Genomic DNA, 72,089 nt, shown 5'->3' on the forward strand with positions numbered 1-72,089 from the left:
AAATGTGTTGTAATTAGTAATGTGACAATAAATTCCTACTTCCAGCAATAAATTTTATTTTCCTCATTTTATTTGTTTTTTTGCAGTCATCCCCTTTCTCCATCTCCCTTTCTGAAATTCACCATCAATGTGAGAGTCCTCTACTTCGTAACTAATGGGGGTAGTTTTACAAACTATTCTTGATGTTAATCAAATCTTATTGTTGTTGTTCGATAATACGAATCAGGATATGGAGTTTAAAGGTCATAGGGCAACTCGCATAAAGAAGGGCGGTGAAATTGTTAATCATAACACAAATTCCTTGATTGCATATATAATTTATTTCAGGTGTGGAACCTTCCCTCTTGTGCTAGAATTTTATCGTGTGTGCAATGAACCAACAATATATTGGTCATTATATTGTTTTAGAAAAATTATAATGATATCTTGAATCGACCCCCATGACCTAGTAATAAGTATTAAAAAACATTTATTGCTACACTAGTGATATATGGTGTAATTATTTTTAAAATTAAATTATTAATAGATGAAAAATATAAGTACCCGAAGCATAATCCGGCCGTACAACTAGTTGATATCAAAACTTATGTAGCTCGGCTGGTCCTTTCCATGTTGTTTGCTGCATTTGGAGGGCTCAAAACCCTTACAATGCGTTCTCCAACTTTTCCTCCCGACCTTTTTCCTTGAGTTTTTTTCCTCATTGGTTTCTTTTTCTGAGTTTTAGGATTAGATAACTTCTAAATCATAGCACTCTCTACGAATTACAACCTTTATATTATTGTATGTATGTATGAATTTTCAAAAAATGTATGTATTATTATAACACATAAATTAAGGAGATTAAAACAGTATTACGTAATTCTTATTATCTTCTGATTTTGGTTAATTGTGTTGTTCTATAGATGTATGTCACAGTAACCTGTAAGGCTGTAATTTCTATATTTTTAATTATTTGTAACATTTTGAGTCTTACACATAATAATACACAACTTTGACCATTAATATATTTGATTATTAATTAGTAAAAAAAAAAAATTATACAAAATTCGTATGTTGTGAATAGATATTGAGATTACATCAAAAAATCATATTTACTTAAGTTTGTTTTATATAATTTCCTGACATCGGGTCGAAATTAGTATATAAATAGTTTTGTTCCGTTATGAACTATTCAATTGGGGTGAACCGGTATCAAGCCAATTGGATCCCGCAAGAGAAACTTGGTCAACCACAAAACAAGATCAAAGGAAAATAATAAATATAGTGTAAAAGTTGATCTGTATCATTTATTTTAAAATGCATAAAGTACTATCGTATGTATCATATGAGTTATCTATATGTAATGCCAAGGTTACAAAATCCGACCACTATAATAGTCAAGCTCCTATTTTGTGAGACCTATGGATATAAAAATGGCGTGGTACAAGGTGTTTTGAATTGGATTTGGTTCGAGATTACTATTTTGAAACCTAATTTTGACCTACCAACTCTTTTTTTTTTTTTTTTTTAGTCCCCTTGACTATTAACTAACAAATAAAATTGACATCTATATTTCTTTTGTTTTCTCCAAAAATTGTTTTGCAAACCTTGATTCAATAGTTGAGAGAAATGCTTAACAAAAATATAAATTTAATTTTCCTAAAAAAAGATTTCCTCCTCTATCGTCCCAAGATTAAATATTCAAATGTTGTTAAACTTGGTCAACGCTCGACTCGAGTGAGCTCGAATCGAACTCGATCTCGACCCGAGATGTTGGTGAGTCGAGTTGAGCAACTCGATACTCAACTCAAAAACGCGTAAAAAGCTCGAATACCCAATTATCAATAGCAAAATACTTAAATTCAACATTATTGTTCTACCTTATTATTACTTTTAACATGAGATACTTGCAAGCTACTCAAAATCTAGTCGGTCAAAGCTCGACTCGATCAATGCTTGACTCGGTCGAAGCTCGGCTCGAGTGAGCTCGACTCAACTCAAAATACAAACGAGTCGAGTCAACCTAGCTCATAAGGCTTATTGTAACGCAAAATAGCATTACAAAATGGACAAAACATGTTACAGTAAGTCTATTGTAACGCCAAATCATATGTTACATCTGCTGGCGTAACAATAGATGTATTGTAACGCCTTGGTATCAGTTGTAACAGTGACTATGATCTTTTGTAACGCTAGTCATTAAACCGAAAAAGGTGTTACATAAGTAGTTACTTTTGTTACAATAGAGTGCAATTGTATCGCCAAATCAATTGTAACACTTCTTAGATAATGCAACAACTATTTATTACATATGTAACGCGGTTCTTGTTTCCTGAATATGTGACACTCCCTTTTTTGCTGCTAATTATATATATTATATATATAATTATATATAATATATATTATATATATATATAATATATATATATATATATATAATTATGCGTAAATTAAACAAGACTTTAATATATGTTGGGGACAAAGTTCTTCATTAGCAAAAGTAATAGCAATATGTTGTGTTAGCAAAAAGGAATACAAGAATATCCAAAAAAATGATTGTAAATGTAATATATATGCTCGAATACATCATCTTGATAACACATTTTTGGAACTTCATAGAACTTCTAAACTATTGAAATAGATTTCATTCACCAATCACCATTTGGGCCGTTAACTTCATTGGCATGGTCATTATTACTCTCCTGCAAAAGAGACACATATAACAAATATAAATTAGACTACCGACAAAATTAGAAGATGCATGAGGTAGTGGAGTTGTTAAGCAAATCTGGCTAGTATATAATGTATATATAATGTTTCACCAAATATATATATATATATATATATATATATATATATATATATATAATATATATATATAATGTTATACAAGTGTCTTGATTAAAAACGAAAAACACAACTTTTTTTTTTCCTTTTTCTTATACAAGATGCATCCTATCATTTCGGATGTGTTGAGATCCTCTAGAGTTTCAAAATAACTCTACACGGTAGAGTTCGTTAAATATCTGTCGTTGATTAAAAAATCAAAAGCTTGTATTTTCTTTCCCAAAATCCTCCCTATTTTCCCCCGAATATCCTGCCCATATCTTTTCCTTTCCCATTAATCATGACCTCTTGATTTTATAATGTATGGTTAGGATTCAACTCTACTTTGTAGAGTTTACATAAATCTCTAGAGGATTCGGACCCGGACAGTTTGACTTTCATGCTTGCCAATGCATATTTTCAACCATCAATAAGTTTAATTACCGATAAATAAAAATTATAGAAAGTATATATTCGAAAAATATACATTCAGACGAATCTAACAAGATCCTACATGAATATGTTTTTCCTTAACTATAAATCACCAAACATAAACTAAGTATAGTTGGTGAATAGTGTAAGGGCCTGTTCTCCCCAGCTTATTTTCAGTTCAGTTCAGCTCCAATCAGTTTAGTTCAGTTCAGTTCAGCTTCGCTCTTTTATAACCATTTTGTTAAATATTATTATATTGGTATAATTTATTTTACTAATTACTCTTACTACTATTATTATTATTATTATTATTTATCATTACTATTAAGTATTATTATTATTATTATTATTATTATTTTATTATCATTGTTTCTATATATTATTTAGTTTATTATAGCTTTACTCATTATTATTAGTATCATTATTAGTATTTTATTAGGAGGAACATGGTTTAGGTCAAAGCGCAAATAACCCACGTTCTTTAGCCCATAAACCTAGCGAATCGCGTCAAAACAGTTTATGATCCAATTTTCACTGTCCAATCCTATTATTATTTTTAATTTCTAAATATTATTATATTATTAAATCTAATTATTAAAATAGTAATATTAATTTACTTCTCATATATTATTGTTATTATATTCTCATCATCAAGTATTAATATATTAATACAAATAATATAAAATTATTATTATTATTATTATTATTATTATTATTATTAATTGATGATTAATAATATTATTTATTTATAACGATCATTTAAAAATATCCAAAATACTATTATTATTATTATTATTATTTATTATTATTACTTATCATTTTAATTATTATTTAATATTCATATTATTGTTTAAATATTATTTATATATTTATTATATTCAATTCAATTCAATTCAATTCAATTCAATTCATTCAATTCAATTCAATTCAATTCAATTCAATTCAGTTCAGTTCAGCTCCAATCAGTTCAGTTCAGTTCAATTCAATTTAGCTCCAATCAGTTCAGTTCAGCTGTTTTATGCCAAAGAGAACAGACCCTAAAAGTTAAACTGTTGCAAGTAAAAAGAAACGGAGGAAGTAATAGCTAGCATCTTTTTAAATTTTTTTTATTATATGAGAACTGAAATCATGCCAGCCAAACCAATTCAACAGTTACAAGGAAATAATATTCCCCAACAGTTACAATCAATTGATCATGAGGACCAACAAACACAACACGATGTTATTCAATAGGAACAAGGAAATAATATCCTCAAACAGTATAACTCATCTTTGTATTTTTTCGAGTTCATAATTGTTGTAGTCAAGATGTTATTCAAGAGAAAAAGTTAAACTTGATGAGAAAAAATAAGCACAAGTCAACTTCTCTTATCTTCATTTTCAATCCTATATTTTATACACATAGATTATAAGTACGAAGTACATGTTTATTTTTCGCATTAATATTAATGTTTTTTACGATTTTGAATATCAAGTATTAACACTAATATGTTGGCACACGCACCGCGTGCATACGAGGCTAGTCTATTGTAACGAATGTAAATCAATTGTAACACCTGGTATATTATTGTTACAATATCTTACGTTTTAGTTAAAAAACAATAGAGCTGTTACAATATAACCCTTACTATGTAATGACTAAATAGAGTGTTACCATTTAACTGTTACAATAAGCCTTAAAATGTAGTAGTTACTCAAACTCAAATCGCATCGTTGCTTGCTACCCCTAATTGTTGCGTGATTTTCAAAACGTTATTTTTTTTTTGGTGCGAATGAGCCACAAGGGCGGGGATGAGAATCGATCTCATGAGCACCTGGAACCGGGAGGAAAGCTCTAACCAACTGAGTTATCCCTCACTCTCTTATTTTCAAAACGTTATTTAACCCTTAATATCTGTTATTTCTTTTATGTAAAAAAAATTAAAAAATTGATATTATGAGTCTACACATGGAGACGAATCTAATAAGACCACAGAACTATATTTTTACTTATAGAAAAATCAAAATAATGAGTCAAAGATGGTAGCTTCATCTCCAAAGGAACAATATAGCAAATATAAAAAAAGGTGAAGTAAATTATAAACACTCACTTGTACCAAAGTTTCTACAAATTTTTTTTGTACCTAACATTAGCGGTGAAAGTTCGGGGTACATTTTACTATTTTAGACGTAGGATCCGTTCTCGCCAACTTATTTTCAATTCAGTTTAGTTCAATTCCTAAATAATAATTATTACTATTAATTAGTTATAATTTATTTCAGTTCAGTTCCATTTAGTTCAATTGTTTTATGCCGAAAAGAACAAATCCTTGCGACTCCTCCATTGTTATAAACCTATAATTTTGACTTAATAACCTCTTATCGGTAAAAGAAAAAAAAAAGCATAGAAAGGAAGAAGTTTGTAATTGTGTAACCCTAACACTCCAAATTCGAATCAGTAGAAATTGCGCGATTACAAGAAAATTCCATCTCTCTCTACAGATTAAAGTCTGCATTCACATTTATCCACTCCAGTTTTCTATCTCGAAAGTTCAATTTCATATTTCCATTATCAATTCAAGTTACATTTTGATTTTTTGGACGATTCAAAAATTTGAAGGTTTGTTTAGGACTAATTTTACTATTGTTAGTTTTATGATTTTGATTTTGTAGTTTACCATTAGATATTGGAGTAAGAATTTAAATAAGAAATCATTAACTAGTATGCTAAAAAATCCAGATTTTGTATGTTGTTATTATTTTCTTTTTGGGTTTTCAAGGCTATTTTGTAATAATAATAAAGGTAATATCTTTGAGTTTCGATTGTATGATTATTAGCTCATTGATAGTTAAGCTGTTCAATTGCAATGTGTTTTTCATGGATGCTGAATATTTGTATAATGGGTGATGATTATAGGTCTAATGAATATAATGTAGTTATGTAAGTGTCTGTTATCTTGCTTCTTTTTAGTGAAAGAAAAGGGATTTCATTAATATTTCGCCAAACGGCACTTACAAGTCATTTCTGAAAAACATAAAATTCTAATAGAAATACATATCACCCTAGAAATGTAAACATCAAATTTGACTTAATTTTGCCTTAATAAAAATCTTCATCTGAAGCAATGCAATCTGTGAGTTCGCTCTGGTTCGGCATACGATCTGCAGATGCAGAAATTTTGGGATGAACGTACTCCAATAGTCTTCCATAATTTTACAGAAGTTGTGAAACCCTAATTCTTCATATTGAGTCTCGAACTTCAACCAATGAGAATAATTTCTCATACCTAAAAACAAAAGAACCATACTCACAACTCCCATAGGGGAGAAGGAGATTTCCAAAACAGAAACTAAAAACCCCATAAAAGGGTTTGAGAAAATCTCATAAAGAGATACTAATTTATTGAACAAAACAAAAAATGAACTAAAAACTGAAAATAAAAGGAAAAAAGGGGCTTACCATGGATGAAAACATTCATGGCAGCCCCCTAATTGATGAAGAAGAGGTAAGGGAGACTAGGGTTTTAGAGAGAGAAAATGAGAGGAGAGGCTATCTTGCTTCTTTTTATGCACAATGTTCTGATGGTTGAAATTATGAAATAGGTAGGAGTAGCTCGAGTTTTATAATTTTTTTAATATCAATTTTTTATAATTTTACTTATTGTTAATTAAAGATATTAATAGTTAAAATAATGCATTGGCAAACGTGAAAATAAGAAGTGTTGTACTTATTTAAAAACGGATGAAGTATATATTATATTCATTTAACTAGTTGGTAACAAGAAGAATTTTAGTGGATCACCACCTTTCGTAGATTAACTAGCTCAGTTACACAAGTTAATACATGAGAGTAAGTTTATATGCGTTTTGCATTATTGCTCTTTTCTTTTCGACACCACGTATTATCGTTGAGATGATAGCGATCTTAACAAAAAGCTATTTAAAAAAAGAAAGTTTATTTATCATTAATTGCCGTCTTAGCTCAGTGGTAGAGCGCGTGGCTTTTAACCACGTGGTCGTGGGTTCGATCCCCACAGACGGCGGTTTCTGCATGTTTTACCTCTTTGTTAGATGTAAACTTTTTTATAGAAGAGTATTAAAATTACATTTTTTTAGTGAGATGTCTCTATTTATATCACACAAAACACATTGTTGGGATAATAATATGGCTTTTTTCAAGTCTATCCTTAATATAAAAACCGTTATTAAAGATTTCTTAAAAGAAAGAGGTGACTTTTGGAGGAACATTAATGTGCCAAATCCAATTAAAATCCACTTTGTCTATAAGGTCACCACCTTACAACAAGTGGGCTCCCAATTTAACGTAAAAAGTCTCATCCTTCGTAAGACCCTAAATCCTTTTATTTGGAGTCGGATAATTTGGAATATAAACTGCTTTGATACTGTTCACAATAGAATTAGAAATAAAAGAACTCAACAACTGAATGTTTTACCTCTTTGTTAGAGGTAAACTTTTTTCGCGTGCAGTTAGATTAATAGATTGAGCAATCGAGAGAACTGGGTTTTCTTTTGGTTGGTGTGACAGGCTAAAGTCGTATCACCTTATCAAAAGTAATCCTAAGTCCTCTAACAAATAGTAGTCAGGGAAGTAGGGTCGAATCCACAGAGAAACAGTGTTCTTTTCCTAATTGTCAGTCAAATCTAGAGTATAGGAACGAGTGTTTTTGAGTAATTATACTAAACTAAACTATAACTAATTCAAGAACTATCAATGATAAAAAGTCTAGGGCATAGGTTCACCAACGATCAATATTTCGGGATGAAATACTAAAATCAACAATCAATAATGCAGTTAAACAGATTGATTCGCTCTCTCAAGTCTAAATCAAGCATAGAACGATATTAACAGGCTCTCGCAATTTATTAACACCAATTCTACCTATTGAAACTAGCCTCTCGGCGCATAACCTAATATTGCAACACTATAACAATCAAATCTGGCCAAATTGGATTGAATAGACATAAAAACATTCAATAGGAATCAACATGCATCAATAAAAATCAATACTTTAATTAAACATCCCTTCCTAATTGATCATGGATCCCCTTAAACCCTAGAAATAGACCACTCAATCATAATTGGGGAAAACATATTCATAATTAAATAAGCAAACATGAATTAATAATAAAGGATTGAATAGGAATAAGAAGAGAAGAGAAATAATACCAATTGTAGAACCAATCTTGCAAAATCAAAGCTTATATTGAAAATTCAATGTAATTGGGGAAAAAGCAAAACTAGGGTTCTTCACTAATTGAGAGAAAAAGAGTTCTAATCTTTAATGAATTAATGATGGAAAACAAAAAAATAGAAAATAAAGTAGGAAATAATAATATTCCCTTGAGTCTTTATACCTTTCTATTTCCTAAAACAACTAGAAAAATAGAGTCTAATTCGTCAAAAGATAAAGCCTTATCCGACTAGGAAACCCGGAATAATCCGCGGCCGCGGGTTCTCGGGCTGCAAAACAGCGTCAACTTGCAAAGACCATATCTCGCAAACTAGAAGTCGTATCGGGGCGTGTAATATACCGTTGGAAAGCTCTTCAAGTCTAGTTTCCAACTCCACTAGAATCACTGAATTCCGATCTCTGGATAATAAGTTATGATCAAAAGAGTGCACATGACTCAATTTCCATACTTCTTTTAATACGTTTCCGCTATGTTTGAGTTGCAATCCGACTTGAAGATGCCCTTTGGACTTCTCATTTGACTTAGCTCCTTCCTAGATGCTTCTCATGCTTAAGCTTGTCCAATAATACTCCAATTGTGTTCTCAATACCTGAAAACTATCAAAAATACCGAAAACACACACAAGAGTAATATCTTCTAAACTTAAGTAACTATATGCAATTATGGACTAATAATGCAACTAAATGATCCTAAAATGCAACCTAAATGCATCATGAAATACCTATATTAATATGACTCATCAAACTCCCCAAGCTAAACTGTTGCTTGTCCTCAAGCAATTAAACAATAGACACGGGAAGAAAATGATAACCTACAATATGGGACTAAAACAGGGTCAAGCACACAATCCAAAACACAGGAGATATCAATCCTACATGAACCAAGCATCGAGTATCAATGAAACAAAGCCGCATAGCACGTCATGTGACCAATCAACTCAACAATCTTACCACAAACCCTTTCCCCCAAGCTGGACTTAACAACACTTGACAGACCTCACTATAGGTATGTGAACTAATACTCTCTTGTGTTTAGGGCGAAAATCAATGAAACTCAACGATCTCAACCTATATATATCAACTCAGAAGAAGCAATACTCTTTAACTTTGACCTTTTGACTCACTTTCAACACGAAAGATGTAATACACAAAGATCAAGAGGACTTTCAAGGGTTGTAATGAGGCTAGGGTTAAGAGTATGGATCATATTTTGGGAAATGTGGTGGAAAAGCCAAGAAGGGGAGCAAATATCAATGTAAAACGGCCTAACAAGGCATTCATTACAACTTCATATAACACCATCATTACCACAATATTTCCACAATATCTTTCATGCATAGTAACCCATATATAACCTTTTCACTTTTCTTTCAAAATATGTTCACTTTCTTTGTTCTTTCATTTCTTTTTCTTCACTCTTTTTCATATTGCCACACTAGTGGAAAAAACTACTTTTGCTACTTTTCAAATGCTCCGGTTGACTAATCAACCCGAGCATTTGTGAAAATTTTAATATAAAAATTCACAAATGCTCGGGTTGATTAATCAACCCGAGCATTTGATGTCAAATGCTCCGGTTGACAACCCGAGCATTTGAACCCTCTCTCAATTCATGAAACTTGCACCGTACGTACTAAAATAATATTCGACCCTCCTCAATCCTCATCAGTCCTTTCCTCTATTGTTTTCTCTCAAATGAAACCTCGCAGGCTCGCACTGTACTCCTCCGCCGCAGTTCAACCTCGCTGCTGCGCTCCTCAGCGTCGACCTTATTGTTTCTGCAATCAACAACTCCTTCAGGTTTATTGCTGTATTTTAGGTTCCTTTGTTTGGTTTTCTAGATTTGGGGATCTTTTAGGGTTTTCTTTGATTTTATTTTTTAGGATTTTCTTTGATTAAAAAACTTTCCTCTCACCTCGATTCGCCATTTCAGTAATAGATTCCTTGAAAACCCTAATTTCGTCCTTTTATTTCGAGAAATTAGATTAAGAACTGACCTTGGAACGATGTGCGAGTCAGCAGCGGCGACAGGAGGCGACGGCGATGGTGGTGCAGCAATTGCGACAGGAGATCTCGACCGTTGCTCCTCCGGTTTTTCGATCGCTCCGCCGCCACTGTGTCACCACCGCCAACATCTATGTCATATGTCAATCAAATCTCTCCTCAATTTATTTGATTCCGTATTTTGAAGTTCATGATTTTGATTTTCGATTTCTGTTGTTGATGTAATTGCAGTTGTTGATGATGGAAGTTAGACTAAGGAGAACAGTTTTATTTATGTGAGTTTTGAATTGATTCGCTTTGATTTTTGTAATTATTCCTAATTTTAGCTAGTTGTTGATCAATTTGGAGTTGAATTGGTGAAATGTGGACTGTATTTTGGAAATGTGGATGAATTGCTGCTTTTTTTTTGTTTTGTTTTGAGTAAGTTGTGGAAGCATTTGGCGTGGTATCATTTGTTCCGTTGACTCTCAAGCAGCTGTACTAAGATGCACATGCCATTACTGCATGCTCCCTGACTGTTCTTGGCTTAGGCATCTTTTAACCATGCTTTCTCTTTTGTATCTTTCTAATGGTGGTTCATGTTTACAATTGATTTGTTGATGGCAGTATTGCATTGATAGTCTTGGCTTATACCTTCTAATATTGTGACTGTCATCTGATTATAAACTCTTGCTTGGGTTTCCCTTCTTTCTCATTATGGACAGGCGAGATGATACTTGGTTTACAGCTCTCGGAAGGTCATGCATCCACTTAACCCGGAGCGACCGGGGTGCTATATCTCTTGATGTATGTTACACGTTTGATTCATTGTTCCTTTAACGCCCCTCCCCCACCCGCTGGACCTTAGAACTTAGATACAAAATTTTTGCCAACTTGTACCACCTTATATTACAAAACATGCTCACAGAAATCATATTTTATTTTATTATCCCTTCTTTTAAGATGTTTTCTATAGGGTGAATGGATTTCAAATACACCCGAGGAAGAGAAATCATAGTGCCATGTTTTTCCTTTTATGTCACCCTTTTGTCTTATGACATCCTCATCGTCCAATTGTTATTCTCTATCATCTACCAAATCGTTTATGTATACTTGTAGGTTTATGCTCTTTGATGCAGTTCTGGAAACATCTCAATGAGCATATAATAGATGGTTATCGATAATACTAATCAGTTTGAATCTTTGCTGCTTATTCAGGGTCTAGACCTGAAGGTTGTGGACAATGTCGAAGAAGCTGAATTCATTTTGGCCCATGGAACTGAACACTTGGACTTTTTCTGGATCTGTTGTTCCTAAGCAACTGAAGGAACTCGAAAAGATATTGGAGAAATGTGCTCTAAAAAACATCCCTATGGTGGTGGCCAATCCAGACTATGTAACTGTTGAGGCTAGAGCTTTAAGAGTTATGCCGGGTAAGGTTTTCTTGGATGTATTAAGCTTTTCTCTTTTCAAATATGGTAGCACTCACATGACTTGTTAGTTTCGTAACCCATTCCTATGACTAAAACTCTTCTTCTCATCTTGTAAATGATTCCTCTCATAGGAACACTTGCAGCGAAATATGAACAACTTGGCGGTGAAGTCAAGTGGATGGGAAAGCCTGGAAAGGTAAAATCTTATCTTAATACTGTCTATATATATCATGGTAGATTGAATAATGTCTCTCCATGATTATGGGTGCATTTATTCACCTGAATTCTCTTGAACTTATCCGAACTTATTGAAACTTATTGAAACTTATTGAGTTCATTTTATAAGATGTTAAAACTTATCTAAATGTAATTGAACTTACCAGAGCTTATCAAACCTGAAACTTACCTTTTTAAGGTGAAGAGAACGCACCCATAGAAAGAGATGAATAAAGACTCTCATTCCAATTCCCTAGTTTAGCCATTCAAATTCTCTGACAGTACACTGTACACATGTATCTTTCCCTTCAATAATACACTAATACTTTATTCTAATATAAATGCAATACTTTCCTCTCCAAGAAGCTTGCTGAAACTCGTCGTTTCAAGGTATCCTCTCCATTCTTTCATCATTTAGTTTCTTCATTGTGCAATCAAATTATTTTGTTTATTTCTACTTTATTGTCTAAGTACTAATCTCATCTCACACCTTTTATTTGGCTGACTATTTCCCCATAATTAAATTCATGATATTAGTTTACTTGAAGTATATATTTATGGGTAGTTTACATCTTTCTCTGTACTAATCAGACATGAAGAGCAGTTTAATTGTGAGTATTATGACAAAATTGCGGAAATTTGAGTATTATGTGTTCTGTGATTGCTAGAACTTCGAAGTGGGATGAGTTTGTAGAGTAATGAGCTGGTTAATTAAGATTGAGTCGGAAATATGATGGTAACTGACAGATATAAAGAAATTGGTTTTGATATCTAGTGTTTGTTGGTTTGCTGGCAGGCTTGGTTTCTACATCAGTTTGGAGTTCTTCATGATGGGAAAAAGCCGTACCCAGGTGCTATTTCAACATGTATGTTATGATTGGTTACTTTTTAAGCATTTGGTAAGCAAGTGTATTAAATTTATATTAGGAAAGGAAAGATTGATCTTTGAAACTTATGCTAAAAGAGGGCCATACAAAGATATTATAGCTGTCACTGTATACACATAAAATAATCAAGGATCCTTGTTTATTTACATCCTCTATTCTTTTTACATCTCATTTTAGGCTAATATACTGTAAAGACAACATATGGGGATAGTACAAGAACTTTTGAAGCAGAGTGTGAATTCTAGGATTTTTTTTTGTGAGCTTATCTGATTTATGATGTTTCTATGCGTGAGCTTTCCACTTCTATCCTTCCCTCTTTATGTCCCTAGACATATGTCTCGCACTCCTGTGCTTGTGGGTTTATCTACATGAATATGACTTGTTGTGCATAGTGGTTAGCCATCCTTTTCAAATGTCCTATATACTAATGACGCAGAAGCGATTTCAAGCGAATGATAATGAATCGGCTCAGGATGAACATATTATAGTAATAAATTTGTGGTTAATTTTAAACCTACAGGGAATAGGTTTTAAGCTTGCTATTCAGATTCTTATTACATTCACAGCAAGCAAGAAGCCAAGAACCCCACAATTCAGAAGTTATTCTTTGATTATTATTGAGAAAATAATAAATATTGCTAAAGTCTGAAAAAATTGATATATAAGCTAGTTAAGAAGTTATTTCACAAAGAAGTTATTCTTTGGTTAATTTTCCAGTCTTGAACAGAGTTTTTTAAAATGAATGGTTGATTTGAATTTTCATATTCAGATTATATAGCTTTTTCATATTTTTCAAAATGAATCGTATAATTGCTGCATTTTATTGTACTAAAGGGTTGAATTCTTTATAAGCATTTGTCTGATAGTTTTGTTGTATTCTTGGATGGTGCTAGCTTGTTTTATGGAAAAGCTTGTCACTATAACCTTTTTGTTAGTTTTGTAGTTGTACTATGAGGTTGATGAATCATACAACTTAACGGTTCCTGCTGCAGGGAAGCCTGCTTATGCGCACATTGAGGTGAGAGAATTCTGCCAACATTTTACCAATTCCATCATTAAAACCTTCTAGCTTTATGTTCAATTATTTAGATGTTTTCTGCATTAAGGAGCTGCAGTTTTCTCTTAGAACAAGTGGGTCGGTTTTCTCTTAGAACAAGTCGGTTTGTTGTGATGTGCTGTAACTAAGCATTTGAATACTTTTGGAACAATATTACTAACAAAACTTCTGTTAACCTTTTTGCACTGAAATAACTGGAAGCTCTCTTGTTGATTGCAGGCAAACTCAGTATATGGTGCATTACATGGACTACAGGTTATATGCTTCTTTGACTTGCACTGAAGTTGACAACTTGTCTAAGCGACTAAGTGTACGAACTAACAACTTTCAATTGTACATTTGACATGTCACATTGCAGACATTAAGCCAGCTCTGTGGGTATAACTTCAAAACTAGGCTAATCGAAATTAATATGGTTCCATGGACAGTATTTGATCAACCTAGATTCCCTTACCATGGACTGCTTATAGGTGAGCTGACATTATTCTGTAATGGTGGTGTTTCGCTTATTTCTGGCTCGTATTCATTCAGTTATTTTACCCCTTCTTCATTCTTGCACTTCCATAATTAGGACATGCACAATCATTAAGGAACTTCTAAGATGACCTATATCCTGCTGTATTAAGTTTTGGGGATCATTTGTCTATCATTCACTTGCTTACTCAATCAGGATTTGGGTCCTTATTTATATTTTTCTAAATGCATGGTTTTGCTCTAATGTTTGGGATGTGCTGCAGATACATCGCGCCACTATATACCTTTGTCCGTGATAAAGAAAGCTATCGATTCAATGACATATGCAAAGTTGGTAAGAACTGCACTGCTGAATAGTGGGATTGGTGTTCATACTTCATAGTGCTTCTAGCTTCGAAGCTCTTTGGCTCTTTACGCACTAATGTTTCCAGTGGCAATATTATGTATTGCTGTTAGAGATATCTTAGGAATCTTTACTTATTCTTGTAGATATTCCTTCCTAATTGTTTAGGGAAGTTATTTTATTCTCCTTGATTTACTCCTTTGTATGGGGATCCTATTGTATTATATACTCAGTTCATGAATGAGAAGAGATCAACTTTTCCCGTGCTATTATCACTTTGTCAATTGTGTAGTTGGTGGGAATATTTCAAAACCATGGAACAATATATATTTGTTGCTTTGTCTTGATATCCCTTACGAAAATGTAATTCCTCTTACCATTAAAGATCATTTAATGTGTTCCCACTCTTTGCTATTTCTGTTGGTTTGCACATAAATGTCCTAGCTACATTTCCTGAGATGTTCCACTTCTTCATTTAGGGTAAACATTATGTGGAAGTTTCTTATGGCTTTTAATTTATCCAGGACACAATGCTTGTTGTTGCTGTACAGCATCAGTAAGCTCTACTTTTTTTAAAAAAATAATATAATTGGCAAATGCTCCGGTTGTTTAAGGAAAACCGGAGCATTTGTACTACAAATGCTGCGGTTTTCCCTTAAAAACCGGAGCATTTGATAGTCAAATGCTCCGGTTTTCAATAACAACCGGAGCATTTGAGACACCAAATGCTCCGGAGTCAACCGGAGCATTTGTAAAATGCTCAAATGCTCGTATGACGTCTGCTACGCGTGAAATACGGAGCATTTGTGGGCTTTTTAACCGGAGCATTTGAGCTTTTTTCCACTAGTGCCAAAATCTCTTTGCACCCCATTCAAATTCGATGATAAAGCTCATTAATAACACTTTCCTTCAGCATAATCATGCATTAACTACATCCATGTAATACAGTATGACCAAAACTAACACTTGCTCCCCCAAGCTAGGCTTGGGACAATAATCAAATGAGGTTAAGGGTTGTAATAGGGTGAAAGTAGCAAGCAAGGGTCAAGAAAGCTCAGCGGGGCTAGAGACGGGAAATATGTGAACAAAAAGAACTCTGGAGCTAAAATCATGAAATGAACGCCTCAATCATATCAAATAGTGTACACAATCAAGTATCAAGGACGTACCAGGTCAAAATCAAGATCAATACATCAACTGAGGAACTAATCACTCATGAAAGAACATAACTGACACAGATTCGTCAGTTTATTAGGCACAGAAGCTCACATGGGTCAATTTTGTCTGCACAGTAAAGTTAAAGCCAGCCAGAGAGATCAAACAGTCTTACCACAGCCAATCAATCGTATCACAATTATGCTATGAAGAATCATGAAACCACTGTACAACAAAGCTGTAGAGCTGTAGTAGAGATATCCACAAAATTCTCGAAGGTGTGCCAACAATAGTCCCATAGATGAAAACTATAATGAAATGAGCTATCTAAAATGCAACTATGATGCAACTAAGAAAGCAGTACATTTTTTTGGTTACACGTAAAATCCTATTCCTAATGAACAAGCAAAAGCGTGTAACAACTACAAAGCAATAAAAACTACACTAGATAGCAATAAAGGATAGAAGATCCCTCCCCCAAGCTAAATACAGCACATTGTCTCACTGTGTAGAAAGTAAGGAAAGGGAAAAAAGGAAAGCTCACGCAACGGGAGCTTCGTCCATCGAGGATGGCTTAGGAGTAGTGTCGACGCCAGAAGCGATGGGGCCAGAAGCAGCTAGCGGCCGACGTAGATCACGGACCTCGGCACGAAGGTCCTCCATATGACGCTCCACAGTCTCGAGACGAGATAATATCGTCGTCTGAAATGATGCAAAAGAACTCATGAAGCGACTGAAACGGGCTTTCATGCTCTCAGGAGACATAGTAGTGCTGGACGAGGGGTCCTCAGAGACTGGAGGTGGAGGGGCTTCAAGTGTGGGAGAGATGACAGATGCTGGGGCTGATAATGCAACACACTGCAGGCACGGGAATGTCCCCTGAACCTTGCCGCCTACCTCTATAGTTTCAGAGATAGCACGGGATTCCACAGCCAAACACTAGAATCCTGAGGATGATCATTGGTTAGAATATCGTAGATGATGCGCTTTTCTGTGGAATGACAAGGCTTAACAAACCATAGATACCTGTTCTTAGCTTGGTGGACGAGCCATCCATATCGATCCATAGCAGTGGTGTTAAGGAGGTTGGTGGAGGAAGAAGTCACTTTAGAGGCTAAATCGATGCCTCTATCTAGAGCAAACACAGAAACAAATCCACCCATAGAGATATCACCTTTCTTTACATCCCGCTCCCAAAGAAATCCACCCATAAGAAACTTGACAAAGTTCAGTTTTCCGTGCACAGTCGTGGGAGACATAGAAAGAAACCACAGAAGTTTCAAATCTTGGAGAGTGACTTGCCCTGATTCCGCTTTGGGACGGAAAAGTTGAAGTATAAAGCGGTGAAGCAGGCGGAGAGCAGGACAACCAATAGATGAGGACTTGCTAGAACCCGATGCCCAATCAGAACGCCCTGTAATCTGCTTCCAAAAGGAGATGGGATCAAATTTGTCACAACTGGAGCCATCTTGTAATTGCATGAAGGTAGATGGACCAACATCCCCCCCTGTAGGCCAACCAAACATAATGTTTATCTCATCCCAAGACATGATATGCTCTGTACCCTCAAGGGTGAATACTACATCACCTTTCGATGTTCCCACTGCAAGGGAATCCAGAAATTCAACTACGAGCTCAGGATAAATCCGCTCGTTCAATCGGAATACTCGGCCCCAATGATGTGTCCGCTCAATGTACTCAAAAGCCCAATCAAAGCCGATCTTAGTCACGGCATTCAGAGAGAGATAGAGGGTTGGGGCGATGGTGCGCTTTTGGAGTGTAGCAAGGCGCGTTTGGGAAGTGGAGGGTGAGGGTGTAGGTGAAGGTGGAGGGGGTGGAATGGATGTGGTGGATTTAGAAGTTGTGGCTTTAGATGCTTTGGATTTTGAAGTTGTGGAGATCTTTGAAGGTGGTTTGGAGGGGGTTTTCTTTTGTATTTTGCGAGAGTGCTCATTGGGATTGTAGATGGGTTTAGGCTTAGACAAGACTCGCGCGGAGGATCTCATGACGCTTTTGAGCACACAACCAAGAACAATCACCACAAAACAATCACAACAACTTCACAAGAATCACCACACAACCAATGTGATATCCATTAATCCAATCTCAACAATGTCGCCACCAAGGGAACCAAAATATTGTCAATTGCAATTAGAAATTCAACACAATCGAAACCACAATCAAGAGTGATCAACAATAAACAACTTGAATAGCAACCAAGTATCAAAAATGAGTAGTAAGCACAAACAATAAGTGTTCAAAATTCGGAATGAAAGTGAACAAATCGAAAACTTACTACCACGTGAAGTACACGATTGATTGAGAAGATCCAAATATGTGTCCAAGATTCCCAATTGAAATTTCAAAGCACCTTCAAGAAGAAACCCTAATTCAATGTGAAAGGTTAGGGTTTGAAGTGTATGTGAATGGGGGCAAAGAAAAAGGGAAGATGGTGGTTTTGTGTCGAGTGGCCGAGGGTGGGGAGTCGCGTCGCCGGCGGCGGAAACCGGTCGGAGGCGGCGGTGAATGGGGTGGCGTGAGAGGAGGTTCGAGTGGGGGGTTTGTGTCTGCGGGCGCGGGGTGTTGCGGGATTTGGGAGATTCGAGAGGGGCGGCGCCGGCAGTAGGTGTAGGGCTGGGCGGTGGCCGACCGGTCGTGGGCACAGCAGGTGAGAGAGGGTGTGGGTGGAGAGAGTTTGAGGGGTAGGGTTGGGGGTTGTGGTATTTTTTTTATTTTTTATTTGGGGTTGGGAGTCGTCGGCTGGGTGTAGGGGTAGGTTCGAAATCCCGCGGGCGCGGGATTGGGGCTGCGGGCGGACAGTCGTGTTAGGGAGCGTGGTTGTGGGATTTGCGGGTGCGGGGTATCGGGTAAGTGTGGAAGCCTGCGGGCGCGGGAGTTATCCCGCGGGCGGACAGGCGGACAATGAATGGGGGAGGGGCTAGCTGCGGGCGCGGGTTTCGGCCCGTGGGCGGACAGAGGAGGGTTGTAGGCGAGATTGAAATCCCGCGGGCGCGGGATTTCATCCCGCGGGTGGACAGTTTTGGGTGTTGTGAAGGGCATTGCTGGCCGCGGGCGCGGGTTCTACCCCGCGGGCTCATGTGGAACCTCGTGCTTGCACCTAGGGTCGAAATGAGCACACCCAAACCACTAAATAACACTTGTTAGCATGGTTAGTCTAATCAAAATAAAAAAAATAAATGAAGATGGAATTCAAAAACTAAAAGAAACTACGAAAAGAAACTAACTAAACTAAAAATTAATAAACGAATTCAAGTGAATTCAAAAACACACAAAATTAAAAATAAATTGAATTCAAGTGAATTCAATATGCAAATATTTTTGTTCTTTTCTTTGGTGTAGAAAAATGAAGAGTAAAAGGAAAAAGAAGAGTTAGAGATTCGGGTTGCCTCCCGAATAGCGCTGGTTTATGCAGGTCCCGCACGACCGTTTACCTCTTTTCAATGACCAGTAGAGGTAGGTGTTTGGAGGTAGAGTACCTCAACTAGACCCACAGAGCGCCTTCATAGTACAACTTCAGACGTTGACCATTCACCTTGAAACTTTCACCTTTTTCGTTCATAATCTCGATAGAACCGAACATGTTCACTCTGGTAACTGTGAAAGGGCCTGACCATCTAGACTTTAACTTTCCAGGAAAGATTTTTAGCCTAGAGTTATAGAGTAGAACCTTATCTCCAATCGTGAACTCCCGAGGGAGGATCTTTTTGTCATGCCACTTCTTGGTTTTCTCCTTGTATACTCGTGCACTATCATACGCTAGCAACCGAAACTCATCAAGCTCATTGAGTTGTAGAAGACGTTTCTCCCCCGCAAGCTTTTGATCCATATTAAGCTCCTTGATTGCCCAAAAAGCTTTATATTCTAATTCAACGGGGAGGTGGCACGCTTTCCCATACACAAGCCTATATGGTGAAGTACCAATAGGCGTCTTGAATGCAGTTCTATAAGCCCAGAGCGTGTCATCTAATTTCGTGCTCCAATCCTTCCTAGACCTTGCAACTACCTTCTCAAGAATGGACTTAATTTCGCGGTTTGAAACCTCTACTTGCCCACTTGTTTGAGGATGGTATGCTAATCCAGTACGATGGTAGACTCCATATTTCTTCAAAAGGGTGTCAATGTCGTTCATGAAAATGGGAGCCCCATCACTAATCACAGCTCGTGGGACCCCAAACCTGGAAATATGATCTTCTTGAACAAAGCTATGACGACCTTAGAATCATTAGTAGGAGATGCCACGGCTTCAACCCACTTAGAGACATAATCTACAACAACCAATATGTAGCAATTTCCATTGGAGGAGGAAACCGGTCCCATAAAGTCAATACCCCAAACATCGAAGATTTCAACTTCTAGAATACCGGTTTGGGGCATCTCATGCCTTCTCGAAATATTGCCGGTCCTCTGGCAAGCGTCACATGACATGATGAAAGACTGTGCATCCTTGAACATTGTCGGCCAAAAGAAACCCGACTCATGGAGCTTTGCAACAGTCCTGGAAGGGCCATGATGCCCTCCATACGGTGAGTTATGGCAACGATTCAGGACTCCATTGACCTCCCATTCAGGTACACATTTTCGAAAAAGACCATCTGAACATTCACGAAACAAGTGAGGATCATCCCAAAAGTAGAATTTAACATCATGGAGGAACCTTTTCTTCTGTTGGTAGGACATATCAGGAGGTATCACACCGCCTACCAAGTAATTGGCGTAGTCGGCAAACCAAGGAATCTGTGTTGTGACTGCATATAAATGATCGTCAGGAAAAGAATCATCTATAGGAGTTGAGTTCATACCATCTTCATGCCTGATTCTTGACAGGTGGTCTGCGACTACGTTCTCTGCGCCCTTCTTATCACGAATTTCTATGTCGAACTCTTGGAGCAGGAGAATCCATCGAATGAGCCTAGGCTTAGCTTCCTTCTTAGAGAGAAGTACTTCAAAGCAGCATGATCAGTGTAGATAATAACTTTAGAGCCAATCAGATAAGATCTGAACTTCTCTAAAGCATAGACAATAGCCAAAAGCTCCTTTTCTGTAGTAGCATAGTTGACTTGAGCCTCGTCCAATGTCTTGCTAGCGTAGTAGATTGCATGCAAGACCTTATCCTTACGTTGACCAAGTACTGCTCCAACCGCAAATCACTGGCGTCACACATTATCTCGAAAGGGAGTTCCCAATCGGGAGAGCGGATAATAGGTGCAGTTATTAAAGCTTGCTTGATCCTGTCAAAAGACTCAAGGCACTCATCAGTAAAAACAAATGGAGCATCCTTGAGAAGGAGTTGGGTCAGTGGTTTAGCAATTTTCGAAAAATCCTTGATAAAACGGCAATAAAATCCCGCATGACCAAGAAAGCTTCGTACCCCTTTAACATTAGCTGGTGGGGGTAATTGCTCAATCACTTGGACCTTAGCTCGATCAACTTGGATGCCCCTATCAGAAACAATATGGCCTAAGACAACTCCTTCAGTCACCATGAAATGACACTTTTCCCAGTTTAAAACCAAATGACACTCTTCACATCTTTTCAGGACTTTAGTGAGGTTAACTAAGCATGTATCGAACGTGGAACCATACACACTAAAGTCATCCATAAAGACTTCCATGATAGACTCGATGAACTCAGAAAAGATACTCATCATGCAGCGTTGAAAGGTGGCAGGGGCATTACACAAACCAAAGGGCATTCTACGATATGCAAAAGTGCCATAAGGGCATGTGAATGTGGTCTTTTCTTGATCATCAGGATGAATGGGAATTTGGAAGAAACCTGAATACCCATCCAAATAGCAAAAGTATTTATGACAAGCCAACCGTTCAAGCATTTGGTCAATAAAAGGTAGGGAAGTGGTCCTTTTAGTGGCCATGTTGAGTCTCCTATAGTCTATACACATACGCCATCCAGTCACAGTTCTAGTAGGGATTAACTCATTCTTTTCATTTTTCACAACAGTCATGCCACCTTTTTTCGGTACTACTTGGACAGGACTTACCCACTTAGAGTCAGCAATAGGGTAGATAATACCTGCATCGAGTAGTTTCATCACCTCTTTCTTGACCACTTCCTGCATGTTTGGGTTCAATCTCCTTTGTGGTTGAATGCATGGCTTATGGTCATCCTCGAGGTGTATCCTGTGCATACAAAAATCGGGGCTAATACCCTTCAAATCATCAATACTGTACCCTATAGCCTTCTTGTGATTTTTCAGAACAACTAGAAGTTTGGAAAGTTGGCTATCGTCGAGTGCAGCACTGACAATTACAGGATCTAACTCTTGCTTATCTAAAAAGACATACTTCAAATGAGAGGGGAGAGGTTTAAGTTCGGGTTTCTTTACCTCAACATTACACACAGATCGATCGAACCTCTTTACCTGTTGGCATCCATGAAGGTCAGATTCTTCACTTGCTAGCATCCTCTCGATAGCTTCTACTTCATCGCTCCATATACTGCCATCACCTGTGGAAGAATCAAGACAAAGTACCGCCTCCAAGGGATCTCCATAGAGAGCTTGGGGCATGTTATCATGGCAAATTAAATCAACCACATCAATACTATAGCACTTTTCCTCTAGCATAGGACTTTTCAAAGCAGTGCTCAGATTAAAAGTGACCTCATCATCTCCAACAGATAGTGTAAGCTTACCATTTTTCACATCAATGACAGCACCAGCAGTATGAAGGAATGGTCTACCCAAAATGATTGGAATTTGCCTATCTTCCTCCATATCAAGTACAACAAAGTCCACGGGAATAAAAAATTTACCTACTCTAACAGGTACATCCTCTAAAATACCTAGGGGGTATTTAACAAACGGTCGGCCATTTGTAAGTAATATTGGTAACTTTCAAACTTCCCATATTCAATTTTGAGGAAACAGACAATGGCATAACACTCACACTAGCCCCCAATCACATAAAGCTTTATCAATGAACAAACTACCAATGTGACAAGGTATAGAGAAACTACCAGGGTCTTTTAATTTTGGTGGAGATTTATTTTGTAAAATGGCACTACATTCTTCAGTAAAAGCAACTGTCTCCACCTCGTTAAAAGCCCTTTTCCTAGTCAAGATATCTTTCATAAATTTTGCATAAGCAGGCACTTGAGTAATTAATTCCGTGAAAGGAACTGTTACCTGAAGATTCTTGACGACTTCCAAAAACTTACCAAATTGCTTGTCTAGCTTACTCTTGAGGTGACGATTGGGGAAAGGAAGTTTGATAGGAGGAACTCAATAGCAGGCTTTTTGGCTTCATTGGTCTCTTCATGTTCAGTGGCGTGCTTAGAGTTCTCCTTGTCATTTTTAGCTTCAGCTGGGACCTGTTCCTCATCATTTTCACACTCAAAGTATCATCAATAGGCAGGTGGTCCATTATAGTGAGAACCACTCGGAGAGTGATGGCATTTGCCGAATCTGTAGGCTGAACGGTTGTGCTGGAAGAGCACCTTGTTGGCGAGTAGAGTTCGAAGTAGCCAATTGTGCCAACTGATTCTCCAACATCTTATTGTGAGCTAGAATGGACTCAATTTGTGCCTTGTCAGCTTGTCGATCCTTTTGCATTTGTAGCATCATGTTTCTCATCTCAACCATCATTGGATCGGCAGGAGGTGCTTGTTGAGATGGATTGAAAGGTGGTCTAGAGAAACCAGGAGGGTGTTGGGGAGGTTGTTGGTAGTACCGCTGGTTCAATTGTTGTGATTCTGTTAATTTCTTTGTTTTTGTTGATTTGCAGGGTTATGAGATTTGAGTTTGAGTTCCAGATTTGAAGTTGGTTTCGATCCAAAAACCAGATTTAAAGTCCGTTTTGGTTCCAGTTTTTTGTTGTGGAGTTTAAAGTGTACATGTAATTATATGAGATTTGTATTAGATTTTGTTCGAACTATAATAAAATTTAGTTGTAGAATTTTTTTTTCACTTGTAATTACATTTATTATCAATAATAATTGAATTGATTAATTTGTTTGCCTTAATAAAAGAATTATGGTATTTGCATCATTCCATATCTTATTATATTTAATATCAATTAATTAAAAGCAAAAAGCTATTACATTTAATTCTAGTTAGCCAAAAGGAAAAAAAAAAAAAAAAAGAAGTGCAAATGTGTACCTGACCAGGCTAATTAGCGACTGCCAAGGCTAATTAGCGACGGCCTAGGCGGTCGCTAATTAACGTCTACCAATGCGGTCGCTAATTAGCGACGGCCATGGGCGGTCGCTAATTAGGCCCAAGCGGTCGCTAATTAGCGTCAGCAGTTGACTATGGTCGCTAATTAGCAACTGCTTAGGGAACGGTCGCTAAATATACAAAATCAGACGCTAATTTTTTAGCGTCCGCAAAGCGGACGCTATTTTGAGAATTAGCGACCAAGGGTTTTGCATCAGCCGTTTAGCGTCCGTCGGCGGACGCTAATATATTTAGCGTCCGATTCCGCGTTTTTAGCGTCTGATTGTTGCGGACGCTAAAGGCTGACATTCTTGTTGTGTGGCGTCCAATGAGGACGCCAAATGTCGTGACCTTGTGAGCTGGCTTTTGTACTCTGCTTTATATATTAGTTATAAGATAATAGAGATTGGAAGGCATTAAATTAATTTTCAAGACTAAAGCTTTTTTTCAATTATTATTAGTAGATTGAATTGGTTTTAGTTAAAAAAAAAGGGTACCGTGCATTACATTTTTCTCCTCTAGGAAAAAGTCGATTCTAGAGGGTTTGTTTGCTTTTAGGGTCTATGCAACACAACCGAACCTCTTGCTTAATTAATATATAAAAAAATAAAAAGATATACTTTTTTCTTCAAACAAAAGATTTGAATTGGAAAATGATATACATAGCCCTAATAGCCCTTAGGGCTATGTATAAGGTGCTTAAAAAGAAAATAAAATATTAAATCAAGCATTTATTACCTCAATTGATGTGAAAATGTGTCTTGAATTCTTAAACCGTTTTCATTTCAAGAATTGTATTTAATGCTTATATGTAACCCTAAAGGGCTACATATAACATTACCCTTGAATTTAATACTTTACCTTATTATAAATTGAGAATCATATAACCAGAAGCAAGAGCTAGCTTGTATTCAAAAGTAGAATCCAACACTTGGTCAAATCTACAAAGAACAAATATACTCCCTTTATTATGAAATAAATGACTTGTCTCTATTATGAGAGAAACGTTACATTTATTTGGAAATGGAGAAGACATCATAACCATAGTGACATTTATAACTAAATTAGATATATCTAGAGCTGTAAAAAAATAACCTGATCTGATAACCCGACATGAACCGGTAATGACCTGTAACTGACTTGCACCCGAAATTTTGGAAAAACAGGTCACCTGAAACCCGATCTGTACCCGACCTGATAATAACTGATACATGTTCTTGACTCGATACTCTATGACCTGAACCTGAACCGATACCCGCCCAAAAAGACCGATAACTGAAATGACCCGACCTGACAACGATATGAACCCGATTCGACAACTGACCCGATTAGGACCTGAAACTGATTATAACTCGACGTAACTTGTCATTAACCCGACCTGTTGCGACCCGTAACCTGATTTTACTAGAACTGCTGTGACCCGGTACATTATTTTACTTGACTTGGTTCTACATGTTACCCGATTTTAAATGACTTGTTGATTGTTGATAACTCGACTTGTCATTGATTTCACGACATAGTAACATAAATCATAAACTAACACTACTATAAAAAGGCATATAACTAGATGAACTATTCAAGCATTGATTTTCAATGAAATCTTAAATAATGATACAAATTTGAAGCAACACCACAAAAAGTTTATGACATGTTCCGTACTCGAAGCGACCCGAAAGTGTCCCGAAACCAAGTATGGTATAACCCGATAACTACCAACCTGAACCCGACTCAAACATGACCCAAACCGCTATTGTCCTCACCTGATATGTATCCGACCCATGCATGACCTGAACCTGAAAGCACTTGCTACAAATCTGCTATAAACCCGACCCGACACCACATAATCACGAAAGATGACATGTCTCGAAATTGACCGAGCCGAACCCGAAAGAAGAAACTAACCGAGACAAACCTGACCGAATTATGACCGTTCCCGACCTGCACCCGACCTGTTTGATTTAATGACCTGACACGACCTGACCGAACATGACCTGAAACCTGAGATGACCCGACCTGAACCCGATTCGAGTAACTGAATTGACAGCTCTTCATATATCACATGCATTATGCATATTGTTAGACATAGCACGACAATAGTATGCCCCCTATTAAAAATGAATCACGGATGCGGTCCCTTACTGTTGGAAATTGGAATGTATTTAACAAATGAAAATTTAGATATCACTCTCTTCTTAATTTGATACTCTCAACTCTCAAGTCATAACATGCTTTGCAAATTGCTATTTTCCAACAATTGAATGATCTGATATTGGACCATTTACAAGGTCAAACTAGAAAATGAAATCTATATATGCTATAAGTAGAGCTAACAATTCGGGTAAGCGAGTTGTGTTCGTATTGGTTTTGGGTATATATCTTGAAAATAAATCCAAATCTATATAAATGTAGAGGATAATTATATGATATGACAAATTAATCTATATAGATCGTATTCAGGTTGACTTTGTGTTTCTATCGTATCGTCATGTCAATGTCCTGTTAGAGTTGCTCTAGTTAAGAGGATGATCCGAAAAATCTCCTAGTTAATCCATACCACTTCTCAAAATGAAACAGGTGCTTCCGTATTACTCGCCATATATGCATTGTGTACAGTATTGCACCCAATGTTACTATTGCAAAGGATATCAATATCAGCTCCCAAAAGTGCTGCAAAACAAGGCAATAATCATAACAAAGTCAATTTTAGTACTCTGTCTGAAAAAGTGCAATATCATGTTAAGAGAGCATAAGAAATGACGCTTTCCAAAGTGGTAGTGTTCGGTATGCATAGGACCCCAACAAAAAATTCGCAACGTAGACGATAAGATTGTAACTAAGCTTTAGACCTATGCAAATTGAGAAATTATACTTTTTTAGACATATACAGGAAAATTGTTTTCATATGGTAAGTTATGGGTAGCGCCATTGAGCCCTGGAGTACTAGAGGCGGAGGCGTAGAGAAAGGGAAAGGGGTTCAAAGGCAGTTTCCCTGACTACAGCTACGCGTATGGTGGAATTGGACACAGAAGAAAACTCAGATGCTATCAGCAATTAATGGCCAAGTCAAATAGAACTAGTACATAAGAAGGTGAACTCTATCTTCGACTTAGTTTGAATATTTTCGAGTTTGACAAGAGTTTTAAAGAGAAGAATGAGATCATGCTCACCTCTGGATTAGGGACAATTACTCCCATGACATAACCCAACAAATCCATGGTAGATTGGATGGAATTCTGGACTCCTCCTACTATACAGCGATCAGAGTCCGACACTTGATCCTACATCCAACAAAAAGTAGTGCACATTACGCTACAGTAAGCTTAAGTAAAAAAAACAGAGTGTTAATGCATGATAAATAAAAAAAAAAAGCATACAACTGGTAAAATCTGAAGTGACTACTGCTTCTGCCTTTAAAAAGAAAAAGTTTGTTGCTAGAAATTTTCTTTTACCTGGATTTGTTGGATTACAGCCAAATCGAACATCCATAATCCAAGCCGGGAGGCTGCAACGCCTCCCATTAACATATATGAGGATGACATGCCATCTTTGACCCATATAGATTCAACACATAGAAGGAGGAATGACCACTGCACGAAGAAACACAAACAATCGAGTGCACATTATCATGCTATTAAAACAATATGGTAAGTGAAATGATTTAACATGATCCACAAATCTTGTGGATCCAAATAGATTAATGGAATGTTGGACTTGTCGATTGGCAGAAAGTGTTGTTGATACCATAGAGCCGGTAGAGGTATTATACCTGAGACCAAATGGACCAAAGTCCAGTTCTAAGAGTTGAAAGTCGAGACTCTAAGATTGGATAGGTGAAAGTCGCTGTTATTCCAACAATAGCGCTTATGCCTCGGGCTATACCTATCACATATGCAGGTATGCCTTGCCATTCCAAGGAAGCAGTCATCAAAGAGCCAAAGCTGCATGAAAACCAACATCAAATATGTCATTCTTTCTTCTCTTTTATCTTATGAAAAAGGCTAAATAGCAAATTGTCTTTACTAAACAATAGAAAAAAAGGGGAAATTGTCAATTGCACCTGGGTGCACCCCATCCCCCTTTTATCTCCTTTGTTCGGTAGCAAACAGTTTGCTATTTAGCCCTACTCTTCTTTTATCCCGGTCAAGTATAACTCAAAAAGATTCTTCACTTCATAAAAACTAAGACTCTAGGAATCATGGCAGCAATACAGGGTTTAAGCTTTAAAGTTCAGACAAATACTTCTTTTTTCTTCATTTAGTAAGCAAAGTGACCATAGAAACTTCTTTAGTTCTTTTTACCTGAGAACAGTAAAATACAGCAATGCCAGGGCTAGTCCTGGAAGCACCACTTCTTGGTTCACGTAGACTTTCCAAGCACCGAAACAAGGAAATATCGGTAAACATCCTAATTTTTGGCTTCCAGCTGAAGAATTGTTGCTTCTGTCCTCAAAAGGCAAGCTGGCGTTTTGCTCAGTAACAGATGTGCTCGGTTCATGTTCATGAGAAGAGATCTCCTTTCTTTTGATATCTTTCATACGTAAAGCTAAAACACCTCCATATACGGAGCTAAGTAGCCAATATTGAAGACAAACAGAGATGATATTCCAAACAGCCAAAAATATAGTTGAGGCTGTCAATGACACAAAGCTTATAAGAAAACCAGAAACCACCGGTGCACCTAATTTGCACACCAAGTCAATTCTTCTAAGAACTGAATTCAGCTTTGTTAACACTCCGGAAGGCTGGTCTTCTGAAATTACAACCACCGTGCATTTATATTTTGATAAATTTCTATTTGCAAGAGATGTTCAAGAAGAGCAATCTTAATAAAAAAGAAAAACATATTTTCTTTTGAACCCAAATCTTTAGTCCCAAATTTTTTGTACATTTATGTGGCACCTTTTCTTATTAGTTGACCATAATATAAATTAGATTGTTAGTTATAAAGTGGTGGATCATACAGATAAATTGATCATAACAAACAATAAACGAAAGCAGTGGTTTCTTTCATAAGTAGTATTAATTTTTGCCTAAGCGATGATGATCTTTCTTTCATATCGAAAGCAGTGTAATGACCTTTCTGCTTTCATATCGATTTGTGTCGCTTAGGCAAAAATTAATAAACGAAAGAAAAGATTATTTTAATTAATGACCTTTCTTTCATTACAAAAGTAGTGTAATGACCTTTCTGCTTTCATATCGATTTGTGTCGCTTAGGCAAAATTAATACTACTCCTATGAAAGAAAGGTCATTACAAAAGTATCATCATGTTAGAAGATTATAATTTTTTTTCTTTTCCTTTTGAAGTGGTGTTGTGCAATGGATTATGATGTTAATGTTAAATTGCAATTTGGTGATTTTAAAAGAATCATAAATATACCACTCTTACTAAGCTAGCTAACAACAAGAGATGTGCATTCTTTTTCTTTCTGAAAGTAAAATCTGTTCACCATTCTCTTTCAATTAAGATGGTTCCTCCAAGTGTTGAGAGCACTGCAACAGCTCCTGAGAGATAAGTTACCAGAACGAGTGCTGCAAACATGATACTCGTTAAACCCCAGTAGAGCAGTAGAATGATTACTGTAATTCCAGCAACTAAAAATGATAGATTCTGTGACACTGTCCAGAGTTGAAGAACCTGTAAGCAGAAAACCAAAATTCACATTTATTTCTGCGACTATGGATGAATAATTTGCACTAAAGCTTTTCATAGCAACTATGTTAAATTTTCACAAAGAACTCATAGCCAAATTTTTCATGTTCAAATAGGAAGTTATTTTTTCCACAATTGAAATTCATGTCTCTGATTAAGCAATGAGCACAAATAAGATGAGTCCAAGACCAACGAACCTTGACATATGTCAGCGTGCTCACCCATTGCCCAATAATAGGTCCAAAAAGCGCAACGGAAGCTGATTCTACAACTCCATATAGAGCAGTAAGGAGCAATGAGTCTGGCCATATGTGAATCATGTATAAAGCTACAGAAAATTCCCACATTCTGCAGATAAAGTTCACCAATAAATTGTTCGGAAGCGTGGAGCTTAAAAGTAACAGTTATTAATACCAAATAAGCAAATGATCCAGATCAGAAACTAAGACTACGGTGGGCAAATGGCTAATGTAATTAACAATCACAGTTTTACCATTGACAAACGGCTTGAGTCAGTTTCCATTTATCTTAAACTGATGCTCTCGACAAATGCGAATTCAGTAGTAAGAGAAGTTTACAGTGCTTTCCTGGCGAAATTGATGAACTCTGGTGTCTGTCTTACTAACATGATATACTTTTGTAATGACCTTTCTTTCATAGTTAGTATTAATTTTCATTGGAAAAAAAAAAAAGACTATGAAGTATAACCCAGCAGATTCCTGCCAACATCCATGTCAAATACTTCCTCTTTTTGTAAATAGGAAAAATGGATCAGAATACCCCCAACTTTGGCCCGTCCGCTTTTAATACCCCAACTTTGGATTATTTTTAAATACTCCCAACTTTGGGGGTGGTCCGCCAAAAATGCACCCAGATGACTTGTAACCTGTTAACAAGGTAATTTTTTTATTTCTCTTTTATTTTTAATTTTGACTCCTACCACCACCACTTCAACCACCCCTCCCCCACCCCAGACCCTCCCTCTCCCCTCCCCGGCTGCAAACCCTCATGCTAGCCCAACCATCCCCTACTCCCACCACCCCAGAACCCCCCCACTCCCATCCCCTAGCAGTCCCCCACTCCCTCCACCCCGCACCCCCTCGCCACTCCCAACCCAGCATCCCCGATCCCCACCCCCACCCCCACCCCCACAGTAGCAGCCCCCCACTGCCCTAACACCCTTCGGAACCCCCTCCCCTAACCCCCGTCGAAATCTCTCCCCCCTCGATTTTCCCACCTCCTCGCTACTCCTAACCCAGCAGCCCCAATCCCCCAACCCCACCCCCCACAGCAGCATTCCCCCCCCCCCCACTGCCCTAACAACCTTCGGAACCCCCTCCCCTAATCCTCGTCGAAATCCCCTCCCCTCCCCTCGATTTTCTCGGTTTCTGACCTCTTCCTTCGTCACAGTACTGAAGTCTTTCGGTGGGGTTTGCTGGAAATCGAGGGGGTGCAGGTAGGGGTTTCGAAGGGGTTAGGAAAGGGGGGAATTCGATGGTGGTGTGTGTCAGGAAAGGTGGCGGGGGGGTGGGGGGGGATGACGAGAGGAGAGAGAGATGAGCAGAGGGGGAGTTTTTTGGTTTACCAGTTCATCCGGTCATAACAGGTAAATGGTGCATTTTTGGCGGACCACCCCCAAAGTTGGGGGTATTTAAAAATAATCCAAAGTTGGGGGTATTAAAAGCGGACCGCCCAAAGTTGGGGGTATTCTGATCCATTTTTCCTTGTAAATAAATGCAACAACTTCTACACTATTCAGATACTAATTTTAATGAAAAAATTTCTTTTAATAACTAAATGTAATTCTATAAAAATGTTGTTGGATTAGTCTCAACTAGAGATGACCAACCGTGTGGGCCAAGCCTACCTAGTTGGCTATGTGGGCCGGGCCTGTGAAAAAGCCCGATTCAACCCAACTCGAACCGTAAAATTAGTGGGGTCGGCTGTGGGCCAGATTTTTTGAGCCCAACCCATGAGCTGGATCGGACCAGCCCAGCCCAGCTCAAGTAACTATTCAACCAAATTGCGTATACTTTAATCAAATTGTATATATTTGAATCAAATTGCATATATTATAATTAAATCAAATTCAAAAATAATGAAATTATTTATTAATATTAATAATTGTATATATTTCAATTAATTTTAAAGGTTTTATGCAACAATAATAAATGATTCGAATGATTAAATAATTTTGAAAAAAAAAATCTCATGTCGGCCCGCTAGGCCCTCAAACCGTACAAACGGTAACAAATCAGTATGGGCCAAGATTTTTCAGCCCGTGGACCATCCCGTCCAAACCATGAATTTCACGGTCCGGTCATGGGCCGGAAATCTCAGCCCGACCCACTACAAATGATAGATTCTGTGACTCAACGAATCTCCCTAATTTTCGCTCAAAATTCTCACCAACCCCATCCATTAAAACATTTCTCCAACTAAAATACAACGAAGATTGATACATCTACCTACCGAATAGACCACCTCCTAGAAATAGACAACTAGATAATAATTAACTCTCCTGAGTTATCCTCCACTAATTATTAATGTTATTAATGTCTATCTCTAGTGCGTGGATTAATCCAAATATACTTGTCCCACCCACTCATTCACCCATATCTATCATTTGAAGCTAACTAGAAAATTCCACACAATCAATGAGATGATAATCTAAATCCCAAAACTCAAATCATAACATAATAAGATGAAACAAAATTGACAACAATATAAAGACAGAGGATAATTATGCTTAATCAGAAATTACAACAGAAAAAACCAACAACTTCATGATAAAGGGGTTGTTTGGCAATCGGCTGTTGGTTGTTGGCTTTTGGCTGGTTTAGTTTGCTTGTTTGACTGGCTGGAAGCATTGGCTGTATGTATTGGCTTTTTAAGTTGGTTGTTTAAGCCAGCTGTTTGCAAAAGTGTTTGGCAAAATTAAGTGTGGCTGTTGGCTGTTTATTAGAGAGTTTGTGGGCCAACAAGCCAAAAGCCAATCCAAAAAGCTGCTCTAGGCAATTTTTCATTTTGGCTTAAAAGCCAGCTTTTCAACCAACCAAAAAGCCAATAACCAAACACTTTTTTTGGCTGTTTGACCAAATTGAAAAGCCAAAAGCCAATGAAAAAACCATTTACCAAACATGGCCAAAAACTGAAGAAAGAGAAGAAAAAAAAAACCTGACACTCCATCTTGATAAAAAGTGAGCAACATACAAACAACTGATAAGTGAAGTTGACAACGTCTCAATTTCTGGGTCAATCAAAGGTTGTCTTACTTCTGCTTCTACCTCAACATCACCCATTTTTCTTTTCTTGGTAACTAAATTTATGATTTTCTCTTTCTTCTTCACTAATTAACTACTTCTAAATTTTTTTTGAAGATAATTAGCTCAGTTAATGCCTTTTTTTAAAGTGGTTTGTGCTAGATTTTGTCATTTTTTTGTTATTTTGAGACGGCTTTGATGCTGATATGTTGTTTTTCTTATGTTGATATATGTTGTTAAGTAGCAATGGTGACATTTGTTTCCTTCAAATGATGGACATTTTATACAATTAAAAACTATAGCTTTCTTTATGGTTGACCTTAAAAATGATAATTAGCTGTTGTTTTGCATTTGGCATCTCTGATGAGGAAGCAATTGGAGTAAGTAAACTAATCAGGTGGAATTTAGAATACCATTTCTTGTTTGTGGAATTTATTTATTTTTTTTAAAGATGAAGGTTATAATAAAAACTAGCCTTGGCGATAAGGGTGGTTCTTACCCCATGTAATTAGGGTGATGGAATAGGGCCCACAAGATATAAAGGCTCTAAAATGCAGTTATTTAATTGTTTCAATAAAAGCAAAACAAAAACATAATGAAAAGACTCACAAGATACTGTCCATTAATTTTTCTCTCTCCCCTCTCTCCTCCCTACTTTCAAAAACCCTAACCTCCATTGTTGATTTTTAAAGGGGCTTCCATCGGTTTTTACCGTTGGAAAGCCCCCACCTTTGTTTTTTTATTTGTTTTTAGGTTTCCAATAACGATTTCTCCCTCGAAAGAAAGGGTTTTCGATCTCTTTCGTAAGAAAAGGTTTTTCGATCTCCTTCGAAAGACAAGGTTTTTCGACCTCCTTCGAAAGACAGGGTTTTTCTCCTCTTTTAGAGGGGGAATTTTTACAGGTTATAATCCGGGATACTAGATCTAATGGATTGCCGTGAAATTATTTTGTTGGTGAAGAATTATGCGGGATCACAAAGGTTATCAATTTTTCGAATACGGTCGGATTCGACGGAAATCATCCTCACGACTACAAGGGATCGTTAGATTGTCTCTCCAACAAGGCTGTATTTTCCAGCGATATAAGCGGGAGATGTTCCACATTGCAAGATTTGTTTGACGATCGTATTTTTCTGAAGGAAATTTTTGTTTGATTCAACTTATGTATTTGTTTGATTCGATTGCTTATGTAGATGTCGTATGACTTTTTATTAATGAATTAATTTTACTATTCAAAAAAAAAAAAAAGATATTGTCCATTAGCTAGTTGTAGATACAAATCTTTTTTTTTTTTGTTTGAACTACAAATGAAGGGCCCAATTCAAAAAAGTCTACGGAGCCCGTATTATATTTACCCCGCCGTTGCAAGTTGGCAAACCTTTTCTCAAATGCATTGGTCAAAGTTTATCTTGTATTGCGAGTGTTGTAAATATTATGAATGACAAGTAAAGATATACAACTAATTTTATAAAGTAATTTTATGGTGTAAATTCAGTTGAGTAATTAATTGAATCTTAACTAAGCCGTATAAATCTACAAGAGGTTTCAGTCTCAATTTCGTAGAGCAGTATGTGTTCTTCATACCAATTTAAATATATATATTGTATCTCAATTGTTTTCTCTATATGTAATTTGATTGTCCATGACGCATCTGAAGTTAGTATCATGGTATATGTTTTGTATAGTCAATATTGCATCCTTTAGTAGACATATTGGTGTTTCTAAAATGAGGTTGAGGCGAGGAGTAGTGGCATGACTTCCCAACTCGTATCCCTGAGGCTTATGGATCAAATCTCATGTGACTTATAAATGTGGTAATCTCATAAATGAGTAAAACAAGGTTAAAAAAAAGTAATAATTCGTTGTTTTGACGCTTAGTATTTGCTAAATTGGAAGAGATGAGAAATTGAGGAAATAATACAACCTTATATCAAAATTAGATAAAAAATTAATTATTCATGTTTTTCAGGTTGGAAAAGTCAAAATATTATTCAATTGATACTTATCAATCAATCTATGAAAAATAGAGTTTGTTTGTTGTAGTATAAGATACCAAGATAAGGAGGATAAAGAGGATAGACGAGGTAAGGAGGAGAGGGAGCGTGAAAGCACGTTCTATTTGTTTATTTAGATAGGAAAGATAAGATAGTTGTGATATAATGTAGAATTACAGGGTCTAGCAAGTAGAGTAAAATATATTGTGGGGAAAAGAACAAACATTTTTCAAATAAAGAATCAAATAAAAATAGGAAGATCTTTTGAAAAGGAAATCAAATGAAAAGTATCTTTTCAAAACTTACTTTGTGAGCATACAATAGCCCATGTGGTTACCAAAAAACTACTATAAAAAGAAGTGGGACCATTATTTCCAAACACCCCAAAACAAAAGTGGGACAATTAAAAGATGAGGGAATAAATTTTATTTAGCTTAATTGGTAATTTTTTAGGTGTGATATCCAAAATATGGGATCAAATACCATCTACATAATGTGATTAGTTGCTCTTCGGCTAAGACTACTAAAAAGAAAGCAAATGGGTATGAAAAATTGTTATCATTGGAAAAGTTATATGAAGGAAATGGAAGAGAAATTCCTAAGGAATTTTTCCCGAGAGGGAACATATCCAATAATATTTTTGTAAATAAATGAATGAACTTTTTTTTGAACAAAAAGGTGAAAGAAGAACAAAATTTAATATTGATTTTGAAATATAATAATGTGGTAAGATAAAATGATAGATACTATAGTATAACATAAGACAAATATTGTATAAATTTGTACATCAAGAAAATTATTAAAAAAAAAAAAGTTTGTACATCAAAAAATTATCAAGAAAATAAAAGTTTGTAATCAAGAAACAGTATCGTAAATAGATATTACTAATATTAAGTGTTAGGAGTTAGGGGTCACATATCTAGCCTAACTTTTATTTGTATAAAATCCAGAGCTGAATATCTAAAATATACTACTTATAATCTTGTAGTAATATTTATTTACGGTAATGTCATTATATCTACCTGAAGATTGGATATTTAACATTAGTATTTAATATTATGGATAATTTGTCAAAAGGGACCTTAGAATTTTATGTTTTTGCGAGAAGGAACCTTAAAAAAAAAGTTGGCATTTAAAGGCCATGTAACGCCCCGACAAATTTACATAACCTTAATCGTCAGCGGAAGCATAACTTAATCCTGTGGGTTATGGCCCACAAATAAAATAGTAGCCTAAAATTGAAAATTCACTATACAATTACTCATCGCAAGATAATACTTGTTTATTCACTATACAAAGTATCTTAAAACCTCATAGAATCATACAAAATCTCCATAACGCAGTATAATAGTGATCCATATCTGTTCTTCCATACCTAAAACATAAAACAAAACGTCGTGAGCCGAGGCTCAGTAACATACTACTCTAACATCGTAAATTCATTTCACATCATTTTATTTAAAACAGGGAGGAGAGAATAAGTAAAACCATTTCACAACATATCATAGCATGTTACATTATCTTCTTTATCATGTTCATCATCATATATTTTACTTTGGTAACTTGGCTAGTACAACGGAAGGGACGTCTCCCCAAAACATCATAACATCATAAACAGAAGGCAGCCACCCGAGGACAAAAGCCCTCACTAAACGGAAGGTGGCGTTATTTGCCCAGATTTGCGCGGTGCCACCCGAGGACAATAGCCCTCACTAAACAGAAGGTGGTTAACCGGCCGGAAGGTACGTGCACGACCCGGGATAACAGAATACTTGCCAAGAACCGTCTTTCGCTTGAATTTATCATGTTTCATTGGTTTTAAGCATATCATCATCATCGTGAATAATTATATTCATTCATTTCATCATAACATCATCATCATCATTTCATAGCATCATATCATAATAACCATCATAAAACATTTCATTTCAATCCCGCAATCCATATATAAAACATAATATTAATCATGATCATAAAACATACTTTGAAGGGGAATGCGGGTGTTAGCAGTAGACGTTACCTGAATTCCTGCTTACCAACCATGATAGCCGGGGGAGGCTTGTAATATCCTTTATCTTCTTTAATCTATTCAAGAATAATTTTATTAATGAACGTTTCGTTATTTAGCTTTTAAGCCTAAATATTAGTTAGCGCTTATTAAGGTCATAGCGGTCATTATAACGTCGTAAAGGTCTCCTTAAAGGTCATTATTTCTTAATCGTTAATAACTTTTTAATTAAGGTGATCTTTAACAACATTTAATGAAATAACTCATTTAGCTATATTTTTAGAATTATCGAAACATTAAAGTTATATTTCTACATATTATATAACCTTTCGAAAACGTATCATTATTCTAGTTCATAGTTAACAACTTAATTAAACTATAATAGGGCCATTAACATTATTTAGTCATTTAAAACTAACAAGTCAAGTAACTCATTATTATAAGTGAACTAAGGATTAGTGAAGTACTCATAACTTAGACTCAATTATAAACTTAATGAATTTACAGCTCAACTAGTTTAGAAATCATGAATTATAACCCAATAATAGATTTTAGTAAATAAGTTAGGTGGTTTAATAAAACTAACTAAATCAGTCCATTAAAGCTAATATATTAAAGCGACAAGATTAACTTAAATGATTTAACTAAGTAAATTCAGATTATAAGCCCAACATTATGCTAACTTAATAATTAAACTAACATAACTTAATAAAATACTAAATCAGCTTTAGTTTAACTCAATTAGCCCATTTAATAATAAGTAGCTTAGCTAATACTATAAAGAGGTCAGATTTGAGCCTAACTATTGTACATGCAACAAGTTTATAGCCCATAGTAAAATTCAGATTAAAAATTAAGCTTACTTTTGAGTTCAAGACTCTAGGCCCAAATAAAATAGTAAAGGTTAAAGGTTATATCTTGGGCTTGCATTAGAGAATAAGAAATCAGAAATTAAAAGGGGAAAACCATCACCTCTGCTACTAGGAGCAGGGAGGACCACAAGTGAGGCGAGGGAGCTGCGAGCTCCGGCGAACAGCGCTTCCGGCGAACGACGGCAGTGCGACGGCAAGGTGGTGGCGCGATGCTGTGCGCGTGCTGCTAGCGCGACGAAGGAGAGCGACGAGAACGAGCTGCGCGAGGAGGAGAGAGAGAACGAACGTGCGTGCTGGCTTGCGCGAATCTCCGGCGGTTGCGAGGCGGCCGACGAACGGCAGCGAGGTAGAGACGCCACTGAGCCGCGGCGCAGGTGGCGACGCGGTGGCCGACGGGGGTGTTTCGGGGGGGGGGGGAGACCGAAACAGAGGAGAGAGATTATGGATTTGGGGTTTTCTCTTTTCTTTTCTTTTAGTTACAATTTTCCGGCGATTATTGACTGAATTTCAGATTAGAGGGAGAAGAGATGATGAAGGTTGTTGTTGGTGAGTTCTTGATGTTGAATTTCCATGGCTATTTATAGTGGAGTTTGGAGGTTTTAAAATCAGTGGTTGGGAGGAAGATGGTGAAGTAAATAATCTGAATTTGTCAACTTGAAGAAGCTTTGGGTGAGGATTGGTGACAAATTTGTCTGATGAAGGAGAAGAAGGTTGGATTGCATGGGTGACAAATGGACATGGTGGAGTGAGGAAGAAGACACCATTAATGGGGGGGGGAATTGACCATAGCGTTGTTTTCCCTTTTCTCTTTTTCCTTTTTGTTTCTCAAAAATCAGAATTTCCCCACTAACACTTATCAACGTGACTTAGTAACACTTTGGGTGAAATGTTGACTTTTTGTACTATAAGTGAATTGCAACTACATTAGTCCTCTTGTTTAACTCGTGAAATCGTAAATTATAAACTATCGCCACTATTAAGTTGGAAATTTTTATATTCGTTTTGTTATACGTTAATTAATTAGTGGAACTTTAGGTAAAAAATATAATTTAACTACTCATAAGAAAATTAATTATTTACTTAAACACGTTTAAGTTTTCAGGATATTACATCCTTACCCCCTTAGAAAAAGTTTCGTCCTCGAAACTTGCAATTTATTTAATTGATATAACAACAAGCTAAATTCATTTAACAAGACCAAGATCTCAAGCCTTCATGGCTTCGTTAGATATTCAGCCTCCATTCCGCCATCATCTTTTGTATCTCTACTTCAACTCGACTCGCGAAATCGAGGAGCAAAGAAAACAAAAAGGGCAAACTTGTTGGCAATGAATTCCAACTAACTCATTTGATGAGACCTCGTTTGAAATTCTTTTGGTTTCTCAAATTATCAAGATACATACTTTGAGTAACTACATATCATAAAAAAAAATGCATGATACTACGTACGCATTAAGAGGTAACTAACACAGATAATCACATGCACCACATCTTTACATAAACAGATTCATATTGTGCACGCAAAAGCGCAAATGCTCAAACGACTTGGTTCATCTATACCAACTTTTGCCAACCCATTAAACCTATTTAAAACTTTACGCTACGATATGAGATCATAGTGTTCCTGAATCTAACCTCAAACTTTCTTGGTACAACTTTACTTTTCATAATATACATTGAATCCTTGTGAATTTAAATATCCATGACACAATTTCATACTACGCTCGCCAATTTTACTTAGAAATCTTAAACTGAATGTTAATCATGCCCCTTAATATATCAACCTATTCTTTTCTTACCCATTATCATTTGACGATTCTCATTCCGCTTGGTATATAATATACATTTTCTTATCAATTCCACAATATAAGCTTCACGAGGCATTCATAAGCATCACATTTTGGTTCCGCTCTCTATAATAACAATATCATCTAATAAAGCATTCAATTCACTAAAGATCCCTAAACCAATATTTGTGCATTCCCAAATTTTCAATCATCACATTATCATACCAAATCAATATCATTATTATAGCCTCAATGTTAAGCACTTACTAATCTGACAATGTCATAACGTACTCCTTACTTAGCTAACATCAATACTCAAGATCTTAATTATTCAAGGCTGCACCGATCCAAATAATGTTTACTTTCTCATCACAATTTCAATTTCCTCCACATTTTTCCATTATCCTTTTTTGATCACTTGAATTCATTTCTAGATCATCTCATTAACATATACGAAGAAACCATTTATCTAACAACATTTCAAACTTAGAAATTTTTTTTGTCCCAAATCTTGGTAAAATAGAAAAGTCAAGCACCTTATGCACATTAAGTTTCGACTCGACATCAATGCTTATTTTTTAATTATATTTCATATGGCTATTACATCTCCAAGTAGCAAATTCCTATTCCTTCAAGACATTGATTCGTCTAACTCTTCAATTACTTAGTCATAATTTATTTTTCACTACAATCCCATAACATCCCAAAAAGTGGTTCGCATCACATTATGAAGTGCTTCAACCATTAAAACTAAAATCCTTAATAACTGAAGTAATGGTAATTGCTTTCTAATTCCTCGAGTAGAATTTCAAATCCCTTCAAAATTTTCGAATCTCCAAAATCGTCATATGAACTCCTATAAAGTAAAATTCAATCTCAACTTATAACCATCAGGATTTCATATAGCTTAGCCTTTTTATCATCCCACAAATAATATAACCCTACTCATCATAGCATATCTAAATATTATTTCATGTATTACCTCGAGCATCAAATATTACTACTCATACCTCAAAAGATCGTTCACCTTAGTCCCTATGACTCATATAACCATCATTTTATCCTCAAGTTATTCAACATCAATCTTTGCAGATAATTCCTACCAAGTTTAAATCGCAAAATTTTCCATTTAACATCTTACACTCTAGTAACCCCATAGCTTTAGGTTGCACTAATCTTCAAATAATACTCAAAAGATCATAAGTTCAAATCCTCACTTCTTTAAGATTCTAATAACCCAAATAATCCTCAACTCCTAATAACTCATTCATGGAAGTAAACCTCATATTTTTCATCCATTGTCTTATATCTCATCTTATATCAACCCAAATGGTCATTTACTAACCTCGAGTTTTCCTTAATATCTAATTTCCCAAAGGACCACTCCTAGGCGGTGCAAAGTCTATTACTCCGCACTTCCGGCTAGGTTTCGGCTCTGATACCACTCTGTAACGCCCCGACAAATTTACATAACCTTAATCGTCAGCGGAAGCATAACTAATCTGTGGGTTATGGCCCACAAATAAAATAGTAGCCTAAAATTGAAAATTCACTATACAATTACTCATCGCAGATAATACTTGTTTATCCATCATACAAATATCCTAAAACCTCATAGAATCATACATAATCTCCATAAGCAGTATAATAGTGATCCACAACTGTTCTTCCATACCTAAAACATAAAACAAAACGTCGTGAGCCGAGGCTCAGTAACATACTACTCTAACATCGTAAATTCATTTCACATCATTTTATTTATAAACAGGGAGGAGAGAATAAGTAAAACATTTCACAAACATATCATATCATGTTACATTATCTTCTTTATCATGTTCATCATCATATATTTTACTTTGGTAACTTGGCTAGTACAACGGAAGGGACGTCTCCCCAAAACATCATAACATCATAAACGGAAGGCAGCCACCCGAGGACAAAAGCCCTCACTAAACGGAAGGTGGCGTTATTTGCCCAGAATTTGCGCGGTGCCACCCGAGGACAATAGCCCTCACTAAACGGAAGGTGGTTAACCGGCCGGAAGGTACGTGCACGACCCGGGATAACAGAATACTTGCCAAGAACCGTCTTTCACTTGAATTTATCATGTTTCATTGTTTTAAGCATATCATCATCATCGTGAATAATTATATTCATTCATTTCATCATAACATCATCATCATCATTTCATAGCATCATATCATAATAACCATCATAAAACATTTCATTTCAATCCCGCAATCCATATATAAAACATAATATTAATCATGATCATAAAACATACTTTGAAGGGGAATGCGGGTGTTAGCAGTAGACGTTACCTGAATTCCTGCTTACCAACCATGATACGGGGGAGGCTTGTAATATCCTTTATCTTCTTTAATCTATTCAAGAATAATTTTATTAATGAACTTTCGTTATTTAGCTTTTAAGCCTAAATATTAGTTAGCGCTTATTAAGGTCATAGCGGTCATTATAACGTCGAAAGGTCTCCTTAAAGGTCATTATTTCTTAATCGTTAATAACTTTGTTCAATTAAGGTGAGTCTTTAACAACCATTAATGAAATAACTCATTTAGCTATATTTTTAGAATTATCGAAACATTAAAGTTATATTTCTACATATTATATAACCTTTCGAAAACGTATCATTATTCTAGTTCATAGTTAACAACTTAATTAAACTATAATAGGGCCATTAACATTATTTAGTCATTTAAACTAAAAGTCAAGTAACTCATTTTATAAGTGAACCTAAGGATAGTGAAGTACTCATAACTTAGACTCAATTATAAACTTAATGAATTTACAGCTCAACTAGTTTAGAAATCATGAATTATAACCCAATAATAGATTTTAGTAATAAGTTAGGTGTTTAATAAATAACTAAACAGTCCATTAAAGCTTAATATATTAAAGCGACAAGATTAACTTAAATGATTTAACTAAGTAAATTCAGATTATAAGCCCAACATTATGCTCAACTTAATAATTAAACTAACATAACTTAATAAAATACTAAATCAGCTTTAGTTTAACTCAATTAGCCCATTTAATAATAAGTAGCTTAGCTATTACTATAAAGAGTCAGATTTGAGCCTAACTATTGTACATGCAACAAGTTTATAGCCCATAGTAAAATTCAGATTAAAAATTAAGCTTACTTTTGAGTTCAAGACTCTAGGCCCAAATAAAAATAGTAAAGGTTAAAGGTTATATCTTGGGCTTGCATTAGAGAATAAGAAATCAGAAAATTAAAAGGGGAAAACCATCACCTCTGCTACTAGGAGCAGGGAGGACCACAAGTGAGGCGAGGGAGCTGCGAGCTCCGGCGAACAGCGCTTCCGGCGAACGACGGCAGTGCGACGGCAAGGTGGTGGCGCGATGCTGTGCGCGTGCTGCTAGCGCGACGAAGGAGAGCGACGAGAACGAGCTGCGCGAGGAGGAGAGAGAGAACGAACGTGCGTGCTGGCTTGCGCGAATCTCCGGCGGTTGCGAGGCGGCCGACGAACGGCAGCGAGGTAGAGACGCCACTGAGCCGCGGCGCAGGTGGCGCACGCGGTGGCCGACGGGGGTGTTTCGTGGGGGGGGGGAGACCGAAACAGAGGAGAGAGATTATGGATTTGGGGTTTTCTCTTTTCTTTTCTTTTAGTTACAATTTTCCGGCGATTATTGACTGAATTTCAGATTAGAGGGAGAAGATGATGATGGTTGTTGTTGGTGAGTTCTTGATGTTGAATTTCCATGGCTATTTATAGTGGAGTTTGGAGGTTTTAAAATCAGTGGTTGGGAGGAAGATGGTGAAGTAAATAATCTGAATTTGTCAACTTGAAGAAGCTTTGGGTGAGGATTGGTGACAAATTTGTCTGATGAAGGAGAAGAAGGTTGGATTGCATGGGTGACAAATGGACATGGTGGAGTGAGGAAGAAGACACCATTAATGGGGGGGGGGAATTGACCATAGCATTGTTTTCCCTTTTCTCTTTTTCCTTTTTGTTTCTCAAAAATCAGAATTTCCCCACTAACACTTATCAACGTGACTTAGTAACACTTTGGGTGAAATGTTGACTTTTTGTACTATAAGTGAATTGCAACTACATTAGTCCTCTTGTTTAACTCGTGAAATCGTAAATTATAAACTATCGCCACTATTATATTAATATTTTTAAGTTGGAAATTTTTATATTCGTTTTGTTATACGTTAATTAATTAGTGGAACTTTAGGTAAAAAAATATAATTTAACTACTCATAAGAAAATTAATTATTTACTTAAACACGTTTAAGTTTTCAGGATATTACAGGTCAAACAGCAAAAAATATTGTGACGAAGGACCTTACCACCCGTTTTCCGACGTTGACCAATCTTTTCAGGAATTGACTTGCCTCAATTTCTAAATGGCACTCCTATTCTAATATTTTCCTCTTTTTTTGCCCTACTTTGACAAAATTTTCCCTCCTAATTTCCCTTACTTATGCTTCTTTGTATCCCAAATATCATTTCTGCCTCATCTCCCATTTCTTATCTCAATTTTGGCTCTTTCAATTGAAGATTAATTAGGATTTTGCAAGCTTTTGTTCAAACCCTTTTCATTTAGTTCATCTTTTTTCAATCAAAGGTTAATTAGAATCCTCCTTCTTGCTCTGCTACGCTGCTTTGTCTGCTTTTCCCCATTTTCGAACAGTTTTGTGTTAGTGCAATGAAGAAATTAAAGATGAAACTTTAATAAAGGATAGTACAGTGAACTTACCAGTTGCAATTAATCAGTTGGATGGCTTTCAATATTCAGCAGCACACCATCATTAATGGTGGTTTTCAAATTTTGGAGAGAGAAAAGAGAGGGAGAAATAGAGTTCAAGTGATAGGGAGTTGGGTATGTTTTTGGTGTTTAGATGGAGTGCAGTTATAAAGTTAGGGAGTGTCATTTAGCAATTGAGGCAAGTCAATGCCTGAAAAGATTGGTCAACGTCGGAAACCGATGGTAAGGTCCTTCGTCAAAATATTTTTTGCTGTTTGGCCTTTAAATACCAACTTTTTTATTAAGGTCCCTTCTCGCAAAAACATAAAATTCTAAGGTCCCTTTTGACAAATTATCCTAATATCATTAATATCTTACTTACAATACTGTGTCTTAATGTCTTAATCTATACCCCGATGATCACGAACATTCATGGGGTTTCTACTATTTTGAGTTTCATTCTTGGAGTTTTGGCGATGATAATAACCAAGTAAGGGCTCTTCTATTGTTTTCATGATTTCCAACACTACTTCTTGCAGATGCAGATGCTATTGTTATGATAATAACCTACACAATTAACTTTTGCTGTTTGCCCTACTAGTTGAGGAACAGACGATATATATATAACCCGAAATCAAGATATCAAGGTTGGACTTGTCAATCGATTCATACAGTCATACAGGGTCGTAGTTGCGGGTGTGCAAAGAGCCCTTTCGTACAGGGCCCCAATTCAAAAAAATTTGGTTTTATTTGAAAGGGCCCAATTTAAAAATATCATGCATTGTATAAACGACAAGCTCCTGGATTCATAACACTTCGAATTAAATCTGTACTTTCTGTTACTTTAATACTGTAACCTTAATTCTAATTAAATCGCTAATTCCAATTGCAGTAGGTTACTTTATTACGTTAGTATAGTCAATACTTCCTTTTATGTGTTACTTTAATATAAAATTTTAAATATAGTTTAAATGGATCTTATTTTAAATTACTTTTTAAGCACTTTCCAATTGTACAAAAATTATAATATTATGAACTATATATATTAAAAGTTATAATCAATTTAGGGCATGTTTTCCCCAACTTATTTTCAGTTCAGTTCAGCTCAGCTCCAATTAGTTCTGTTCAATTCAATTCAGTTCAGTTCATCTCCAATCAGTTCAGTTCAGCTCAGCTCCATTCTTTTATAACCATTTAGTTAAATATTATTATTATGTTGGTATAATTTATTTTACTAATTACTCTTATTATTATTATTTATTTTTATATCATTACTATTAAGTATTATTATTATTATTATTGTTGTTGTTGTTGTTGTTATTGTTTCTATATATTATTTTGTTTATTATAGCTTTACTCATTATTATTACTATTATTATTAGGAGGAACATGGTTTAGGTAAAATCACAAATAAACCCACGTTTTTAAGCCCATAAACCAATCAAATCACGTCAAGACGGTTTATGATGTAATTTCATGGTCCAACCCAATCATTGAATTTATTACTAAATATTATTATATTATTAAATATAATTATTAAAATAGTAATATTAATTTAATTCTTAGATATATATTATTGTTATTATATATCATCATCAAGTATTATACAAATAATATAAAATAATTATTATTAATTATCATTATTATCATTAATTATTATTATTATTAATTTATGATTATTAATATTATTTATTTAAATTATCATTTAAAAATATCCAAAATACTATTATTACTTATCATTATAATTATTATATTCATATTATTATTGTTTAAATATTATTTATATATTTATTACATTCAATTTAATTCAATTTAATTTAATTCACTTGAATTCAATTCAATTCAGTTCAATTCAATTCAGTTCAGTTCAGCTGTTTATGCCGTATATTTAAGTTTATCATTGTGAACCCAACTCTATTTATTCTTATCCTAAACTCTATTTGTATTTTAATCAATTTAGATCTCTATTTATATTCAAAAATAATAATATGACATGATACTTAATTAGCGCGACAAATGGCGTCCAACGAGGACGCCAAATGTCGTGACCTTGTGAACTGACTTTTGTACTCTGCTTTATATATTAGTTATAGATAATAGAGATTGGAAGGCATTAAATTAATTTTCAAGGCTAAAGCTTTTTTTCAATTATTATTAGTAGATTGATTTGGATTTTAGTTAAAAAAATTGGTATCGTGCATTACATGGTTGTTGTTTTCTCCCCTCTAGGAAAAAGTCGATCCTAGAGGGTTTGTTTGCTTTTAGGGTTATGCAACATAACCGAACCTTGCTCAATAAAAAAATAAAAAGATATACTTTTTTCTTCGAACAAAAGATTTGAATTGGAAAATGATATACATAGCCCTAATAGCCCTTAGGGCTATGTATAAAGTGCTTAAAATGAAAATAAAATATTAAATCAGTTGATGTGAAAATATGTCTTGAATTCTTAAACCGTTTCCATTTCAAAAAATGTATTTAATGCTTATATGTAGCTCTTAGGGCTGCATATAACATTACCCTTGAATTTAATACTTTACCTTATTATAAATTGAGAATCATATAACCAGAAGCAAGAGCTAGCTTGTATTCAAAAGTAGAATCCAACACTTGGTCAAATCTACAAAGAACAAATATACTCCCTTTATTATGAAATAAATGACTTGTCTCTATTATGAGAGAAACGTTACATTTATTTGGAAATGGAGAAGACATCATAACCATAGTGACATTTATAACTAAATTAGATATATCTACAGCTGTCAAAAAATGACCTGATCTGATAACCCGACCTGAACCTGTAATGACCTGTAACTGACTTGTACCTAAAATTTTGGCAAAACAGGTCACTTGAAACCCCACCTGTACCCGACCTGATAATAACTGATACATGCTCTTGGCCCGATACTCTATGACCTGAACCGATACCCGCCCAAAAAGACCCATAATTGAAATGACCCGACCTGACAACGATATGAACCCGATTTAACACCTGACCCGATTAGGACCTGAAACTGATTATAACTCGACGTAACTTGTCATTAACCCGACTTGTTACGACCCGTAACCTGATTTTACTAGAACTGTTGTGACCCGGTACATTATTTTACTTGACTTGGTTCTACATGTTACCCGATTTTAACTGACTTGTTGATTGTTAATAACTCGACTTGTCATTGATTTCACGACATAGTAACATAAATCATAACTAACACTACTTTAAAAAGGCATATAACTAGATGAACTATTCAAGCATTGATTTTCAGTTTTTCCGGTAGTAATAGGTCAGCGGGGTATTTTAAGCGTACCACCCCAATAGTTAGGGGTATTTAAAAATAATCCATAGTTGCGAGTATTAAAAACGGACCGCCCAAAGTTGGGAGTATTCTCATCCATCTTTCCTATATATTAATATATGTATAAGCATGATAACGTATTATGACATCAATAAAATCTAACAATAGCAAGTATTGCTCTAATGTCAAAACATAAATCTCATCAGTATATCATACTAAAGTAACATAATAGTCAATGTGTCAAGCTAAAATGCTCTCCACATAATCTATATGTCTCCAGCAGCAACACCAAAGCATAACCAGAGAAAAGACCAGAGAAGCAGCGCAAATACCAATGAAGACTGCAACCCCCGTCTAATTATCCAAGAATAAAAAGTTATTAGTAACAGAAACTTCATTCGGTTACTTTTTATTCAAAAAGACAAAAATAATAATCATCAAGATAGTTTTACCGTAGAGTCGAACAGCGGAGGCCCGGTCAAACTCACAAAGGCAGTCACAAGAGTGGCCAATGCAATGACCACAGAAATAACCTGCAGAATCAGGTTGAGACGCTCTCGTCTACAACGGCAAGGAAGAGATTAATGATTATAATTTGGTAGAGTTTGATTCAGGAAGGAAAAAAAAAAACAGGTAAATTCGAATTTATAATTTGTGGGTTTACTTAAAAAAAATTCAAAATTTGAAAATCTACACATCAAAACGAACCTAATAATAGTACATATGACTATATTTTTACCTATAAAAAATCAAAATAATTTAGTCAAAGTTGATCTCAAAAGGAGATGTTAGTTCCTCATGGATAGGGACGGGCATGGGTCCAGGACCCGACCATTTTTAAGGGCCTGTGTATAAAAAATTGAGACCCATTGGGTCTAGGTCGGATTCAGGTCTAGGTGCTAAAATCCAGGTATGAGTCTAGGTATCATGAATTCAGACTCAGACCCGTCCCATAGACCCATTTTCGTTTTTACATATTATTTATATGTATTATAATACAAAATAAATAGAGTAGTAATAAAACTTTTTACTAAGACTCACATCAACTTGTTGTGGATGTTTTGATTTTAAATGTTTGTACAAGAATTAAACTATTATTTTGTTCTTTTATCATTTTAATAACTACAAAAAATGGGTGTAAAAAATTCAAAGAATAAAAAAAAATCGAAACTCATAAGAAGCTTGAGACCCATTTTGGATCCGTCTTGGACTCAAGACCCGTCGGACCCATTATATCTAGGTATGGCTTCGAATTTTCTAGACCATGTAGGTCTGGGGGTCTAGATCCAAAATTACGAGGCCTGGGTCCCCAGACCCGACCCATGCGTTATGGTGGTCGATTTATATGCAGAACTTAGGTAGATTTATCACATAAATTATTTTGGTTGCTTATGAGACTTTTCATTATATGAATAATGTTTTGTGCAAGGAGGAAAGCGTCATGGTGGTAAAACTCGACATGAAAAAGGTATATGATTGGGTAGAATGGGTTTTTTTGCAGAGAAAAAGTTGGATTAAACTTATTCATAGAATTAGGGAGACTTGCTACGGTCTCGAGCCAAGCCTTGACCGAGCCGAGCCCGAACTGTTCGCGAACAGGCCGAGCTCATTATCGTCCCTAATTGCTACTACTTTCTATCTTATTAATAATAATCGCTAGTGGCCGGTATCATTTTCCTTTCCAAAAAAAAGAAAGAAAGAATAAGGCAGGTAAAAACGAAGGATAAACTAACCCACGATCAGTATGAGTCTGCTCGGTGCGTGTCTCGCCCCACTCCTCAGACAACAAAGGTCTGTCTAATGAATCAGCAGCAGCAGTCACAACTGTAAAACAAAAAATCAAAAGAATAACAACAAATTTGTAAATGATATATTGAGAATCCGAAATAGAAACTCAATTTGCGAGAATCCTAGTTGAGATGAAAATTGAACAAGAATTTCCGGATCATATTTGGTTTGTGAATGAATATGGGGAAAAAGTGAAAGTTCCTGTTGAGTTTGAATGGCTACCACCAACTCAGTGTGGTAAATGTGCGAGATATGGACATAACAGTACTGAATGTAGAGTGGTGAAACCAATACAAGAATGGAGAATTAAGAAGAAGAATGAAGGGCCAATACCAGTTGATAAGGTAGCAGTGGATAGTGTGCAGAATAAACAGCAGCAAGAAGGAATGATTAATAAGAAGAGCAAAGCAGGTGCTATATGCAGGGATAGCAGCATTGGTGTATCATGTATGGCAAAGTAGGAACAAGTGCTATTGGTCTCAATGTAGCCCCAGCATCAGAATCAGATGTACAGTGAGACAAGTCCAGGAATTGGTGAAAATGAGAATAGGAACTGTGTTGTCACAAAGTATAAGTAGAAATGATTCAATTGGTTTATGAGTTTGTAAGGGGTGAATGCAATTAGATGTGTACCTCTATTTCTTTGCTATGGTCCAACCTAGTTGGTTTGTAGCTTGCTTTAGGTGGTTAGGATGTATTGGAGTTATTGAAGTGCAATGAAAGATTAATTACGTATCAAAAAAAAAAAATCGGTTCAACAATAATAACAAAAAGAAAGAACATACATGTACTAAAACACAGATTTATTACAAAATTATCTTCTAGAAAGGTCTCAAAGATTGTCTCCTAGAGTAGAGCAGTTCATTAATTTCTTACAAAATCTAGAAACACAAGGCTCTGTTAGCTGAGCAAGCCTCGAGAATTTTGACTAATGAAAAATCACTGGTGGTCAAGACTTTGAAGATGAAGTTTTTCCCTCACTCCTCTCTTATGGAAGCAAAAACTGGTGCAAACATCAGTTACACTTGGCGATCAATATCGTCAGCAAGATCACTCCTTGCAAAAGGTGTGTTCAAGATGGTGAGTGGAGGAAACTCAATAAACGTATGGAACGACCCCTGGGTTCCTACACTGCTGAGATTGTGTTTTATCAAAAAGGAATGAGGAGAGTGAAGGGCCTTGTTGGGTCAGTGATATTATCCCGGTGGTTGGAATATGGAAATGCTTCAAGGCCATTTTTCTCAATGGGAAGTGGATGAAATAGCGCGTATTCCAATATCGAGATTTTTGGGGGAAGATAAGTGGTCTTGGCACTTATCTAAGAACAGTGAATTCTCGGTGTGGAGTGCTTATTATGCTGAACTAAAGAGCAAGCAAGAAGTTGGTCCATCCGAAGGCTGATCAAAGAAAAGCTCGGGTGCGGAAAAGATTGTGGGAGGTGAAGGTTCCACCTAAGATAAAGCATTTTGGATGGAAAGTACTAAACAGTGGTATTCCCGTGCGCGAGTTGCTGGTGAAAAGAAATATTAGTACCGAGGCAGTCTGCGGTATGTGTGGGAAGGATGTCGAAACTATATTGCATATGGTGGGTCTGTGTCGAAAAGCCAAGCTGATATGGTTACTCTCCTCTCCTTTGCGTCTAAGGGCTAATCTGAGTGAGTATGGATCAATGATGGAGTGGTGTATAGCCCTTGACAAAGTGTACACTGATCTAACATGGTGGATTATTTTTTGGAGCTTGATGTGGGGTATTTGGTTGCGAAGAAATGCGTGGACTTTTAAGTTTTAACAAAAAATTCCCAAGGGAGGACGAAGTGATTATAATGTCTATTTTCTTTTCAGGGTTCTGACAAGGACAAGAGAAAGGAGGCTGCAGAAAGAGAAGAAAGGGCCAAGAAGGTATATGCTTGATGTGCTTTTGAAGTTGATACATAACATGTTTTCTCATACAATCTTTTGTTTCGTCGTTTTATTGTCACTTTTCCTAGCATGTTTCTTGCTGCTATCCAGTTTCTGATACTTGGTTATGAGGTTGCATTAGATAGTCGACTGCAAGCCCCAATGGTTTATGGTGATTTATGGACATCTTTTGATGTTGGTTTGCAGATTGAATTTTTCCATCATACTAGGGGTTTTCATTTAATTTCTTTGTGACTAAGAGTATAGGAACTTCTACTATGGTATTTAAATCATTGAAGTAGTGATGAGATAAGTAATTGAAATGAGAAAAGAACTAAAGGGTGATGGATGTTGAAGTTTACTAATTACTGCTATGTACTACATAAAATTGGGGTCGTCCAAACAGATATCTACACTTTGGTTTAACATAAATACATTGCATGAAAATCAAGACAAACAGCATCTCTTTTTATATACATATCATTCCCAGACTTTCGCTTTCAAGCTTCAATTTCTTTTTCTTTTTTTCTGACATCGGAAAAACATACAGAGAAAATAAAACAACAGAGAAAACTACAACGAAGAACAATAAACAAACAAAGCAAACCGAAAGAAACTAAGCTTCAATTTCTAAAGCACAAGCAGAGCAAAATTATTTCCCTTGGAGGGAGAACTCCACCATTCAACTTGCGCTCCCTAACAAGTAAGAATTTAGTACAAGAAAAGACGCTTTTTTCAGCCATGACAGTCATTCATAAATTTTCCATCAGCAGATCCAGAAAAAGACGTCTTACTATTAGGTGCATTTTCAGATGATAGTATGAGACAACAATCACCAGAAAAAAAAAAGGAACACTCATAATCCCAAAAAAAAAACTCACCACAAAAAGGAATTATCAACTCAAACAAAAAACCCAGAAATTGTACAAAAGAATGTTGAATCAGCTCATTACCTTGTTGCTCAGGTGTATTCTCGGGGGTGGGTGGGTTCTCCATCGTCGTGTGGGTCGATTGGTTCTCCATTTTCTCTCCAGATGAAAATTTTGGATGAGAAAAAGTGAGACTCAAAGGTTTTCTCCCGCACTTTTAAATGAGAAACTCTGCTCTTGTTACCGCACTCGTAAATGTCAGTGTGTGTCACGTAATCTTGTTCTTCCAATTCATATTCATCATCACAGTGATTGTTAAAAAAATTAACAACGAATAGATTACACAAAGAGAATAAACCTTCATTTTAAAAAATTAAAAAAAAAAAAATTTGTGTTCTTGGAAGATTGGAAGAAGAGAGATGAGAAGGGTTGAAGAAGAGAGAGATGAGAAAGGTTGAAGAAGAGAGAGATGAGGGAGGAGAGAGATGAAATGGTTCACAAAAAAAAATGAAATAACACTAGCAAACAAACAACAAAAAGAACGAATTTCTTTTTTTTTAATATTAATAATTTTCTATAGAGAATCAAAAGTGTAACAACATATTTGTAAATGATATATTGAGAATTCGAAATAAAAATTCAAATTCAATTGTAATATCTCGAAAATTTTAAATTTACTTATATTAAATAATATTACTTCTGTATATTTTTAGTTGCAACATTTGGTTTGTGGCACTATTTATTAACCAACTTTGATGAACTATCTCGTATTATTATATAAGAAAACATAGTCAAGTGGGGTCTTGTTAGATTCGTCTCAATGCGACAACTCCAAATATCAAATTTTTATAATTTTTAATTACACCCAATAAGAGATATTAATGTTCAAAGAATCGTCTCGGCAAATGTGAAAAAGCAAATGATGCAACTAAAAAAACAAAGGTAGAGTAAAAATTAGTGGCTAAATTTTTTCTCCAATTTTAAGTTAACAACAAAAAGAACGAATTTCTTTTTTATATATTAATAATTTCAGTGCGTTTTGTGTAACACATAGGGATGCCCAACTAGACCCAGACCCGCTTTTTTTATTTGGACCCAAACCCGCCCCAGACCCACAAGGTCTAAAAATTTTGGACCCTTACGCAGACCCAATGGGTCTGGCGAGTCTTGGGTCTCAAGCATATTTTGACTTTCTATTTATTTTCTACCTTGCGATTTTTTACGCACATTTTCCATAGTAATTAAAATGATATGGGACCAAAATAGTAGTTCAATTCTTCCACAAAATATCCTTAATTAAACAACCACAACAATGTAATACCAAAATATCACAACTCACAATTGGTCTACAATAACTTTAAGTTACTCAAATTCATAATAATAATAAAAATTCTTTCAAAAAGTCGAACCAGGGATTCGAAGTTCAAAGTGAAGCAGAGAGACAGAGAGAAACTAAAAGGTCGAAATTCGAAGTTCTTTTTTTTTAATATTAATAATTTTCTATAGAAAAAATAGGTTCAAATAATGTTTGATAAAATCTATCAAATTTGGATTCAATTTATAACTAAAGATGTTTTATAGCAATAATCGGTGTAATTATTTATTTTTACTAGTGGTTGGATCGTGAGCATGTGGCTAGGATTAGCTATATTGGAGACATAATAAGGCTTAATTTTGTAAAAGTCATTTGCAGATTATTGTTCTATTTTTGTTTGTTGGTGCAATTCTAAGGAAGTTGATATCTATTATTGTTTTACAGAAATACAAGAGCAATGGATCATAGATTTAATAAGTACTCCATCCGCTTCGAAATAACAAGGCATCTTCAGAAGCCTACTTATTGTGCTAAATTGTAATTCAATAACTAAAAACTATTTTTCCATCAAAACTAGTTTTAATATTATTTTATACTTCCTTCATTGAAAAATAAGTGAGACACTTCTCTTAAAAGGCCCTTATATGAGAGAGAGTAGTGGTTGCCCTCGTAAACCGCTACCTTGAGTAGCGGCTTAACTTAAAGTTAATAACCGCTACACTCGGTAGCGGTTTGCTTTGCCGAAAATGTTTTTAAAAAATTTCTAACATGCTGTCCTACGTGGACGGTATAACAGGAATTAATTTGAAGTTTGGTACATAGGAGGAATTAATATCCCTTTAATATTATTGAGGGAAAAAATTCTTGATAATCTATACAAATATATTAAAAGGTGTGCTTAATAACGTCTATGCACCACGTGGCATCCTTCTTCTGACACTATAATTTTGCCACGTGTCTATTAATCAACAATTAGTCAGGTGATCATTATCTAAAATAATATATATGTTAAAGCTTGGGCTCGAACCCCTGACCCCATGTAAGGATTTCCAAAGACGCACCATCTCATCTAACATCTTTTTAGTGATTCATATTTCCACAAAATTATAGAAATGTGTTGTAATTAGTAATGTGACAATAAATTCCTACTTCCAGCAATAAATTTTATTTTCCTCATTTTATTTGTTTTTTTGCAGTCATCCCCTTTCTCCATCTCCCTTTCTGAAATTCACCATCAATGTGAGAGTCCTCTACTTCGTAACTAATGGGGTAGTTTTACAAACTATTCTTGATGTTAATCAAATCTTATTGTTGTTGTTCGATAATACGAATCAGGATATGGAGTTTAAAGGTCATAGGGCAACTCGCATAAAGAAGGGCGGTGAAATTGTTAATCATAACACAAATTCCTTGATTGCATATATAATTTATTTCAGGTGTGGAACCTTCCCTCTTGTGCTAGAATTTTATCTGTGTGCAATGAACCAACAATATTTGGTCATTATATTGTTTTAGAAAAATTATAATGATATCTTGAATCGACCCCCATGACCTAGTAATAAGTATTAAAAAACATTTATTGCTACACTAGTGATATATGTGGTGTAATTATTTTTAAAATTAAATTATTAATAGATGAAAAATATAAGTACCCGAAGCATAATCCGGCCCGTACAACTAGTTGATATCAAAAACTTATGTAGCTCGGCTGGTCCTTTCCATGTTGTTTGCTGCATTTGGAGGGCTCAAAACCCTTACAATGCGTTCTCCAACTTTCCTCCCGACCTTTTTCCTTGAGTTTTTTTCCTCATTGGTTTCTTTTTCTGAGTTTTAGGATTAGATAACTTCTAAATCATAGCACTCTCTACGAATTACAACCTTTATATTATTGTATGTATGTATGAATTTTCAAAAAAATGTATGTATTATTATAACAACATAAATTAAGGAGATTAAAACAGTATTACGTAATTCTTATTATCTTCTGATTTTGGTTAATTGTGTTGTTCTATAGATGTATGTCACAGTAACCTGTAAGGCTGTAATTTCTATATTTTTAATTATTGTAACATTTTGAGTCTTACACATAATAATACACAACTTTGACCATTAATATATTTGATTATTAATTAGTAAAAAAAAAAATTATACAATTCGTATGTTGTGAATAGATATTGAGATTACATCAAAAAAATCATATTTACTTAAGTTTGTTTTATATAATTTCCTGACATTGGGTCGAAATTAGTATATAAATAGTTTTGTTCCGTTATGAACTATTCAATTGGGGTGAACCGGTATCAAGCCAATTGGATCCCGCAAGAGAAACTTGGTCAACCACAAAACAAGATCAAAGGAAAATAATAAATATAGTGTAAAAGTTGATCTGTATCATTTATTTTAAAATGCATAAAGTACTATCGTATGTATCATATGAGTTATCTATATGTAATGCCAAGGTTACAAAATCCGACCACTATAATAGTCAAGCTCCTATTTTGTGAGACCTATGGATATAAAAATGGCGTGGTACAAGGTGTTTTGAATTGGATTTGGTTCGAGATTACTATTTTGAAACCTAATTTTGACCTACCAACTCTTTTTTTTTTTTTTTTTAGTCCCCTTGACTATTAACTAACAAATAAAATTGACATCTATATTTCTTTTGTTTTCTCCAAAAATTGTTTTGCAAACCTTGATTCAATAGTTGAGAGAAATGCTTAACAAAAATATAAATTTAATTTTCCTAAAAAAAGATTTCCTCCTCTATCGTCCCAAGATTAAATATTCAAATGTTGTTAAACTTGGTCAACGCTCGACTCGAGTGAGCTCGAATCGAACTCGATCTCGACCCGAGATGTTGGTGAGTCGAGTTGAGCAACTCGATACTCAACTCAAAAACGCGTAAAAAGCTCGAATACCCAATAATCAATAGCAAAATACTTAAATTCAACATTGTTCTACCTTATTATTACTTTTAACATGAGATACTTGCAAGCTACTCAAAATCTAGTCGGTCAAAGCTCGACTCGATCAATGCTTGACTCGGTCGAAGCTCGGCTCGAGTGAGCTCGACTCAACTCAAAATACAAACGAGTCGAGTCAACCTAGCTCATAAGGCTTATTGTAACGCAAAATAGCATTACAAAATGGACAAAACATGTTACAGTAAGTCTATTGTAACGCCAAATCATATGTTACATCTGCTGGCGTAACAATAGATGTATTGTAACGCCTTGGTATCAGTTGTAACAGTGACTATGATCTTTTGTAACGCTAGTCATTAAACCGAAAAAGGTGTTACATAAGTAGTTACTTTTGTTACAATAGAGTGCAATTGTATCGCCAAATCAATTGTAACACTTCTTAGATAATGCAACAACTATTTATTACATATGTAACGCGGGTTCTTGTTTCCTGAATATGTGACACTCCCTTTTTTGCTGCTAATTATATATATAATTATGCGTAAATTAAACAAGACTTTAATATATGTTGGGGACAAAGTTCTTCATTAGCAAAAGTAATAGCAATATGTTGTGTTAGCCAAAAGGAATACAAGAATATCCAAAAAAATGATTGTAAATGTAATATATATGCTCGAATACATCATCTTGATAACACATTTTTGGAACTTCATAGAACTTCTAAACTATTGAAATAGATTTCATTCACCAATCACCATTTGGGCCGTTAACTTCATTGGCATGGTCATTATTACTCTCCTGCAAAAGAGACACATATCTATATATATATATAAAACAAGGTTCATTTTGCTTACGTGTCAAGCCAGCATTATTCAATGTTCATTTCGCCTACGTGTCATGCTACTACTACATCTGCCACGTGTCATCGCCAAATTCGACACTCTATTATATACAAAAAATTTGATGTCACATGGCGTGATAATTTCCTTCCAAAAAAAACTACCTTGAAATCAAACAATGATATTAGTGTGGGAAGTTTTAAACAACTGCCTAAATTATAGCTACCGGTCAAATATAATTAAATATTTTTTATTTAAAATTCAAAATTCACCCACCAAGAATTGTTATTATAGTTGCGGAAAAATAAAGGTAAAAAATGTTATTATATAAGATGTTCATGTAATCACACCCTAATATAAACTGATTGTCCAGAAAATTAAAATGTGCATTCATCCTAATTTAATTTCAATTCTAAATTCCTAAATGACAGTTATACTACTAATATATTAAATTAATTTTCACTAACTGTTAAAACTTAGAATTTTGATTTTTTCAATAGTTTCTCACTCACTAACTGTAATAAATTAGAATATTTTCTATAGATTGGCATATTCACTATTTCATTTCAACCTCATGTTATTGTTTCAAATAATTTGAATCTTGATTCTTCCTCACTCACTGTTATCAATTTTAGGAATTATATGACTCATTTTAGTATTATAATTATAAGATATATCTAATTGCTAAAAACTACATGCAAACATAAAATCATGGAAATTTCATCATAATTAGTCAAAAATCATTTTTTAAAAAATAAACTTACCAAATAATTCCAACCTATAATATTGACCCATTTAGAAAAAATTCGAACTCCATTCAATCCAACTCCTTCACAGATTTGTGTTTTGCATGCGGTCTTTAAATCTTCTTCACTTTGTAGATCGAATGATGTACACCTTGGTTGCATTAAGGGATTATAGTAACCATGCTTCAAATGAGAAGAAATAAAGATAATCAAAGGCTTAATTTCTTCAAAAACCACATGCGTGAGTTTTATAATTGTTGTTGTTGCAAAAATCGATGACTTGAGAAGATAACAATTCAAGATGTTGGAGTATAATTTTGATCGATAATTTGTGGCTTTAAAGTATAAAAATGTAGCTACTTATAAATGAGATTGTAATTTGATTTGCTTGAAGTTCTAGATTTTAGAAGATGAGTAGGCGTATTTTTTGGACTTAATTTTTGGAGGGTTTTGATGGAAAATCGAAAGAGAAAGAATGGCGGTTGGTAATGGATAATTGTTCATAAAGAAGTTTAATATATGGTACATCAATATAAGAATGTATCTCATTTAAGTTCCCTGAATAATCTGAATACAAACAATTGTATAAGTTTGCTTAAAGTGTAACAACTTATAAAGTATTGTATATAAAGCTTGATATAAAGAGTTGAAAATAAAGTCTGATATCTTATTGTATAAGTTGATATTAAGTTATATATAAAAAAAACAATTTTTAAACATATTACTATGGTTTTTATTTTTTGATGTATACATAAGTAATTATTAGGTTAAAAAATTGGTTTTTCTTTTTTGATGCATTATGTACGTACTTGATATAGATGTATGCTTTTAGATATAGTTGAAGAATATTTTTGTGACTGTGCTACATAACAATAAGAAAAAAAATTATATTGTTAACTCATAAGAGCCCTTTATTGGATATATCTAACAGTACGACCAATCATAATTTCAGTACTAAAAATCATACAAGAGTTATTGACTTGGTGCTCGAAATCTAGATCCAAATAAGGAGCGTCTTAATGAAAGATATAAAAATGAAATATATTGTCTATTTGATAAATTAACTCACATGTTTTTTTTAAAAAATGATGGAAAACGTAATCACTCTTTACTTTGATTAAATAATATTTAATACATAGGCTTAATTATAATATTTCGGTAAATATTTATGAACTTTACAACATATTTTTGGCGAAACTATCATAAAATCTTATATTATCATTCCCATGTAATTTGCAGGGGTCAAAAACCTATACTAAAAATTTTCGATCAAATTTATAGTAGCATAAATTATGTCCACTCACACATGAGAACCATGGTATTAGGGGGCTATACTTTTTTTTGTGTGTAAAGAAATTGATATAGACATTTAAAATTGACTATAAGGAACAATGGCATAAAAATTACGTGAGTTTAAAGTATCTATGAGACAAGTTTTACCGCTAAAAGTTAGTTAAAGTTAAATAAATGACTCTAAGCAGGTCCATTTTTTATAAGGCCCGTTCTAATAAAATAAGAACAATCATACTACTAATTATAGATAATTCACAAGTCATAATCTTACAGCACAAGGGTCGTAAGCCAGTTTTAAACTATTCTCATTACAAGATTCTAAATTTTTTAATCACAAGGCCATAATAAATATTTCAACCTAAAATTACGAGATACATCATTCACGAGTATGTTGGAATGTAAATATAGAAGTTTGAAATTGTTCTACAATACAATTCTAAAAATCGAAAAGAATATGGAAAAGAACAGGTCATATGGTGATTAAGAAATAAAGGCAAATCAAGAAAAAAAATGCCATATTTGTATAATTTTCTTGAGTGATTGTCTCTTTAAATTAATTTTTTACTTAGAAATTTAGAGATAACCCCATTCACTTTGATGAAAATCATGCTATATAAACTTTGAGATTGTTTTTTAATACAATTTGGATAATCATATCATTAAAAAAAATGTAATAAGATAGTTTAATAAGAGAGAGAGTTGAGCGAAACTGCAGAAAGCAAGGAGTGAAAGTTGTTGCATGATTGAGTGACAGTAGTGCTGCGCATTGTGTTTTTATATAGCCCTGTATAAAACGATAGGCAGAACAAAAGCTTCTTCATTTAACTTTTTTTGTTTTAAGAAAGTTTTTTTTGCTAAGCAAGTAATTAAATTAATTAGAGCAAACGTTACAACCTAAAACCAACTAAGAGAAAGCAAACCTTTGCTAAGCAACAAAAAAAAAGTTGGCTGGTCACATGTTTTATCATGACATTAGTACATCAATCACTGAACATACATAGGGTCGTAAGTCGGTTTTAAAATTTATTTTTAATACACGATATGATTATGAAAACTTGAAATCAACCAGCTACTATTCAAATCATGATTTTGGAGAAACATCCTAAAATCTTAAATTTATAAAAAAGTATTCCCCCGCATTTTAATGTGTTTTTTGTTTCATTTACGTAATTATAAATGTATATATCACGATTACAATATTTTTAAAGTTCAAAATGTTGTAACAAAGGATTTTATATATATTAAATATAATTTTACTTTTTATATTCTTTTAATCTTAAATACATGGATTCTAATAATCACGGATTCAATATATTTCGAATAAAAACAACTTTATATACAAAATAATATTGTCGTACATTATACATGGCTCCAAATCATTTCTACATAAAACCTCCCGTGCATTTTTGCACGGGTGGAAAGCTAGTAACAAATATAAATTAGACTACCGACAAAATTAGAAGATGCATGAGGTAGTGGAGTTGTTAAGCAAATCTGGCTAGTATATAATGTTATATAATGTTTCACCAAATATATATATATATATATATATATATATATATATATATATATATATATATAATATATATATATATTATATATATATATATATATATATATATATATATATATATATATATATATATATATAATGTTATACAAGTGTCTTGATTAAAAACGAAAAACACAACTTTTTTTTTTCCTTTTTCTTATACAAGATGCATCCTATCATTTCGGATGTGTTGAGATCCTCTAGAGTTTCAAAATAACTCTACACGGTAGAGTTCGTTAAATATCTGTCGTTGATTAAAAAATCAAAAGCTTGTATTTTCTTTCCCAAAAATCCTCCCTATTTTCCCCCGAATATCCTGCCCATATCTTTTCCTTTCCCATTAATCATGAGCTCTTGATTTTATAATGTATGGTTAGGATTCAACTCTACTTTGTAGAGTTTACATAAATCTCTAGAGGATTCGGACCCGGACAGTTTGACTTTCATGCTTGCCAATGCATATTTTCAACCATCAATAAGTTTAATTACCGATAAATAAAAATTATAAAAAGTATATATTCGAAAAATATACATTCAGACGAATCTAACAAGATCCTACATGAATATGTTTTTTCCTTAACTATAAATCACCAAACATAAACTAAGTATAGTTGGTGAATAGTGTAAGGGCCTGTTCTCCCCAGCTTATTTTCAGTTCAGTTCAGCTCCAATCAGTTTAGTTCAGTTCAGTTCAGCTTCGCTCTTTTATAACCATTTTGTTAAATATTATTATATTGGTATAATTTATTTTACTAATTACTCTTACTACTATTATTATTATTATTTATCATTACTATTAAGTATTATTATTATTATTATTATTATTTTATTATCATTGTTTCTATATATTATTTTGTTTATTATAGCTTTACTCATTATTATTAGTATCATTATTAGTATTTTATTAGGAGGAACATGGTTTAGGTCAAAGCGCAAATAACCCACGTTCTTTAGCCCATAAACCTAGCGAATCGCGTCAAAACAGTTTATGATCCAATTTTCACTGTCCAATCCTATCATTATTTTTAATTTCTAAATATTATTATATTATTAAATCTAATTATTAAAATAGTAATATTAATTTACTTCTCATATATTATTGTTATTATATTCTCATCATCAAGTATTAATATATTAATACAAATAATATAAAATTATTATTATTATTATTATTATTATTATTAATTGATGATTAATAATATTATTTATTTATAACGATCATTTAAAAATATCCAAAATACTATTATTATTATTATTATTTATTATTATTACTTATCATTATAATTATTATTTAATATTCATATTATTGTTTAAATATTATTTATATATTTATTATATTCAATTCAATTCAATTCAATTCAATTCAATTCAATTCAATTCAATTCAGTTCAGTTCAGCTCCAATCAGTTCAGTTCAGTTCAATTCAATTTAGCTCCAATCAGTTCAGTTCAGCTGTTTTATGCCAAAGAGAACAGACCCTAAAAGTTAAACTGTTGCAAGTAAAAAGAAACGGAGGAAGTAATAGCTAGCATCTTTTTAAATTTTTTTTATTATATGAGAACTGAAATCATGCCAGCCAAACCAATTCAACAGGAACAAGGAAATAATATTCCCCAACAGTTACAATCAATTGATCATGAGGACCAACAAACACAACACGATGTTATTCAATAGGAACAAGGAAATAATATCCTCAAACAGTATAACTCATCTTTGTATTTTTTCGAGTTCATAATTGTTGTAGTCAAGATGTTATTCAAGAGAAAAAGTTAAACTTGATGAGAAAAATAAGCACAAGTCAACTTCTCTTATCTTCATTTTCAATCCTATATTTTATACACATAGATTATAAGTACGAAGTACATGTTTATTTTTCGCATTAATATTAATGTTTTTTACGATTTTGAATATCAAGTATTAACACTAATATGTTGGCACACGCACCGCGTGCATACGAGGCTAGTCTATTGTAACGGATGTAAATCAATTGTAACACCTGGTATATTATTGTTACAATATCTTACGTTTTAGTTAAAAAACAATAGAGCTGTTACAATATAACCCTTACTATGTAATGACTAAATAGATGGGTCGTTTGGTTCAAGATATGGAATGGAAAGGGAATGGATACAAATAGAGGAGGGAAATGGTAACAAAGATGGTTACCTTTATTGAGTGTTTGGTTCAAGTCAAGGAATGGAAATAAAAGGTAACCATTAACTTCAAGTAATGGATTTTGTTACTCGAGGGGGAGGGAAGGTAACAAATTGGGGGAATCCATTACCATCAAGTAATGGTAAGGGATTGATGAGGGGTTGAACCAAACAAGAAGAAAGAGAATCGGTAATTGATTCCGTTTCTTGAAACCCAAACATAATGAACCAAACGACCCCAGAGTGTTACCATTTAACTGTTACAATAAGCCTTAAAATGTAGTAGTTACTCAAACTCAAATCGCATCGTTGCTTGCTACCCCTAATTGTTGCGTGATTTTCAAAACGTTATTTTTTTTTTGGTGCGAATGAGCCACAAGGGCGGGGATGAGAATCGATCTCATGAGCACCTGGAACCGGGAGGAAAGCTCTAACCAACTGAGTTATCCCTCACTCTCTTATTTTCAAAACGTTATTTAACCCTTAATATCTGTTATTTCTTTTATGTAAAAAAAATTAAAAAATTGATATTATGAGTCTACACATGGAGACGAATCTAATAAGACCACAGAACTATATTTTTACTTATAGAAAAATCAAAATAATGAGTCAAAGATGGTAGCTTCATCTCCAAAGGAACAATATAGCAAATATAAAAAAAGGTGAAGTAAATTATAAACACTCACTTGTACCAAAGTTTCTACAAATTTTTTTTTGTACCTAACATTAGCGGTGAAAGTTCGGGGTACATTTTACTATTTTAGACGTAGGATCCGTTCTCGCCAACTTATTTTCAATTCAGTTTAGTTCAATTCCTAAATAATAATTATTACTATTAATTAGTTATAATTTATTTCAGTTCAGTTCCATTTAGTTCAATTGTTTTATGCCGAAAAGAACATATCCTTGCGACTCCTCCATTGTTATAAACCTATAATTTTGACTTAATAACCTCTTATCGGTAAAAGAAAAAAAAAAGCATAGAAAGGAAGAAGTTTGTAATTGTAACCCTAACACTCCAAATTCGAATCAGTAGAAATTGCGCGATTACAAGAAAATTCCATCTCTCTCTACAGATTAAAGTCTGCATTCACATTTATCCACTCCAGTTTTCTATCTCGAAAGTTCAATTTCATATTTCCATTATCAATTCAAGTTACATTTTGATTTTTTGGACGATTCAAAAATTTGAAGGTTTGTTTAGGACTAATTTTACTATTGTTAGTTTTATGATTTTGATTTTGTAGTTTACCATTAGATATTGGAGTAAGAATTTAAATAAGAAATCATTAACTAGTATGCTAAAAAATCCAGATTTTTGTATGTTGTTATTATTTTCTTTTTGGGTTTTCAAGGCTATTTTGTAATAATAATAAAGGTAATATCTTTGAGTTTCGATTGTATGATTATTAGCTCATTGATAGTTAAGCTGTTCAATTGCAATGTGTTTTTCATGGATGCTGAATATTTGTATAATGGGTGATGATTATAGGTCTAATGAATATAATGTAGTTATGTAAGTGTCTGTTATCTTGCTTCTTTTTAGTGAAAGAAAAGGGATTTCATTAATATTTCGCCAAACGGCACTTACAAGTCATTTCTGAAAAACATAAAATTCTAATAGAAATACATATCACCCTAGAAATGTAAACATCACAGATTTGACTTAATTTTGCCTTAATAAAAATCTTCATCTGAAGCAATGCAATCTGTGAGTTCGCTCTGGTTCGGCATACGATCTGCAGATGCAGAAATTTTGGGATGAACGTACTCCAATAGTCTTCCATAATTTTACAGAAGTTGTGAAACCCTAATTCTTCATGTTGAGTCTCGAACTTCAACCAATGAGAATAATTTCTCATACCTAAAAACAAAAGAACCATACTCACAACTCCCATAGGGGAGAAGGAGATTTCCAAAACAGAAACTAAAAACCCCATAAAAGGGTTTGAGAAAATCTCATAAAGAGATACTAATTTATTGAACAAAACAAGAAAATGAACTAAAAACTGAAAATAAAAGGAAAAAAGGGGCTTACCATGGATGAAAACATTCATGGCAGCCCCCTAATTGATGAAGAAGAGGTAAGGGAGACTAGGGTTTTAGAGAGAGAAAATGAGAGGAGAGGCTATCTTGCTTCTTTTTATGCACAATGTTCTGATGGTTGAAATTATGAAATAGGTAGGAGTAGCTCGAGTTTTATAATTTTTTTAATATCAATTTTTTATAATTTTACTTATTGTTAATTAAAGATATTAATAGTTAAAATAATGCATTGGCAAACGTGAAAATAAGAAGTGTTGTACTTATTTAAAAACGGATGAAGTATATATTATATTTATTTAACTAGTTGGTAACAAGAAGAATTTTAGTGGATCACCACCTTTCGTAGATAAACTAGCTCAGTTACACAAGTTAATACATGAGAGTAAGTTTATATGCGTTTTGCATTATTGCTCTTTTCTTTTTCGACACCACGTATTATCGTTGAGATGATAGCGATCTTAACAAAAAGCTATTTAAAAAAAGAAAGTTTATTTATCATTAATTGCCGTCTTAGCTCAGTGGTAGAGCGCGTGGCTTTTAACCACGTGGTCGTGGGTTCGATCCCCACAGACGGCGGTTTCTGCATGTTTTACCTCTTTGTTAGAGGTAAACTTTTTTTATAGAAGAGTATTAAAATTACATTTTTTTAGTGAGATGTCTCTATTTATATCACACAAAACACATTGTTGGGATAATAATATGGCTTTTTTCAAGTCTATCCTTAATATAAAAACCGTTATTAAAGATTTCTTAAAAGAAAGAGGTGACTTTTGGAGGAACATTAATGTGCCAAATCCAATTAAAATCCACTTTGTCTATAAGGTCACCACCTTACAACAAGTGGGCTCCCAATTTAACGTAAAAAGTCTCATCCTTCGTAAGACCCTAAATCCTTTTATTTGGAGTCGGATAATTTGGAATATAAACTGCTTTGATACTGTTCACAATAGAATTAGAAATAAAAGAACTCAACAACTGAATGTTTTACCTCTTTGTTAGAGGTAAACTTTTTTCGCGTGCAGTTAGATTAATAGATTGAGCAATCGAGAGAACTGGGTTTTCTTTTGGTTGGTGTGACAGGCTAAAGTCGTATCACCTTATCAAAAGTAATCCTAAGTCCTCTAACAAATAGTAGTCAGGGAAGTAGGGTCGAATCTACAGAGAAACAGTGTTCATTTCCTAATTGTCAGTCAAATCTAGAGTATAGGAACGAGTGTTTTTGAGTAATTATACTAAACTAAACTATAACTAATTCAAGAACTATCAATGATAAAAAGTCTAGGGCATAGGTTCACCAACGATCAATATTTCGGGATGAAATACTAAAATCAACAATCAATAATGCAGTTAAACAGATTGATTCGCTCTCTCAAGTCTAAATCAAGCATAGAACGATATTAACAGGCTCTCGCAATTTATTAACACCAATTCTACCTATTGAAACTAGCCTCTCGGCGCATAACCTAATATTGCAACACTATAACAATCAAATCTGGCCAAATTGGATTGAATAGACATAAAAACATTCAATAGGAATCAACATGCATCAATAAAAATCAATACTTTAATTAAACATCCCTTCCTAATTGATCATGGATCCCCTTAAACCCTAGAAATAGACCACTCAATCATAATTGGGGAAAACATATTCATAATTAAATAAGCAAACATGAATTAATAATAAAGGATTGAATAGGAATAAGAAGAGAAGAGAAATAATACCAATTGTAGAACCAATCTTGCAAAATCAAAGCTTATATTGAAAATTCAATGTAATTGGGGAAAAAGCAAAACTAGGGTTCTTCACTAATTGAGAGAAAAAGAGTTCTAATCTTTAATGAATTAATGATGGAAAAAACAAAAAATAGAAAATAAAGTAGGAAATAATAATATTCCCTTGAGTCTTTATACCTTTCTATTTCCTAAAACAACTAGAAAAATAGAGTCTAATTCGTCAAAAGATAAAGCCTTATCCGACTAGGAAACCCGGAATAATCCGCGGCCGCGGGTTCTCGGGCTGCAAAACAGCGTCAACTTGCAAAGACCATATCTCGCAAACTAGAAGTCGTATCGGGGCGTGTAATATACCGTTGGAAAGCTCTTCAAGTCTAGTTTCCAACTCCACTAGAATCACTGAATTCCGATCTCTGGATAATAAGTTATGATCAAAAGAGTGCACATGACTCAATTTCCATACTTCTTTTAATACGTTTCCGCTATGTTTGAGTTGCAATCCGACTTGAAGATGCCCTTTGGATTCTCATTTGACTTAGCTCCTTCCTAGATGCTTCTCATGCTTAAGCTTGTCCAATAATACTCCAATTGTGTTCTCAATACCTGAAAACTATAAAAATACCGAAAACACACACAAGAGTAATATCTTCTAAACTTAAGTAACTATATGCAATTATGGACTAATAATGCAACTAAATGATCCTAAAATGCAACCTAAATGCATCATGAAATACCTATATTAATATGACTCATCAAACTCCCCCAAGCTAAACTGTTGCTTGTCCTCAAGCAATTAAACAATAGACACGGGAAGAAAATGATAACCTACAATATGGGACTAAAACAGGGTCAAGCACACAATCCAAAACACAGGAGATATCAATCCTACATGAACCAAGCATCGAGTATCAATGAAACAAAGCCGCATAGCACGTCATGTGACCAATCAACTCAACAATCTTACCACAAACCCTTTCCCCCAAGCTGGACTTAACAACACTTGACAGACCTCACTATAGGTATGTGAACTAATACTCTCTTGTGTTTAGGGCGAAAATCAATGAAACTCAACGATCTCAACCTATATATATCAACTCAGAAGAAGCAATACTCTTTAACTTTGACCTTTTGACTCACTTTCAACACGAAAGATGTAATACACAAAGATCAAGAGGACTTTCAAGGGTTGTAATGAGGCTAGGGTTAAGAGTATGGATCATATTTTGGGAAATATGGTGGAAAAGCATATGGATCATATTTTGGGAAATGTGGTGGAAAAGCCAAGAAGGGGAGCAAATATCAATGTAAAACGGCCTAACAAGGCATTCATTACAACTTCATATAACACCATCATTACCACAATATCACAATATCTTTCATGCATAGTAACCCATATATAACCTTTTCACTTTTCTTTCAAAATATGTTCACTTTCTTTGTTCTTTCATTTCTTTTTCTTCACTCTTTTTCATATTGCCAAAATTCTTTGCACCACATTCAAATTCGATGATAAAGCTCATTAATAACACTTTCCTTCAACATAACCATGCATTAACTACATCCATGTAATACAGTATGACCAAAACTAACACTTGCTCCCCCAAGCTAGGCTTGGGACAATAATCAAATGAGGTTAAGGGTTGTAATATGGGTGAAAGTAGCAAGCAAGGGTCAAGAAAGCTCAGCGGGGCTAGAGACGGGAAATATGTGAACAAAAGAACTCTGGAGCTAAAATCATGAAATGAACGCCTCAATCATATCAAATAGTGTACACAATCAAGTATCAAGGACGTACCAGGTCAAAATCAAGATCAATACATCAACTGAGGAACTAATCACTCATGAAAGAACATAACTGACACAGATTCGTCAGTTTATTAGGCACAGAAGCTCACATGGGTCAATTTTGTCTGCACAGTAAAGTTAAAGCCAGCCAGAGAGATCAAACAGTCTTACCACAGCCAATCAATCGTATCACAATTATGCTATGAAGAATCATGAAACCACTGTACAACAAAGCTGTAGAGCTGTAGTAGAGATATCCACAAAATTCTCGAAGGTGTGCCAACAATAGTCCCATAGATGAAAACTATAATGAAATGAGCTATCTAAAATGCAACTATGATGCAACTAAGAAAGCAGTACATTTTTTTGGTTACACGTAAAATCCTATTCCTAATGAACAGGCAAAAGCGTGTAACAACTACAAAGCAATAAAAACTACACTAGAAGCAATAAAGGATAGAATTCCCTCCCCCAAGCTAAATACAGCACAGTGTCTCACTGTGTAAAAAGTAAGGAAAGGGAAAAAAGGAAAGCTCACGCAACGGGAGCTTCGTCCATCGAGGATGGCTCAGGAGTAGTGTCGACGCCAGAAGCGATGGGGCCAGAAGCATCTAGCGGCCGACGTAGATCACGGACCTCGGCACGAAGGTCCTCCATATGACGCTCCACAGTCTCGAGACGAGATAATATCGTCGTCTGAAATGATGCAAAAGAACTCATGAAGCGACTGAAACGGGCTTCCATGCTCTCAGGAGACATAGTAGTGCTGGAGAGGGGTCCTCAGAGACTGGAGGTGGAGGGGCTTCAAGTGTGGGAGAGATGACAGATGCTGGGGCTGATAATGCAACACACTGCAGGCACGGGAATGTCCCCTGAACCTTGCCGCCTACCTCTATAGTTTCAGAGATAGCACGGGGATTCCACAGCCAAACACTAGAATCCTGAGGATGATCATTTGGTAGAATATCGTAGATGATGCGCTTTTCTGTGGAATGACAAGGCTTAACAAACCATAGATACCTGTTCTTAGCTTGGTGGACGAGCCATCCATATCGATCCATAGCATGGTGTTAAGGAGGTTGGTGGAGGAAGAAGTCACTTTAGAGGCTAAATCGATGCCTCTATCCAGAGCAAACACAGAAACAAATCCACCCATAGAGATATCACCTTTCTTTACATCCCGCTCCCAAAGAAATCCACCCATAAGAAACTTGGCAAAGTTCAGTTTTCCGTGCACAGTCGTGGGAGACATAGAAAGAAACCACAGAAGTTTCAAATCTTGGAGAGTGACTTGCCCTGATTCCGCTTTGGGACGGAAAAGTTGAAGTATAAAGCGGTGAAGCAGGCGGAGAGCAGGACAACCAATAGATGAGGACTTGCTAGAACCCGATGCCCAATCAGAACGCCCTGTAATCTGCTTCCAAAAGGAGATGGGATCAAATTTGTCACAACTGGAGCCATCTTGTAATTGCATGAAGGTAGATGGACCAACATCCCCCCTGTAGGCCAACCAAACTATGTTTATCTCATCCCAAGACATGATATGCTCTGTACCCTCAAGGGTGAATACTACATCACCTTTCGATGTTCCCACTGCAAGGGAATCCAGAAATTCAACTACGAGCTCAGGATAAATCCGCTCGTTCAATCGGAATACTCGGCCCCAATGATGTGTCCGCTCAATGTACTCAAAAGCCCAATCAAAGCCGATCTTAGTCACGGCATTCAGAGAGAGATAGAGGGTTGGGGCGATGGTGCGCTTTTGGAGTGTAGCAAGGCGCGTTTGGGAAGTGGAGGGTGAGGGTGGGTGAAGGTGTAGGGGGTGGAATGGATGTGGTGGATTTAGAAGTTGTGGCTTTAGATGCTTTGGATTTTGAAGTTGTGGAAGTCTTTGAAGGTGGTTTGGAGGGGGTTTTCTTTTGTATTTTGCGAGAGTGCTCATTGGGATTGTAGATGGGTTTAGGCTTAGACAAGGCTCGCGCGGAGGATCTCATGACGCTTTTGAGCACACAACCAAGAACAATCACCACAAAACAATCACAACAACTTCACAAGAATCACCACACAACCAATGTGATAATCCATTAATCCAATCTCAACAATGTCGCCACCAAGGGAACCAAAATATTGTCAATTGCAATTAGAAATTCAACACAATCGAAACCACAATCAAGAGTGATCAACAATAAACAACTTGAATAGCAACCAAGTATCAAAAATGAGTAGTAAGCACAAACAATAAGTGTTCAAAATTCGGAATGAAAGTGAACAAATCGAAAACTTACTACCACGTGAAGTACACGATTGATTGAGAAGATCCAAATATGTGTCCAAGATTCCCAATTGAAATTTCAAAGCACCTTCAAGAAGAAACCCTAATTCAATGTGAAAGGTTAGGGTTTGAAGTGTATGTGAATGGGGGCAAAGAAAAAGGGAAGATGGTGGTTTTGTGTCGAGTGGCCGAGGGTGGGGAGTCGCGTCGCCGGCGGCGGAAACCGGTCGGAGGCGGCGGTGAATGGGGTGGCGTGAGAGGAGGTTCGAGTGGGGGGGTTTGTGTCTGCGGGCGCGGGGTGTTGCGGGATTTGGGAGATTCGAGAGGGGCGGCGCCGGCAGTAGGTGTAGGGCTGGGCGGTGGCCGACCGGTCGTGGGCACAGCAGGTGAGAGAGGGTGTGGGTGGAGAGAGTTTGAGGGGTGGGTTGGGGGTTGTGGTATTTTTTTTATTTTTTATTTGGGGTTGGGAGTCGTCGGCTGGGTGTAGGGGTAGGTTCGAAATCCCGCGGGCGCGGGATTGGGGCTGCGGGCGGACAGTCGTGTTAGGGAGCGTGGTTGTGGGATTTGCGGGCGCGGGGTATCGGGTAAGTGTGGAAGCCTGCGGGCGCGGGAGTTATCCCGCGGGCGGACATGCGGACAATGAATGGGGGAGGGGCTAGCTGCGGGCGCGGGTTTCGGCCCGTGGGCGGACAGAGGAGGGTTGTAGGCGAGATTGAAATCCCGCGGGTGGACAGTTTTGGGTGTTGTGAAGGGCATTGCTGGCCGCGGGTGCGGGTTCTACCCCGCGGGCTCATGTGGAACCTCGTGCTTGCACCTAGGGTCGAAATGAGCACACCCAAACCACTAAATAACACTTGTTAGCATGTTAGTCTAATCAAAATAAAAAAAATAAATGAAGATGGAATTCAAAAACTAAAAGAAACTACGAAAAGAAACTAACTAAACTAAAAATTAATAAACGAATTCAAGTGAATTCAAAAACACACAAAAAATTAAAAATAAATTGAATTCAAGTGAATTCAATATGCAAATATTTTTGTTCTTTTCTTTGGTGTAGAAAAATGAAGAGTAAAAGGAAAAAGAAGAGTTA

At 35.2% G+C, this 72,089-nt stretch overlaps 2 protein-coding genes, 1 long non-coding RNA gene and 2 other non-coding genes across 5 annotated transcripts; 3 read left to right on the forward strand and 2 right to left on the reverse strand.

The window, feature by feature from the left end:
- Nucleotides 1-7,187: 7,187 nt before the first annotated feature.
- On the forward strand, nucleotides 7,188-7,259 carry TRNAK-UUU (transfer RNA lysine (anticodon UUU)). Its single transcript has one exon. It is a non-coding gene; the product is annotated as a tRNA-Lys (tRNA).
- Nucleotides 7,260-12,654: 5,395 nt separating this feature from the next.
- LOC125499506 (beta-hexosaminidase 3-like) lies at nucleotides 12,655-15,035 on the forward strand. The gene is made up of 6 exons (XM_057396277.1): nucleotides 12,655-12,718; nucleotides 12,809-12,927; nucleotides 13,892-13,966; nucleotides 14,225-14,260; nucleotides 14,364-14,475; nucleotides 14,743-15,035. Exons 1-6 carry the CDS (start codon nucleotides 12,655-12,657, stop codon nucleotides 14,859-14,861), a joined length of 525 nt encoding a protein of 174 aa, XP_057252260.1. The 3' UTR covers nucleotides 14,862-15,035.
- Nucleotides 15,036-26,386: 11,351 nt separating this feature from the next.
- On the reverse strand, nucleotides 26,387-33,126 carry LOC125491742 (solute carrier family 40 member 1-like). Its single transcript, XM_057396279.1, has 8 exons — nucleotides 33,002-33,126; nucleotides 30,022-30,223; nucleotides 29,622-29,809; nucleotides 28,470-28,937; nucleotides 27,938-28,109; nucleotides 27,621-27,758; nucleotides 27,339-27,449; nucleotides 26,387-26,838 (listed from the first exon to the last, which is right to left on the reverse strand). The coding sequence occupies exons 1-8, from the start codon at nucleotides 33,124-33,126 to the stop codon at nucleotides 26,686-26,688; spliced, it is 1,557 nt and encodes a 518-aa protein (XP_057252262.1). The 3' UTR covers nucleotides 26,387-26,685.
- Nucleotides 33,127-36,274: 3,148 nt separating this feature from the next.
- On the reverse strand, nucleotides 36,275-38,777 carry LOC125499399 (uncharacterized). The gene is made up of 3 exons (XR_007276271.2): nucleotides 38,062-38,777; nucleotides 37,102-37,166; nucleotides 36,275-36,456 (listed from the first exon to the last, which is right to left on the reverse strand). It is a non-coding gene; the product is annotated as an uncharacterized LOC125499399 (long non-coding RNA).
- Nucleotides 38,778-65,712: 26,935 nt separating this feature from the next.
- Nucleotides 65,713-65,784, forward strand: TRNAK-UUU (transfer RNA lysine (anticodon UUU)). Its single transcript has one exon. It is a non-coding gene; the product is annotated as a tRNA-Lys (tRNA).
- Nucleotides 65,785-72,089: the final 6,305 nt, after the last annotated feature.

This window comes from Beta vulgaris, chromosome 7 (genome assembly GCF_026745355.1).
Source record: "Beta vulgaris subsp. vulgaris cultivar EL10 chromosome 7, EL10.2, whole genome shotgun sequence".
Taxonomy (NCBI): domain Eukaryota; kingdom Viridiplantae; phylum Streptophyta; class Magnoliopsida; order Caryophyllales; family Amaranthaceae; genus Beta; species Beta vulgaris.

Excerpts from the sequence above, each read along its gene's own strand:
- LOC125491742 (XM_057396279.1), bottom strand. The coding sequence starts at position 33,126 with ATGGGTGATGTTGAGGTAGAAGCAGAAGTAAGACAACCTTTGATTGAC. Across the intron at positions 28,938-29,621 it reads ATCTTAATTGAAAGAGAATG|GGTGGTTGTAATTTCAGAAG; the intron begins GTGAACAGATTT and ends ATATAAATGCAC. Across the intron at positions 26,839-27,338 it reads TAATTGTCCCTAATCCAGAG|CACTTTTGGGAGCTGATATT; the intron begins GTGAGCATGATC and ends CTTGTTTTGCAG.
- LOC125499506 (XM_057396277.1), top strand. The coding sequence starts at position 12,655 with ATGAAGAGCAGTTTAATTGTGAGTATTATGACAAAATTGCGGAAATTT. Across the intron at positions 12,719-12,808 it reads ATTTGAGTATTATGTGTTCT|ATATAAAGAAATTGGTTTTG; the intron begins GTGATTGCTAGA and ends GGTAACTGACAG. Across the intron at positions 14,261-14,363 it reads GTGCATTACATGGACTACAG|ACATTAAGCCAGCTCTGTGG; the intron begins GTTATATGCTTC and ends GTCACATTGCAG.